The 72,089-nt window shown below is 36.5% G+C and overlaps 1 protein-coding gene across 1 annotated transcript; it reads left to right on the top strand.

Annotated features, from left to right (window-relative positions):
- Nucleotides 1–30,801: 30,801 nt before the first annotated feature.
- On the top strand, nucleotides 30,802–38,662 carry LOC141521361 (developmental pluripotency-associated protein 4-like). The gene is made up of 7 exons (XM_074233852.1): nucleotides 30,802–30,852; nucleotides 31,800–32,031; nucleotides 32,697–32,866; nucleotides 33,225–33,275; nucleotides 33,841–34,105; nucleotides 37,545–37,740; nucleotides 38,632–38,662. The coding sequence occupies exons 1-7, from the start codon at nucleotides 30,802–30,804 to the stop codon at nucleotides 38,660–38,662; spliced, it is 996 nt and encodes a 331-aa protein (XP_074089953.1).
- Nucleotides 38,663–72,089: the final 33,427 nt, after the last annotated feature.

The raw sequence follows: 72,089 nt of genomic DNA, 5'->3' as shown, positions 1-72,089 counted from the left end.
TTAAAAGGGATGAAGGAACAATACATTTGTTAGTTTATTATTAACCAAGAGAGCAGAGACAGTTCAGACTATAGACAGCAGGGCCTAAGGCACCAGGAAGACAGAAGAAATTTTGGGAGGGGCTGATGAATTCAGAAAAAGGGTCTTACTAAGGTTGGGATCAGAATCTCAAGTGAATTTAGGAAGAATAGGGAACATTAAAAGTGATGGCAGCAAGAATTTTGTAAATTTTTTTTGCTCTCCTCTCTATATTGTTTATGTAATAAGCCAGGGTTATCAATATTCTCAATGGTGTGGTATATCTGTCTAGGATAGAGATTTTTCCCAGTAGTCTAGCCAGAGAGAGATTTTTCTGGTAAGGGACTCTTAAGTCAGCAAGAAAAGAAGTACCTCCCATAGGTGACCATAATTTCTTGTGCCACAGAAATTCTTACAAAGGGTTATCAAAAAAATATACATATATACATATATGTAGATAGATAGATAGGTAGGTAGGTAGTATAGACATGCAATTTCAGTGACTTCAAGAACATCTTCTAAAGATGAATATCAGGAACTGTATGTAGAATTCAAAGTCTTAAATGTTGCCTGGGTCACTGAAACCATAAATGAATTGCCCCTAGTCTTCCAGTTTCATTGCAAACCTTTTTAACTCTAAGGCTGGCCTCCGTCTATTATATCACATCTCCAAAAAAAAAAGAATAAAGATAATGAAATATGAAGTATTAAAAACTATCTTTTTAGATCATTCTATAAGAACTGAAATTAATTTAATAGCTTGAAGGGCAAGCAAATTTAAATTATGAAAAAAGTGAAAATATGATTTTAGAAAATGAATGATCAGAAGGAAGGAAGGCCTATTCTTCTTTCAAGATAGTAAGAAGGATGGGGCGCTAGGTGGCACAGTGGATAGAGCACCAGCTGAGTTCAAATCCTGCCTCAGACACTTAATAATTTTCTAGCTGTGTGGCCTTGGGCAAGCCACTTAACCCCACTGCCTAGCAGAAACCTAAAAAAAAAAAAAAAAAAAAAAAAAAAAAAAAGATGGTAAGAAGGTAATGAGAATGATAAAAATTCCATATATGCCAAAGAGAAGAAAGTTTTTAAGGAACAGAATAGATATCATATATTACAAAGGCATTTAATGGTATGTATAGTATAAAATGGATATTGAAAAAGGAATAATTAAAGCCAAAAAATAAAGAGATGTTTGTTTGCATAATAAATAAATGAATGAAGAATATAAATACTTTTAAAAGTATTTATCAAATACTATGTGCCAAGCCACAAGGAAGTTAAATACAAATTGGAAGACAGGGTCTTCAAGATTTACATTCTAAAGGAGGAAGTCCAAAAACTGGAAAGGGAAGGTGGCCAGAGAAGGAAATTTTGAACTGAAAATTTATTGGTTCCTGAATGAAGATGTAGGAGAGTAAATAGTCATATTTTCTAGAAGTAGACAGAATTTGTTTTATTTTGGATCCAACTGCATAAGGTTGTCAGGAAGGAAGGAGACTGAGAGAACCATAAATCTTGGGAAGTGGCACAGAAGAAAAGCTCCTGTATAAAAGTATAAGGACTCTAGACCTTGAATTGAGAAAAAAATAAACTGATGACTTGGTAAGATGTTAGGAGAGTAAATTGAAAGATAGCTGGAGTTCAGGTCTGAGACTGAAGACATGAGTGTGAATTTTTGAGAAAGAAAGCATTAAAACCTCTACTGGGCACTTGGTAGAAATGGAAACATATTCAGAGTCACTGAATAGAGGAGGAATTCTTGTGATCAAGATGCAAATAATAAGGGGAGGTAGAAGTTAGGGAAAGAATTTGCCAAACTGTAGCCTCTTCCTAATGTCTCTTTCATTGCCAATTACTACTGCACCACCATCTTGCCTGTCACCCTGGCTCCCAACTTAGATGTCAACCTCAACTCTTCACTCTCTCTTATGCCTCCATATCTTATCACCTCTTTCTTTCCTCTGACACTGCTATCACCATGGTCCATCATCTTACTCCTGGAATATTGCAGTGAGTTTCCAGTTGATCTCCCAGTCTCAAATCTCTATATAATTCAGTCCATCCTCCACTCTGCTGATTTTTTTCATCTTCCAAAAATGAAAGTTTGACCATGTCTAACCAGAAAGCTAGGTGGCAAAATAGATAGAGATCTAGTAGAATGCAGGAAGACATAAGTTCAAATATGATTTCAGATAATTAGTAGCTAACTGATCCTATTCCAGTCCATTTAACTTTTGTCTGTTTCCTCATCCATAACAAAGGGATGATAATAATAGCACCTACTTCACAGGGTTGTTATGAGAATTAAATGAGATCATATTCATAAAATGTTCAACAAATCTTAAAGACCTCTATGAATGTTGGTTATTATTCTCTCTCTCTCTCTCTCTCTCTCTCTCTCTCTCTCACACACACACACACACACACACACACACACCACCACCACCACCACCACCACCACCCTTATACACTTTCCCTATTACCTATTACTTCTTATTTCCCTATTACCCCATCAGCTTCCTTTAGTTCCATTCTGCATTTGAAGGAGTTACTTTCTTCAGAGAACTTTTTTAATCTCCTTTTCCAGCTGGCCAATTCTGCTTTTTAAGGCATTCTTCTTCTCATTTGTCTTTTGTTTTGCTTTTTTCCATTAGGCCTAAACTGGTTTTTAACATATTATTTTCTTCAGTAATTTTTTGTATATCTTTCACCAAGCTTTTGATTTGGTTTTCATGATTTTTCTGCATCACTCTCATTTCTCCTCCCAATTTTCCTCCACCTTCCTTAATTGCTTTTCAAAGTCTTTTTTGAACTCATCCATAGTCTCAGCCCATTTTCTATTTCTCTTGGAAGTTTTGGATATGGAAGCTTCGATTTTGTCATAAAGTATGTGTTTTGATTTTCCATGGGGCTAAAATAATTCTCTATGGTCATATTCTTTTTTTTTCCTATTTACTCATTTCCTCAGCCCAAGACTAATTTACAGCACTTCCAAGGTTTTGGGGTTTTTTTGGGGGGGGGGACACCCCACTGGAACCTTTATTCCTCCAAGGTCTTATGCTCTCTACTCTGTGCTTTGATATGTAGATGCCCCCACCATTTCCCTGTGCCCTGGGGGCTATAAGGAGGGATCCAGCTTGGTTATTTAGTATGCAAATCCAGACTGCAATACCTGAGTGTAGGCAAACAGCTGAGTCCTACCCCAGGGAGAGCAGAGAAATCTCTGCAGGCTGCCCTTACTGTCTCTGGGGGTGCAGGCTGCTTTCTCCAGATTCTCGCTGCAGATTCTGCAGTTGTGCTCCTCACTCCACATTCATTCTGGTGGAGCAGAGTTCTATCACCACCCCTTCAAGCTGTTGCCGGTGATCTCTGGGCTGTGCTGTGCTGGACTGTGCTGTGCTGTGCTGGGCTGCACTTTACCTTGGCCTTGGCTTTTTTTTCCCAACCCCCCCTCCTGGTGAGACATACCTTTCCTGGGGAACTTCTGAATTAGCTTGGACTGGGAAAATGTATCACTTAGTCTTTCTCTGGGTTCTGCCCCTTTAAATTTTGGCTAGAGCCCTCTTTTGTTTTTTTTTTTTGGAGTTTGGGGGCGGGTAGGAGTTCCTGGAAAATGCTGCCTTCATGCTGCCATCTTGGCTCCACCCCCCTAAATTTGATAATCTAAATGAAATGGATGCATATTTACAAAATTATAAGTTACCCAGGTTAAATGAAGAGGAAATTAAATACCTAAATAACCCTATCTCAAAAAAAAGAAATTCAACAAGCCATTTTTGAACTACCTAAGAAAAAAATCTCCAGGGCCAGATGGATTCACAAGTGAATTCTATCAAACATTTAAAGAACAACTGGTTCCAATTCTATATAAACTATTTGGAAAAATAGGTGAAGATGGAACTCTGCCTAACTCTATGACAGCAATATGGTGCTAATACCTAAACCAGGAAGAGTTAAAACAGAGAAAGAAAATTATAGACCTATCTCCCTGATGAATATAGATGAAAAAAATCTTAAAATCTTAACAAAATGATTACAACAAGTTATCATTAGGATAATACATTGCAATCAAGTAGGATTTATTCAAGGAATGCAGGGTTGGTTCAATATTAGGAAAATTATTAGTATAATTAATTATATCAATAGTAAGCCTATCAGAAATCATATGATTTTAGCAATAGATGCTAAAATAGCTTTTGACAAAAAATACAGCAACCATTCCTAATACAAACACTAGAGAGTGTAGGATTAAATGGACTGTTCCTTAGAATAATAAGCAGTATCTATCTGAAACCATAAACAAGCATTATATTCAATGAGGATAGGCTAGAGGCATTCCCAATAAGATCAGGAGTGAAACGGGGTGCCCGTTATCACTACTACTATTCAATATTGTATTAGAAATGTTAGCTTCAGCAATAAGAGAAAAAAAAGAAATTGAAGGAATCAGAATTGGGAAAGAAGAGACAAAACTCTCACTCTTTGCAGATGACATGATGAATCCCAAAAAATCATCTAAAAAACTGGAAACAATTAGCAACTTTAGCAAAGTCACAGAATATAAAATAAACCCTCATAAATCCTCAACTTTTCTATATATGACTAGCAAGATACAGCAGGAAAAGACAGAAAGAGAAATCCCATTCAAAGTAACCTCAGATAATATAAAATACCTGGGAGTCTATTTGCCAAGGCAGAGTCAGAAACTTTTTGAAAACAATTATAAAACACTTCTCACACAAATTAAATCAGATTTAAATAACTGGGCAAACATTAACTGTTCATGGATAGGTTGAACTAATATAATAAAAATGACAATTCTACCAAAACTAAACTATCTGTTTAGTGCCCTACCAATCAAAATTCCAAAAAATTCCAAAAAGTGGTAAGTAAATTCATATGGAGAAATAAAATGTCAAGACTTTCCAGGTATTCAATGAAAAAAGTGCAAAAGAAGGTGGTTTAACTCTACCAGATCTAAAATTATATTATAAAGCATCAGTCATCAAAATTGTCTGATACTGGCTAAGAAATAGAGTGGTGGACCAGTGGAATAGACTAGGTACAATAGCAGGAAATGATGATAATTATCTATTGTTTGATAAACCTAAAGAGTCCAGCTATTGAGATAAAATGTCTTTCTTTGATAAAAACTGCTGGGAAAATTGGAAGTTAGTATGGAAGAAACTTAGATTAGAACAACATCTCACACCCTATACCAAGATAAGATCCAAATGGATACAGGATTTAGATATAAAAAACTGTATTATAAGCAAATTACAAGATCAAGGAGTAGTTTACCTGTCAGATCTATGGAAAGGGAAGCAGTTTATGACCAAGGAAGAAATGGAGAACATCACTAAAAACAAACTAGATGATTTTGATTACATTAAATTAAAAAGATTTTTGTATAGATAAAACCACTGTAACCAAGATCAAAAGAAATGTAGTAAACTGGAAAACGAGCTTTACAACTATTATTTCTGACAAAGTACTTATTTCTAAAATTATACAGAGAACGGAGTCAAATTTTTTAAAAAAAAAGCCATTCCCCAATTTACAAATGGTCAATACAAAGGCAATTTATAGATGAGGAAATCAAAGCAATCCATAGTCATTTAGCCAATATGACCAGAAAGGACAATGATCAATGTTGGAAGGGATGTGAGAAATCTGGGACACCAATACATAGTTGGTAGAGCTGTGAACTCATCCAACCTTTCTGGAGAGCAATTTGGAATTACACTCAAAGGGCAACAATGCATACCCTTTGATCCAGCAATATCACTACTTAGCAGCCCTGTTTGTGGTGGCAAAGAATTGGAAATCAAGTAAATGTCCATCAATTAAGGAATGGCTTACCAAATTGTGGTATATAAATATGTCATAGAACACTATTGTTCTATTAGAAACCAGGAGGGATGGGAATTCAGGGAAGCCTGGAGGGATTTGCATGAACTGATGCTGAGCAAGATGAGCAGAACTAGAAAAACATGGTACATCCTAACAGCAACATGGGGGTGATGATCAACCTTGATGGACCTGATCATTCCATCAGTGTAACTATCAGGGACAGTTTTGGGCTATCTGCAATGGAGAATATCATCTGTACCCAGAGAAAGAATTGTGGAGTTTGAATAAAGACCAAAGACTATTACCTTCAATTTGGGTGGGGGGGAGTTATCTTATTATGTAATTTTGCTATCTCTTATACTTTATGTTTCTTCCTTAACTATATGATTTCTCTCTCATCACATTTAATTTGTATCAATGTATACTATGGAAACAATATATAGACTGGCAAATTGCTTTCTGTGGGAGGTGGGGGAGGGAAGCAAGATTAGGGGAAAAATTGTAAAATTCAAAATAAATAAAATCTTTAAAAAAAAAAAGAAATGTTAGCTTAAATAATAAGAGAAGAAAAAAGAAATCAAAGGAATTAGAATAGGGAAGGAAGAGACAAAACTCTCACTCTTTGCAGATGACACCCAGAGAATCCCCAAAAATAATCTTAAAAACTACTAGTAATTATTAGCAACTTTAACAAAGTCTTAGGATATAAAGGAAACTCTCATAAATCCTCAGCATTTCTATATATGACTTGCAAGATGCAGCAGAAAGAGCTAGAAAGAGAAATCCCATTCAAGGTAATTTCAGACAACATAAAATATCTAGGAGTCTACCTGTCAAGGCACACTCAGAAACTTTTTGAAAACAATTATAAAACACTCCTCACACAAATAAAATCAGATTTAAATAACTGGGAAAATAGCAGTTGCTCATGGATAGGATAAGCAAATATAGTAAAAATGACAATTCTACCAAAATTAAACTACTTGTTTAGTGCCCTGCCAATCAGAATTCCAAAAAAAAAATTACTTTAATGAGTTAGAAAAAATTGGAAATAAATTCATGTGGAGAAATAAAAAGTCGAGAATCTCCAGGAATTTAATGAAAAAAAGAGCAAAAGAAGGTGGCTTAGCCCTACCACATCTAAAATTATATTATAAAAGCATCAGTTGTAAAAACTGTCTGGTATTGGCTAAGAAATAGAGTGGTGGGGGGCGGCTAGGTGGCGCAGTGGATAAAGCACAGGCCCTGGAGTCAGGAGTACCTGGGTTCAAATCTGATTTCAGACACTTAATAATTACCTAGCTGTGTGGCCTTGGGCAAGCCACTTAACCCCATTTGCCTTGCAAAAAAAAAAAACCTAAAAGAAAAAAGAAAAAAATAGAGTGGTGGATCAGTGGAACAGACTAGGTGCAATAGCAGGAAATGATTATAGTAATCTGCTGTTTGATAAAGCAGAGAGTCCAGCTATTGGGATAAAAACTCTCTCTTTGATAAAAATTGTTAGGATAAATTAGAAGTTAGTATGGAAGAAACTTGGATTAGAGCAACACCTAACACCCTATACCAAGATAAGATCAAAATGGATATAGGATTTAAACATAAAAAACAATATTATAAGCCAACTAGAAGATCAATGAATAGTTTACCTGTCCGATCTATGGAAAGGGAAGCTGTTTATGACCGAGGAAGAGATGGAGAGCATTGTTAAAAATAAACTAGATAATTTTGATTACATTAAATTAAAAGGCTTTTGCATAGACAAAACCACTTAACCAAAATCAAAAGAAATGTAGTAAATTAGGAAACAATTTTTATGACTAGTGTTTCTGACAAAGGACTCATCTCTAAAATATACAGAGAACTGAGTCAAATGTATAAAAAAAAAAAAGACAAGCCATTCTCCAATTGACAAATGGTGAAAGGATGTGCAAAGGCAATTTACAGATGGGGAAATCAAAGCAATCCATAGTCATATGAAAAATTACTCTAAATCACTAATTATTAGAGAAATATAAATTAAAACATCTCTGAGGTACCACCTCATCCCTGTCAGACTGGCCAGTATGACCAGAAAGGACAATAATCAATGTTGGAAGGGATCTGGGAAATCTGGGGCACCAATACATTGCTGGTGGAGCTGTGAACTCATCCAACCTTTCTGGAGAGCAATTTGGAATTATGCCCAAAAGGCAACAAAAATGTGCATACCCTTTGATCCAGCAATACCACTACTGGGTCTATACTCTGAAAAGATTATGTAAAAAGGTAAAAACATGAGCTGTACAAAAATGTTCAGAGAAGCTCTGCTTGTGGTGGCAAAGAAATGGAAACTGAGGGAATGTCCATCAATTGGGGAATGACTTAACAAACTGTGGTATATGTATGTCATAGAACACTATTGTTCTATTAGAAATCAGGAGGGATGGGAATTCAGGGAAGCCTGGAAGGATTTGCATGAACTTATGCTGAGTGAGATGAGCAGAACCAGAAGAACATTGTACACCCTAACAGCATCATGGGAGTGATGATCAACCTTAATGGACCTACTCATACCAACAGGGAATGCATTATCAGAAGAAAAGAAAAGAAAAGAAAAGAAAAGAAAAGAAAAGAAAAGAAAAGAAAAGAAGAGAAGAGAAGAGAAGAGAAGAGAAGAGAAGAGAAAAGAAAAGAAAAGAAAAGAAAAGAAAAGAAAAGAAAAGAAAGCAAAAGAAAAGAAGAGAAAAGAAAAGAAAGCAAAAGGAAAGAAAAAGAGAGAAAGAGAAATGAATTGTATATATAGAAATGTGGAGAATTACATATACAGAAAATGCAGAGGATTGCACATATATAGAAAAGAGAGAAAGAAAAAAAGAAAGAGAAAGAGAAATGAATTGCATACAGAGAAATGCAGAGAATTGCAAAAATAGAAGAGAGAAAGAAAAAAGGAAAGAAAGAGAGCAAGGGAGAAAAAGAAATGAATTGCATATATATAGAAATGCAGAGAATTTCATATATAGAAAAGAGAGAAAGAAAGAGAAAGAGAAAAAGAGAGAAATGAATTGCAAATAAAGAAATGCAGAGAATTTTATATATAGAAAAGAGATTAAGAAACAGAAAAAGAGAGAAATGAATTGCATATATGGAAATGCAGAGAATCACATGTATAGAAAAGAGAGAAAGAAAGAGAGGAATAAAAAAGAAAATAAGAAAGAAAAAAAAAACAAAGAAAGAAAGAATGAAAAGCCAATCAAGAGAATTCTAGAATATTGTGCCTCTCAGGAATTGACTTCATCATTCTTTGAGGAATCAATCACTTGTGCTTCAAGACTTATAAATGTGTACACTATAGAAATGAATTGCATGTTTTAAAAACTAATAATGTAACTATAGAAAAGAATTGAATAGCTTATGAATCCTTATTAAAAGAGATAATCCACAGAAGAGTGATCTATTTCCCATATCTACTATAGTCCATCCTCCACTCAGCTATCAAAATGATCTCCCTAAAGCACATCTGACCTTATGAACCCTCAGTCAATAGATTCTAGTGGTTTCTTATTACCTCAAAGATCAAATTTAAAATTCTGTTTGCTTTTAAAATAAAGTCCTTTTCGGTTTTCTTACACTTTTACTCCCCACCTCTAACTCTAAGATTCAGAGACACTGGTCTGTGTTCCCTGAATGTGTATTAGTGTTTGTTTTGCACCTGCACAGATCTACTAACAGAGACAGCTTGTTCTCTGCCTTTCCCTACCTTATGAGTGTGAGTAGTCTTCTTCAGTTGGCTATGTACCACTTGGAACCAAATGTGTCTTTAAATAACCTGAAGATAGTATATCTCTTTTTCCTGTTGCATCAGGAGGATGATCTGAACCAGGAGGAAAGCTACAATATCCCTTACTACACCACCTCTTTTTGCCCCAAGGCCTAAAGAAATAGGCCTGAGGATATTTTCGTTTTTGATTGCTTTTTTTGATTCCTCTGTGCTTAGTTTCTAGTGCAGGCAGGAATCCCCACAGTATCTGAGAGATCTGAGACAGTTCAAGGTAGGCATCCTTAAAGCCAGAATTCCAGAATAGATAATGCAACTAGAAGCCAGGGATTCATGTCCAAGGAGGATTGTGGACTTGTTTCTTGGGTTTATTCTTATGAACTAAGCTCTGAACTGAATTCCCTTTTTTCTACCCAGAAACTGAGGTGGTATAGAGGGAGCTACTCCCTTCCCTACCATTGGGGAAACACCATCAGAGGGAGTTAGGTTCACCTAGACAAATTCATTAGAACCTAGACAAATTCATTCTAGGATCTTGGGAAAACCCTAGGGGAGGAGTGGGATGTAGTATACCTGTCCCTCAAGCAGGGTAGCAAACTTACCCCAAAAAACCCTCTAGCTGCTGACTATGTATTTTCACTGGTTTTCTCCTATGCCTGGAATGCTTTCTCCCTTCACCTCCATCCAGATATCCCTGGATTCTTTCAAGCTTGAACTAAAATTCCATCTTCTGCATGGAGCCTCTCCTAGTACCCCTAAAGTAAGTGTCTTCCCTTAGGAATGAGGAACCTTTTTATTGCCAAGGATAATTTGGATATTATAATATAATTCAAAGGTCATTCAAAATTATCAACTTGAAAATTAGCCTACTATATTTGGTCAAAATTTAGTTAAGTTACCCCTAAAAATCTAGATTTATTAATCTAGCCTTCAGTTGCCTTGGTAGCACCAAAACATGTAATTTTGCAGACCTCATATCCTTAGAGACTAATTCCAGAATACTTTGAATATATTCTCAGCTCACATAGTTGTTTGTATATTGTCTCACCTATTAGAATGTAGGCTTCTTTAGTGAAGAGATTACTTTTTTTATTCTTCCATTGCCTAAAACAGAACAAGGACTTTTATAAATGCTTGTTGACTAACTTACTGATTATGACTAGGGTCTTTTGAAATTAGTAAATGTTCTGAATGCACTGAAGAGTTCAATGGGTGATAGTGTGGAAATAGTTGGAGGAAACAAAAAAGGACTTGAAGCACAAGCGATTGATTCCTCAAACTTATAACACATTACTACACTAAATAGCCCTAAAACCTGCTTCCCCTCACAACTCTATAAATTATTTTTGCCTGCTACTTCCTATGATTGATTTTTCCACTCACTTCCTTGTATTTAAGGAAGGGTCAGTCTCTGACTCATCCCCTTAAGGTCCAGTTTTAATCTTTGATTTGCATCATCCTGGATTTATTTTTTTTAAAGGTACAAAGCAGGTTTTTTTTACTACCCTACCCACTAGTTCCTCTACCAAAAAATGAATTTTAAAAAAAGCTTCATCTTTTTTTCTTCATTTGTTTCTGTCCCTTTGATCGCCCTCTATGTTGCTAAGCTAAATTGTAGGCCTAGATTTCTCTACAGGAAATGGTTGTAATAACAGCAGGCCTACCGGCTGTCCTATTAAAGGAAAAGCCACAGCAGTTGCTTCTACTGGGGAAGGAAGAAAAGGAAGGGAAGGAAATTGCAAGCACTGGAAAAAGAGGGAAAAGTAAAAGATGATGACCAATTGATGACCTAGAAGCATGAAGTCCTAGGAGTCCTAAGAGAAAAGGAATACTAACAAAGGAAGTAGAAGACCCCAAAGAGTAGCTAAGTGCAAAAGAATAAAACTCTGAGTCATTTAAAGATCTATAATCTTTCAAGTATAGTGATTAAGGTTACCCATCAACTCTTCTCTTAGGAAGAGTTCCCCTAGTTATAAGACTATTTAAAGTTCAAAGTACTCTTTGCATTAGCATCCACTAAAATGAAAATGCACAAGCTTCTATTGATATGTTTACCTTCAATTGCCAACCAAGGGACAAAAGCAAAGACATTTAATTAAATTGCATAGTAACAAGGCAGCTAGGTGGCGCAGTACATAGAGCACCAGGCCCTGGAGTCAGGAGTACTTGAGTTCAAATGTGACTTCAGACACTTAAAAATTGCCTAGCTGTGTGGCCTTGAGCAAGTCACTTAACCCCATTGCCTAAAAAATAAAAAAAATAAATAAAGTTCATAGTAACCCACTGGACAAACTCTCCCTTGAATACCTATCATTAATGGGAAAAGTAGATACATATAGTGAACACTATGAAGCAATAAAATACAGGTATCCGGGTACATGGCACACATATGGTTTGGGGGCACTTCCTGAGAGACAATCATCAAGAAATTAGGGGACACAGGTGTAAGAGCATCTCTGAAGCTGCAGATGCCATAACATTACTTCCACTAAGCCTTCTTTTTGCTTGGTCCTTTTCTAATAATTAGTCTCAAACAGACCCTGCGCAGTAAAATGATGCTCTGTCACATGAATTATTGCTGCCCCTTGAGCCATCTCTCTTCCTGCATTATCTCTAGGGCATAGTGACTTTACCAATGCAGGCATAGTCACTGTGTACTTGTTATTCAGTTATGTCCTACTCTTGATGACCCCAGTTGGGGTTTTCTTGGTTTGGTTTTCTGGAGTGGTTTGCCATTTCCTTCTCTAGCTTATTTTATAGATGAGGAAACTGAAGCAACCAGAGCTAAGTGACTTGTCCAGGTTCACACAGCTAGGAAATTTCTGAGGTCAAATTTGAACTCAGGTCCCTGACTCCAGGTCTGGCACTGCCACCTAACTGCAGTTAAATCTTTGCCTATTGTGCTAGCACAAGCGTTAGGCACTTGACTTCAACTGAAGTCTTGGCTTTTCCTCATGAGTGGACTCATTCATGTTCCTAGTTCAAAAATCTGAGGTTACTTAATAGCTCTTTTAGAAAAAAGCATCCACCTTTACTTCAGTCACAGGACCAGTAATGGTGTAATGGGTAGGGTGCCAGCCCTCCTTAAATCAGGAGGACCTGAGTTCAAATTCAACCTCAGACACTTAGTAGCTGTATAATCTTGGGCAAGTCACTTAAGCCTGATTGTTTGGCATTCAGAATCATCTCCAGTTGTCCTGATTCTAATTCATTCTAATTCTAATTCACATGCATGTCATGGCATCACATCTCTGATGTCATGGTCTTCAAATAAAGGATAAATATCATCAGTCTCAATAGGATTCACCTTCTCAATTTTTACCCATTTAAGACACAGAACAAAGTCCTCCCCAATGCTGAATGCTAAGATTCTTAAAGTTAATCTCTCATTCAAATTCAAATCCTTTATCTCAGGACTTGGATATCCACAGATGACATCACCTAGTTTATGATGAGCTTTCTGTATAACACCCAATTTTAATATCTGAAGACTAGACTACAACTTGCCCTCCCTCCACCCACTCCAGACTATAGCTTCTGGGAGATTTGGTTTCCCTAAGTTAAATTTGTTTGTTTGTTTGTTTGTTTGTTTGTTTTAAACTCCGGACTCTTTCACTCACTCCCAGGAAGATAAGTGAATCAGAAAAAGAATGGGACACAAAGTTAAGCCCACAGGGCAAACTGCATTACTTCTCCCCTCAGTATAGTCATATTCCTGTTTTTTCATATGCATAGGCAGATAGTCAAGGCTTTGAACTCACCTTTATTCAAATAAGAAATAAAAGGAAAGTTATTTAGGAACAGAAAGGAATGAATGTCCTAAAAACTTAATCTCTGGAGCTGACTCCCAGGCTATTCCAGAACTCCTATTGGAAAGTCATAGAAACTTTAGAAAAGGGAGCCCAGAAGGTCTCTTCCAGCTTTAAAACTAGAATGATCTCCCAGAATTGCTAAAATCTAAAGTCTTTGGCTACTAGATGGAGTAGTACACAGAGACTAGCTTTCTGAGTTCAAATTCCTGTCTCAGAAACTTGCTATGTGACCCTAAGTGAATCACTTAACCTGTTTGCTTCAGTTTCCCCATTTGTAAAATGAGTTGGAAAAGTAAATGGAAAAACCACTCCAGTATTTTTGCCAAGAGAACCCCAAATGGGATCAAAAAGTCTTATATGGGGGAAAAAAACAACACTACACCATCTTGGCTAAATGGGAGATGGGGGGGGGGGGGAGTCAGGGATATGTGAGAGAAAGGTTAAGAAAGATAGAGCCTTATAATAACTATCATTTATATAGTTCTTTTAGGCTCTTAAAGTTGGGGTATTGTTATCCATTTTGTAATTGAAGAAATTTAGGTAGATAGCAGTTAAGTGACTTTCCCAGGGTCAAACAAATAGTCTAAAACTGGATTTTAATTTAGATAATCCTGACTCCAACTCTAATACTTTATCCACAGAGCCAGTACTGAGCCACCGGATCTGCCTTGGATTTGCCTCCAATACTGTCAAAAGATGTTAAAGGGAATAAAATATTTGCATTAAGCATCAAATTCATAGCATAAAGATAAGATGAGAATATATAATATATAACATAAAAGAGAATATTTCAGATGTGAGTAATTTAAAAACAAGACAGCAATACTTATTTTATCTTTTTTTAACTACATATTTTAGCAGAAATAAGCTACTTACATCATTTGGTCATAAGACAGTAAAAGAATTATTAATGTCAGTTTACAGCTAATCTAACTGAGATTCAGAGAAGTTAAATTCCTAGTGTCCCTGTCCTAGAACATTATAATCATTGAACAAATCCAAGTTTCTTCATTCCAAATCCAAATCTCTTCTGCTGTACCATAGCCATAGACTATGTGACAATAATCATAATTATACCAGTTGACTAGTAGGAAGAGGTTCTTTATTCTTGTCTCAGAGTCTGGGGCTTCCTCTCTTTGGAAAATCCATTTGAAGAGGAGCCCAGGTCAGTCCACCTATAGTCACCTCTTAGCTGTGCTTCTAACTTTCTGAATTTTAAACCTATGCTTCAGTTGCAGTCTCACACTGGAAACTCCCTCAGGATCCAGGCAGTCCTCCCCCCCTCAAATATCTATTCAGCATTCCTTCTCCTAGAGATGAGTTCCTCTAGAGGACTTTGTTTTGGAGAGAATTCCAGGCCAGCCAACCTCCATTTCCTTCTCAGCTGTGTTTCTGACTTTCCAGATTTCTTCCAGTACAGACATCTTATTTCCTTTTTTCAGTTCCCTTTTGTGTATCAGGGAATCATCTTTCTTTTTGCTTTGTAGACACAGCACTAAGCACATAGTAAGTATTTAACTTATTGCCGTGCTTGTCGCCTGAAAAATATAAGATGATTAATAATAGAGGAGGAGATGGGGTCCTGCTTTCAAATCTATGACAAATGGTATTGCCCAATATTGCCTAAATAGAAACACAGAGTGAGTGGGGCAAGAAAGAAAATACATGAGAGGATACAGAGGGAGTGAAATGGAAATAGGAACGATGCAATTATTAGGGTTGTGTTTTAGGGAAATGGATTATGTAAAACAGAATTGGGGAAAAAAAATCCTGAAAGTTAAAAGAAAAACGTGAGCAATATTTATGTTTATAATTATTATTTCTGTCCCAGAATACAATCTGGTTGAAAAGAAAAATGGTCTATAGACTTGTAATGTTAGCAGGAAAGAATGAATTTGGGGAAAATGTAATTCAAAGTGTATTTTTAAGAACTTCTATTTGTATATTGCTTAAGAAAAAAATTCCAATAAAAACTATGAAAATGATATAGCAACTGATAAATTTGCAAGCATGAATAGAAGAAAGGTACTATAATTAACCAGGCCCACAAGCCAAAGTGGGGAAAAAAATAACTTGAGCAAAAAACACTGAGTTTATAAGCAAATAAATATTATCATTGAAATTTTAAAATATGACCTTTTTGGTGACTATACCTGTATTCTTGGTCTTGCTAGTTGGTACAGTGGATAGAGTACTGAGCCTGGAGTCAGAAAGACTCATCTCGGGGCGGCTAGGTGGCGCAGTGGATAAAGCACAGGCCTTGGAGTCAGGAGTACCTGGGTTCAAATCCCGTCTCAGACACTTAATAATTACCTAGCCTTGTGGCCTTGGGCAAGCCACTTAACCCCATTTGCCTTGCAAAAACCCTAAAAAAAAAAAAAACAGAAAGACTCGTCTTCAGGAGTTCAAATCTGGCCTCAGACACTTACTAGTTATATGACCCTGGGCAAGTCACTTAACACCATTTGACTTAGTTTCCTTATCTGTAAAATGAGATGGAGAAGGAAATGGCAAATCATACTAATGTATTTTTCAAGAAAACCCCAAAAGGAGTGGTGAAGGGTTTGGACATGATTCAACAGCAGGAACAACAAACATCATTGTCCAGGTAAAGTATGTGAAAGTTTTAATATAGTCATTATATTCTCTATATGTGTGCTAAGAGACTGTTACCCGAGAGACATGTGGCCTAGTGGATAGAGGAGTCAGTCTTAGAATCAAAAAGATCTGAGTTGCAACCTTGTCTGTAAGACAATCTCATTCTATGTTCATGGGCAAGTCATTTAATCTCTAAATTTCCTCATCTATAGAGATGAAAGGATACAAACATGGATCATCTATTTAAATGTGAAAAGATCTTAGAAGTTCTCTAACCCAATTCCCTCATTATAGTCACAGACATGTGAAATAATTTATCCAGGGTCACAGGATTATCATCACCTATGATGCAGAAGAGTTGGGTTGCTTCCCAAAAGGTACAACTTTTTTTTGTTGTTGTTGTTTTTGCAAGGCAGTTGGGTTAAGTGACTTGTCCAAGGTCACCATGGCTAGGTAATTAATAAGTGTCTGAAGCCGGACTTGAACTCAGGTACTCCTCCTGACTTGAGGGCTGGTGCTCTATCCACTGTGCCACTTAGCTGCCTCTAAAAGCTATAGTCTTAAGAAAAAAGCTCTTAAGTCCTTGGTAATGTACCAAAATATTGAAAATCTACTTCTAGCTACAGTATCCAGGCCTAATTGGGAATTTAGAACATGGTTTTTTTAGCTTAGCTGTAACTTCTTATCTTATTTCACAGGAAGTGTTGAAATACAAGAAAAATATTGAGGTTCAAGATGCAGGTAGTCCCTCAAAAGAATTCATACTCAAACTTCAAGTGAAAGTATTTATTTTGGGGTATCACACTCCCCAAAAGTGGGGCTAGTCTCCCAAGGGAAACAGCAACTCAGTTGAGGAGAGGGTGAGTTTTTAGAGGGGCCGAATATGGAGTGATCAGGGATATGGAAAGAAATGAAGTAATTGTGAAGGAAATATTTATTACCTTCCTACTCAGTGCTAAGTACTGAAATACGAAAAAAAAAAGGTAAAAAAAAACATTCTGTTCTCATGATTTCAAAGGCTTAAAGTATGCTTTTGACATTTACTGGATGTGTGACTCTGGGTCACAGAGACAAATATATCTCAGAACTAAGCTGATGCATCTACTCTACCAAGGCACCTAAGGACCATGGTATTTTTCTCCTTGGATCTGAAAGTTTCCAAATGTGTTGTCTCCCTCATTAAAGCATGAGTTCTTTGAAAAGGGGGATTGTTGTTTTATTTTTTTAAATTTGCATCCCTACCCCATAAAATTTTGCATGTAGTAAGCACTTAATAAATACTTCATCATTCACTCACTCATTTATTTATTCTCCATATCCTACCTGCAATGCTAGAAGAAGCTTCTTCACTACAAGTTACCAATACCACTGAAATAATAGATCTAGTCTAAGGAAAGGGAGAAAGCACAGGCATTGCTACAGATAAACGTGTGGACTGATAAAAATTTTAGATTGTGAGATGTGCAAGAGGTTGGTGTTATATAAATTTCAGACAATATGCTTTACTCAAAGTCAGTTTTTAGGTTATGTTCATCCAGATAGACAGTGGATTGTGAGTAGTTCTGGGGCTAGATATTGACACATTAAAGTGATAAAAGCACCATAAACATCTGCTCCCTAGAATACTTTTATTTTTATTTTGGGTGACAATTTTTATTACCAAACATTTTTTTAAGCATTTTGCACTTACAAGCATTGTTGTTAGCTATGCCTCAAAGCAATCCTATAAAATCATATTGTTATCCATATTTTAAAGATAGACTTAACACAAAGATTACAGCACATGTAGAGTTATATATTTCACACTGAAATCAGTATTAGATATCACTGTACTTAACTTTCTAATTTTTTTTCCTTAGTTAAAAAAAATCCATGTTATCTTTAATTATGCTAAAAAAACAATCTTTACAATTACATTGTTCTGTTTTTCTGTATCAAATATGCAAAAGTAACCATCTGTTTGGAGCAAAACAAAATCTAAAAAGGGGGATAAAGAGGAAAAGCAAAAGTAGTGATCATAGCATGCTTTTCCTAGTTAGTACAATTTTCCATAGTCTATCTCAGAAAATGATTATATAGGAAAATAATCCCTTCACTATAGACCCTTCCAGAGCTGTAACTAGGGCAGGGAATCTAGAGTTTTAACTTCTAAGAGTGTTATCTCCCTTCTTCCTGTAGTTCAGTGCTTCCTTAAATTTTAAGTCTTCCAAAAGCTAACTCCTATAGGGATGTAAATGGAAGAAAGATCTGGAAGAGAGCAAATGTTATTAGCAGAGGGACTTAACCAAATTGAAAGTAACTGAAAAGACTCAAACCTGTCAGTGAATTAGTGGGGTATCTCCCCCAAGTCTGTAAAGACATTCCCCAGCAGAACAATTTGTTCCAACAATGACTAAGGCAACTGAAACAGGTACTGTGGTACTTAGATACTTAGATCTGGTCATACCAAGGTCATCCATTGCATCCTGAGCAATCATCAATTGTCTTAATTTTTCTCTTGTCACTGGATTTCAGATAACTCTGATAGAGTGAGACTGATGACTATAAATTCAATTCTCAAACAAGTCAAGATGTCTCCCTCCTTATGCCATTGGTCCTTTTTGAAAATGGAGGAATAAAAACATCAAAAACAAAAAAAAAATATCTAAAAGATCTCACCATCTTTAAGGAATCCCATTTCAGTTTGTTCTGTTTCCTGGATCTGCTTCATCATTGTAGAAAACACATTTATATTATTTCCAGACTTCAAACTATATTAAATTAGAAATCATCAAAACCACATATGTATGTATGTATGTATATATATATATGCACAAATAAATACACACACATATAATATACACATGCATACATATATACATATATTCTTTCCCTTTTGAACCTATTAATTTAGATGAAAACAGGGTTCAAGTGTAAACTTCCACCACTAGTACATCTTCCCCTCCACTATAAAAGCTCTTTCTTGCATGCCTCTTTCATATGAGATAATTTTCTGCATTTTTCCCCTCTCCCTTCCCCTTTTTACCAATGAATCCCTCTTCAAATTTTGGGAAATTGTTCCTACATAATTGATCCTCACTCATGCCTTCCTTCTATGTAGACTTCTTCTAATTACTCTAATAATAACAATAATAACAGTCTTAGGAGTTACATTTATCATCTTCCCCTATAGGAATTTATTTTATTGAGTCCCTTATGATTTCTCTTTCTTTTTATGCTTCCCTTGAGTCTTCTGGTTGAATGTTAAATCTTCTACTCAGTTCTGGTCTTCAGGAAATGTATGAAAGTCATCTATTTTATTAAAAATTCATTTTCTATCTTGCAGGATAGTTTGATTGGGTAGATTACGCTTGGTTATAATCCTAGTTTCTTTGCTTTTCAGAATATTATATTTAAGCCCTCCTTTCTTTACTGTGGAAGTTGGTAAATTTTGTGTTATCCTGACCATGGTTCCACAGTATTTGAATGGCTTCTTTGTGGTTGCTTGCAATTGGTTTCAATGACTGCTTTGAACTGAGAGTTCTGGAATTTTGCTATGATATTTCCAGGATTTTTGCATTTGGGAATCACTTTAAGGAGGTGATCACTGAATTTTTAAAATTTCTGTTTTACCCTCTAGGTCTAAAATATTTTGGAAATTTTTCTTAATATTTATTGAAATATAATGTCTAGGTTCTTTCATTGATCATGACTTTCAAATAGTCTAACAAAATTCTTAAATTATCTCTTCTCAATATACTTTCTAGGTCAGTTGTCTTTCTAATGAGATATTTCACATTTTCTTCTATTTTTATTTTTTAAAAATTGCATTTTCTTAGTGTCTTGTGGAGTTATATCAGTTTCTATTTGTCCAATTCTAATTTTTAAGAAATTATTTTCTTCAGTGAGCTTTGGTTTCTCTTTTTCTATTAAGTTAATTCTGGTTTTTAAGGTGTTATTTTCTTTGGGAATTTTGGGTCTCTTTTAACAAGTTGTTATTTTTTTTCATAATTTTCTTCCATCACTAATTTATTTTCATAATTTTCTTACATTACTCTCATTTGTTTTGTTTTGTGTTTGGTTGTTTGAGGTTTTTTTTGGAGGCAGTTAAGATTATGAGACTTGACAAGGGTAACACAGCTAGCAAATGACTGAGTTCAAATGTGAACTCAGGTCCTCCTGACTCTGGAGTCAATTTTTTTCCACTGCACTAAAGTTTTTCTTTTCCCAGTTTTCCTTGCACCAGTCTTTTCCCCTTCTTTAATTCTTCTAAGAATTATTGTTTGACTTGTGTCCAGTTACCATTTTCTTTGAGGTTTTACTTGTAACTCTTTTCACATTGTTGTCTTCTGATTTTGTGACTTGATCTCCTCTGCCACCATAGTAGCTTTTTATGGTCGATTTCTTTTTCATTCTTGTTGTTGGCTCATTTCACCAGTTTATTTTTTTTTATTTTGAGTTTTGTATAAAAGTTAAGTTCTGCACAATTGAGAAAAAGGAAATTCTATTCCAAGCTTCAAGATCTTTTATGTTGCTGCAAGTTTTAGTGCTTTCAAGATGCTGTGATTTGGGGATAGGTGGTGCTTACTGCTCTCCTAGTCTAAGCTCTGATGTTTAGCTAGGAAGGGCCCCTGCTTTGTTGGAGCCACAATTGCTAGGTGGCACAATGGATAGAGTATACTGACTTCAGGAGGATAGAAGCTCAAATCCAGCCCCAGAAACTTGCTACTTATTAACTGTGTGACCTTGGGCAAGTCACTTAACCCTGATTGCCTCTCATCCAGGGCCATCTTCAGTCATCCTGATTCATATCTGGTCACTAGATAAGATGGCTGTGGAGGAAAAAGTGAGGTTGATGACTTAGCACAGCACCAACTTACTCATATCCAATTCATGTGCTTGTCATGACATCACCTCCCTGATGTCATGGTCTTCTTCGATAGTGAAGGACAAATATCGACATCAATAATTCCTAATACTACTTAGGCAAGAACTGGAAGCAGGGCTTTTGTTCATTTGACAAAGATCACAAGAACTACTCTCTGCTCTGGAAGTGTGATCCAAAACTACAGATGGAAAATGAAGTTGCGACTCCTAGCTCTGTGCCCAGTGGCAATTCAGAGTCTCCTATAATTTCTTTCTGACTAGTTTGTTAATATCTTTACTGTTTCTGAACTGAGAGCTCCCAAAGATACCGGTGCTATTACTTCCACTGTTACAGCAACCTCTGAAGCATATCTTGGATGTTGCTGTCATGTATGCTACAGGTGAGTCTCAATCCTGGTGTCACAGACCTCCCTGACGGAACTCCTAAATGTTTTGCCTTTGTCTTTTATTAGGTACACCACTCCAGAATTCTATCTGAGGTGTCATTTTAAAGTAATTTGGAAAGAAATATTGAGAGAGCTTGACTGAGCTGCTGCCTCTACTCTGCCATTTTGGCTCAGTCAAGCTCTCTCAATATTTCTTTCCAAACAATTTTAAAATTTATGGAGCTTTGAAATAGTAGGACCATTTTGGGAAACTATTTGGAATTATGCAAATAAAGCAACTAAAATGTCCATGCCCTTTGAACCAGAATTTTATTGCTGGGTTTTTATCACAAGGAAATCATCCATAAAGGGAAAAAAATACTTACATATTCCAAAAATATTTATAGAAATACCATCCATAACTGTTAAAAATTAGAAACAAAGTAGATGCCCATCAATTGGGGAATGGTTAAATAAATTAAGGTACATAAATGTAATGGAACATAATTGCATGGTAAGAAATTATATGAGGAACAACTATGTGGTACAATGGATAGCTCATTAACCCTGTAGTCAGAAGAAACTAATTTCATTTCTGGTTTCAGACACCTACTAGATATGTAAACCTGACCAAGTCAGTTAACCCCAAATGCCTCAAATAGGAAGAAAGAAGAAAGAAAAAGTGATACCACATGAATGTGGTGAATACCACATGGAAAGATCTATACAAGATGATGCAGAGTGAAAAAGACAGAGTCAAGAAAATAATATACGCAATGAGTACAACAATGTAAATGGAAAAACTACATACTAAAAAATATAGCAAGATTATAAATCTCAAATAGAACTCTTAATGAAGAGAGTTAAGAAGATATCTCTAATATGCTCCTCTGTAAAAGTGGGACATTTAGAGATATTACTCACTGAATATGTTTTATATGAATACATCAATCCATTGGCTGACTTTTCCCTTCTGTATTTATTCCTATTTCATACTATTTATCATTTGGGATGGGAGGGAAATAGATACTTGAGAAAGAGAGAGATATTTGGTATAACTATGGTGATGTAAAAACTAAAAAAAAGTCAATAAAAGTTTTTTTAAATAAGAAAACACCTCTAGAAATGTATATTTTGCTGTTTTTTAGATCTCATGATATTAATGATCAAAAGTCATTATAAAAAATTATTTATGTTATATTTTTGAAGGAATGTTGAATAATTTTCATAATATGCATGCGAAACATTTGGCTGAAAATGAAACTATAAGTCTGTGTTTTACTGTACTATCTTTTTTTATGTTCAATGAACAATAAGCAGATAGAGCTTGTGCTATCTCTATATTTCAGGCAAGTATATAAAATAAAGGCATGCTTTACTGGGGAGCAACTTGCAAAAACCTTCTTGTTCCCTAGTATTATCATTATTAAGGATATTCTCCATGCTTGTGTATATTATTCTTATAAAAATTTATATTAATGACAAAATAGGCTTATACATTGGAAGTTGATTTATCTTGGTCACTTTTGTCAGTGTCAAAAATATCTGATATGAGGGTGGCTAGGTGGCACAATGGATAGAGCACTGGTCTTGGAGTCAGGAGTACCTGAGTTCAAATAATTACCTATCCGTGTGGCCTTAGGCAAACCACTTAACCCCATTGCTTGCTAAAAAAAAAAAAAAATCTGATATGTCTATCACAACTGGAATCTTCTCCTTATTCAGATATCTTGAAAATAAGTGCTTTATTCTCTTTGGTATTGTATCACCTCCAGAATGGATCTCCTTTACATACTCCATGTTGACCTAATCTGTTATTTTTCTCAGTCTGTGATCTCTTTTATGCCTTTTCTACTTCTAGGTGTCTGACATTAGAGTTCAGTTGCAGTAACTGTAAGGACTTTGATGATGAAAAGTTTATTATTCAAATCTTTTTTTTTGTTCTTTTTGTTCTCATTCCATTTTCATCCTTAAGTACTCTTAGAATGGTATTACTTAGGTGCATCTGTCACCAAGCTTCGATAAATTGATCCATTACTTTGCCTTTTGAAGCCATAGTGATCATAATTTTCCATCATTATTCCTTCTCTGTAAAATTTTATAAATAAGTTTATATTCTAATCCAGTATTGTTCTTGGCTGCCATATTTCTCTACTTGGCAAGTCAGTCAAGTATGTATTAGTAACATAGGTGCTTTGTAAATTCTTTTAAACTCATTATTATGTCTATTGGTTTACATTATCACCATTAATTGACAGTATTTATGTTCTTTCTTACAGTCATATTTCATTTTTTATCCTCCTCTAAAACAGTCATTGGGACATAGACTGAAATAATGGTTATATTTCAAAAAAGTATTTGTAATGAGCATTGTAAAACAAGTAGCTCTTAAAATTATTTTTCTTGTTGTTTTGGAGCTCTTCATAAAACCAAATCATTTTTGCTTCTCCAAGGAGAATTTTTAAGTCACTTTTCCATTTAGTCGCAACTTGCTTCTTTTTTTCAGCTTTTGTTTGTAGCAAGAATGTTAGACTCTATATTATTCATTTTATTTTTTAGATTTTTATTTTTAAATGCTTATCTATCATAAGTTAATACCACCTTGATTTTGAAGTTCATAGGACTTATGAGAAAAAAAAAGACTAAACCTAGGAGAATCCAGCTTTACTGGCTTTCATTTCAGGAGGAAGCTTCAGTTCATTTCTCTCTTGGCTACACTATTTTCGGATTCAACTGATTTTTCTACCATATTCCAGGTCATTATTGGCAAAATGTCATCTTGCAAAATCCCATCAACTTTGGTATTTCACCTCATCACCACCCTCCAGGCTTCTGATTAGAGAGAGAGCCATGAACTCCAAAACCTCCATTTATGGAGGAAGTTCAGGTCCTATTGTCTCCTCATTTGAACCCCACTTTCTTCTTCTATAGAATAAATTCTTTTATAGCACTAAGTTCTTGAAATGTTGAAAGACTTCAGAATTATTCTATTCTAGAGGACTATTCTAGAGGACTCCCAATGAAACATACTATCCCTATATTGCCAGAAATGGAGGACTCAAAAGTATAGATCAAAACATATTTTTTGGATATGATCAATGTGAGAATCTATTATATTTGGCTATTTACATTTATTACAAAGTTTTTTCTAGGGTTCACTTTTTTCATTCATTTATATATTTTTTTCACTCATCTATGGCTTTTTCTACATAGATAACTCCCTGGTAAGGAAATATTCTTTAACAAGGTAGGTCTTTTGTTTTTTTTGGTTTTTTTAGTTTTTGCAAGGCAATGGGGTTAAGTGGCTTGCCCAAGGCCACACAGCTAGGTAATTATTAAGTGTCTGAGGCCGGATTTGAACTCAGGTACTCCTCCAGGTCCGGTGCTCTATCCATTGTGCCACTTAGCTGCCCCACACAAGGTAGATCTTTGAATGCCTGAGATACTAAGAAGTTTCATGAATTACTCAGTATTACCAACCCAAGTCATGCTGACATTATACATTCTATATAAAAGTGGGTTTATTAATAGTAATTAAGCAATGCCCTTTTAAAAAAGACCTAGCACCATTCAGACTTGTTCCTAATATACTTTGTGAAAGTAGACAAGACTGGAGAAATCTTCACTCCCGTTTGATGACTCTAAACTTAAAGAGGAGAAACATAGATTTGGAGTTTAAATGAACCTTAGAATTCACAGAGTCCAACCCCTTCATTTCTAAAGATGAGCAAACTGAGGTGGGCGGGGGGAATATGTGAAATGATTTGTTTAATGTAAGAATTAACAAAGTATCTGTGTTAAGGTGAAAACATCCCTAGTTGGTGGGGTTACTTGAAGGAACTTTGTCTTAAACTTGGGGACATTCTAGATTTAAAGATGTCTGATTACTTTCAAAATGAAATTTGTATAGACAGACATTTATATTGCACTTTAAGAAAAGTACTTTCATATATTACAAAACAATTAACATTTCTATAGAGCTTTTAGGCTTGCAAAGTACTTTACAAATATTATCCCAGTTGATCATAACAATTCTCAGAGGGGAGTTCTATTATTATCATCAGAAACCTCTGAGACAAGCCCAGGTTGAGTGACTTGTCCAGGGACACACAGCTAGTGTCTGAGGCAATTGGAATCCAGATCTTCTTCACTCTAATACCAGTCCTCTCTTCACCATGGCACCTCTCACCTCCATTTTTTTTTTTTTTAGGTTTTTGCAAGGCAAATGGGTTTGAGTGGCTTGCCCAAGGCCACACAGCTAGGTTTTTATTAAGTGTCTGAGACCGGATTTGAACCCAGGTACTCCTGACTCCAGGGCCGGTGCTTTATCTACTGCGCCACCTAGCCGCCCTCACCTCCATTTTTAAGATGAGGTGAGGAAATTTACACAGGGTCATACATTTACTAAATCAAAGGTTGTATTTGAAACCAAGCCCCTCCAGAATTTTACCTTTGAAACCTCTCAAAATTACCTCTTTCTTCTGACACCACAGGCTCTCATCAATTCAAGTCTGGACTATTGAAACAGTCTATTGATTTCAATAGTCTAGACTTGACTGAAACAGCCTGTTGGTTTCACTAGTCCAGACCCAGCCTATTGGTGGGTCTACTTGTCCTACAACTCTCCTCTCTCCAATTCATTTTTTTTTAATGTTTTTGCAAGGCAAATGGGATTAAGTGGCTTGCCCAAGGCCACACAGGTAATTATTAAGTGTCTGAGGCCCCATTTGAAAGCAGGTACTCCTGACTCCAGGGCCGGTGCTCTATCCACTGTACCACCTAGCCGTCCCTCCAATTCATTTTCCATTAGAACTCCAAGGTGGTTTCCCTAAAGTTCAGGTCTGACTGTCACTCCCTATACTTTGCTCATTAAACTCCAGTGGTTCTGTATCACCTCATTTTCTGGAATTCAAAGTCCTTTATAACCTAGGCCCCTTTTACTTTTCCATTCTTCTTACAACTCATTCCCTGTCAAATATTCCTGTATCCAATGACACTGCCCTACTTCCTAACTTATTCCATAAACAAGACGCTCCATCTCCAGCATCTAGGCATTTTCTCCAACGGTTCCCCAAACCTACCTAGAATATTCTCCCTCCATAACTCCAACTGTTAACTGTGCTTTCCTTTAAGTGTCAACTAAAATTTTATTTTTCATTGTAAATATTCACCAACTTCTCTTGATTACAGTGACTTTTCTCACTTAATTATTTCCCATTTACTTTGGTTATAACTTGCTTTGTATATATTTGCTTGTGTGGTGTCTCCTCCATTAGATAATGAACTCCTTTAAGGGTGAGGATTATCTTTTGCCTATCTTTGTATCCCCAGAACCTAGTACAATGTTTGGCACATAAGAGTCACTTAATAAATGTTTATTGATTGATCAATTGACTGCAAGTTTAAGTGTAAGTTTACTAGAAAGCTCACAGGTATTTTACAACTTCATAATGTTATGAAAGCTAGGAGTGAACTCTGAATGATTAAAGATCATGCCAACCTGATGGGCCTGCTGTTATTTTGTTATGGGAGCAAAAAATACCAAGGTTGATTAGTACTTGGTAGTAAGGTACTAATGGATAGAGTTTTAGATTTGTTATTAAAACTGAATTCTAGCACTAAGAAACTTCAGCACCTCAGACAAATCACAATCTCTGTGCAGTTTCCTCATTTGTGAAATGGAGAAGTATTGTCAAAAGGAGACCACAGAACTGTAGCTAGACTTTAATATGTAATTTATGTAGACTTAAATAACAAAATAAAGTATTATAAATAGCTATAAAAATGCCATTCAAAAAATCATTACCTAGAATGAGTCAGTGTGGGTGGTAAGGAGAACAAAACTTAACCTAGTCAGGAGAAACTGGATTTGAATCTTGTCCTCTTCACTTGACATTATTGTGCCTCACTTTTCTCATCTGTAAAATGGTGGTTGGGAGCATAATCCTCACAGTGTCAAAGGTATTTACCAGTTAGTTGTATGATTCATGAGTGTAGTGAATTACCAATGTAAATTTTGTAATTTGAAATTTTAACCTCCTGACAGAGGAAAAATGTACTAAATATGAAAAATGGCATGCAATTTTTGACAAGGTTATTTATAGAAACTTTTTTTTATTTGACTATGGGTATTTGTTAAAAGGTTATGTTTTTCTTTAAGAGGACATATGTTGGGGCGGCTAGGTGGCACAGTGGATAAAGCACGGCCTTGGAGTCAGGAGTACCTGGGTTCAAATGCAGTCTCAGATACTTAATAATTACCTAGCTGTGTGGCTTTGGGCAAGCCACTTAACCTCATTTGCCTTGCAAAAACCTAGGGAAAAAAAAGAGAAAATTTTTTTTTAATTGAAAAACATTTTAAAAGACCCAGGGGTCACTTTAGGGCTTTGAGAGGTTACATGTCTTGCCCTATTGTCACAGCTATGTGTCTGAGGCAAGATTTGAACTCAGAATTTCTTGACTTCCAAAGTTAGCCTCCATACTCACAATGTCAGGTTGCTTTTTAAATATAAATTATTATTTGGATGGAAATTTCCTAAAATTGCCCCCCCCCCTTTTCATAGATTGCAATCTCACTTAAGGCAGGGGCAGTGTTTTATTTTATCTTTATAAATCTCAATTTGGGCTCCTTTGACTTTTCCACCAAGCCTCCTGTATTCTTTCATCATCCTGCAAGAGCCAATCAGCCTCCCTGGAGGGTAGAAACATGAATTCTACTTCCATTTAAGTAGAGGTTATATGACAAATGAGCAGGATAGAGTGCTAGGTGTGTAGCCAGGAAAACTGAAGTTCAGTTATGATTTCTGATATGTGGTTGCTTCTTTCCCTTCTTTCATTATCAAAGAGGACCAAAACAAACATCACTATATGTTGGGGGCAAGTTACACTATTTCCAGCTATGATCCATCAGGCCAATATGAGTTCAGAATGCTCTAACATAGGACAGGCACAAATAGTCTGTGTGAACACTTGAAATTTATTACTATAAACTTGAGTATCTCACATTTCCGTTGAGCAACTTCCATTCTGCTTTGCTCATAGAGCACAGTAGGGGTAGTTAGATGACACAGTGATAGTCGGTGGATAGAGCACTAGCCTTGGAGTCAGGAGGATCAGAGTTCAAACAACTGACACTGCTATGTGACTCTGGGCAAATCACTTAACCCTGATTGCCTCACATCCAGAACCATCTCCAGTCATCCTGATTCATATCTGGCCACTGGACCCAGATGACTCTAGAGGAGAAAGTGAGGTTGGTGACTCAGCACAGCACCCCCTCACTCTAATCCAATTCACAAGCTTGTCATGGCATCACCTCCGTGATGTTGTAGTCTTCTTTGAGAATGAAAAACAAACATTATTGTAGAGCACCATAACCTCTCTGAGAGATCACTCTATATTGGGCAGTCCTATGCCAGTATCTCCTTGCTGCGCAATCAATTCCAAGGTTCTTAAGAGTGACCTTCAGCGTCCCTGTCTCTCCTTCTGACACGCCCCCCCCCCCCCCATGGGCACTTGCCCTGTGTGAGTTCTCTATAAAATAGTCATTTTGGCAAGTAGACCTTTGGTATTCAAATTATGTAGCCAATTCATCTGAGTTTTGCTCTCTTAAAGTTTAAATACTTGACAGTGTGACCTCAGGCAAGTCATTTAGTCCCTCTTTACCTTAATCTGCAGGAGAAGGAAATGGAAAACTATTCTGGTATCTTTACCGAGAAAATTTCATGAAAATATTGGTGTTTTACAATCCACAGGGTCACAAAGAATTGCTCATGACTGAACAATACAGGGCAAATATCCTGTTTCTCATCTGACTCTGACTGTATTCATTATTTTAATTTTATTTTTCTTTAACTTTTCCATCAAGCTCTAGTTCCAGGTGCATCCTCACCACCATTCCCCCTCCTACACCTCCCATTCCCCCCACCCTCTTTACATCCTCCCACAATTCAGTTCCTTTTCTATTTGTTCTCTTAGTAAATTCCTTAAGGATCAGTACTGGCTTTCTAGTACTTTACCCAGTTGTGGTACATAATAGTGAGTGTTTCAAATGTTTATTGACCATTGATTATGAGCCCAGCTACCAAGAATGCGTACAGTAGACACATAATCAACAAATATTTATTATGTGCATACCATGTGCCAGACTCGGATAAAGTTCGGAGACAAAAATAAAATAAATTAAACAACACCTACCCACAAGGAACATACATTCTAAAAGATGGAATTGTTGTGGAAAACTTCACTCACATTCTGAACAGAAAGTATTTTCTGGACCAACAAAAGAACCCAAACAATGACAATGCCAAAATGAGGGAGTTTTGAGGAAAAGAAGGGAAGAGGTATTTGCTGAAAGAAGGGAAAGAGTTTACCTGCAAATGAAAGAGGGAGTCCCCTCAATCCCCACAATCAATTAGGAAAACTAGAGAATCTAGAAGTTCCTACTCCCAGGTATTGACTAAAGCTCTTCTTTCTTTCTCTATAGCCTCCCAAGGTCCTCCAGTTTTTCCAATCAATGAATTATTTTAACTGCTCTCAATTACTCTCTGGGATTAAATGATCCCAAGACTCTGCTATGAATTCTCCACTCTCTTTAGCTGTTTCACCAGAACTTTTCTCCCCTTTCACATAATTACCACTTAAAAATGAAACTTAGCTATTGGTAACAGGTCTCAGTTTTTCTCAGGAGGAGAGGGAGGGGCAAAGCAATCAATTGCTATCGCTTAAGCAAAAGCAGACAAACGCCTGTCGATTTGCATATGAATTGATTTGTGTGGGGGAAGGAGGAAGGGCTGGAAAGGTAGATTGAAGGTAAATGCTTTTAAGAAAAGTACGGAAAAGAGGAGACCGAGCAGTTTGGAAGGAGAAAAGCTACCGGTGAGAAAACTTGGGATACAAATTGAAATCAATCTAGTTTAAATGGAAGAGAAAAAAAATCTTTTCTAGGCACCATCCAAATTAAGTCTAGAATTATTTATTCTGGAATTAACAGGGGGTGGATTCAATATTCTAATGGAGTTATTCACCCATCCAGTCTGTTTCCTAAGTGTTCCTTTTCAGTAAGGTGACTTAGATCCTTCTCACTGCAGGAGGGAGGTCTCCGATCCTTTGCTTTTGCCCCCTAAAGAATTGGGTTCCAATGGATTTTTTCTCTAGTAAGGATTTCACTTTGTTCCTGAGGAGGCCAAAAACAAGGCTCCTTATAAAAGGGAGGAGAGGGACAAAGGTATGAAGTAAGTTTTAAGTATGGAAGTATGAAAATGTTTTTAAAGAAATTATGAAGTGAGAGATGGGGGGAATTAAAAAAAAGAGGGCGGTGTGATTAGATGTCTTCTTGGAATTCATTTAGAGAATCTGTTTTATAGAATTGAGTTTTGAAGAGTGTTCTCTTTATTCCAGTCTTGTCTTGGAGATAATTCAAAATGATTCCCTCTTACAAATAGCAAACAGAAGTACAAAAGCTAAATGACCAGTATCCTAGGCTCACAGCATTATGGAGATGAAAGAAAATCTTGTTGAACCTGGCATTTTACAAATGAAGGAAGTGACACCTAGAGAAGTAGAAGTAGCAAGTCTGGAGGTCAAGGTAAGTGTTGGAGTTTGAGGGCCAACCTAAAACTCCTGGAGTCATGAACCTTTCTGGTTTCTGTCACACTTTCCCTAGGTCTTTTAGACCTAGAAAGACTTGTATGCCAAGCAGAGAAGGACAGCAGTCCTAGGTTAGGCTGGTCCTTAGAATAAAATTGAGGTAATCTAGAAAGTGTGAACTCTAGTTCTGAGTGTGATGCTGCTCTGGGATTTGAAGTCATTTCACCTCTCCTCTGCTCAGTTTCATATGTGTAAAATTAGGGTCTTAGGGGCGGCTAGGTGGCACAGTGGATGGAGCACTGGCCTTGGAGTCGGGAGTACCTGAGTTCAAATCCGGCCTCAGACACTTAATAATTACCTAGCTGTGTGGCCTTGGGCAAGCCACTTAACCCCATTTGCCTTGCAAAAAAAAATACACCTTAAAAGTCTCTTTGTGCTTAATAAATCATCTTGAGGAATGGAAATATATTGAGATAAATATAGCCTAGGTGGCTCAGTCTAGAGGTAAAAAGTTCAGGAATTCGGTTTTTATTTGTATCTGTGCTTTTATCCTTTCAGTACTAACTCAAAACTGGAGAGAAACCCTGTAATTCAATATTTCATTCATTTCTATTTTTTCCCTCCATACCATTTCTCTCCAGAATATCCATATTCCTTCTAGCTGAGGTTTGCAGAGCACCTTTAAATTTTTTTTTAGTTTTCTTTGCAAAGCAAATGGGGTTAAGTGGCTTGCCCAAGGCCACACAGCTAGGTAATTATTAAGTGTCTGAGAACGGATTTGAACTCAGGTACTCCTGACTCCAGGGCTGTGGTGCTTTATCCACTGCGCCACCTAGCTACCCTGCACCTTTAAATTTTTTAAAGCATTTCACCTATTTATCTTGAGGGTGGGCCAGGGTAGTATGCCCTAGCAGAGCATTTTATAGACTGATACTTTTTTTTAAGAACTCTTCTGTGGAAGTGGAAGAAGAGATTCCAGCCAATAATACAGACAAAACAAAGGAAGTCAAGATGGTGCATGAGTCCAGTTTGGCAATGGATGTTCAGCAGAGAGAAAATGGGACAGCTGTGATGGCAGCATGGGCCAAGTTGCTGGCAGATGCTCAGGCCAAGATGAAAGTAGCACCCCAACTCCAAGGATTTACCCTGGCGGAGTCAGGAAATCTTGAGGAAGCTGGTGGGTCTTCCACACTGCTATTAAATTCTACTCTCCTCAAAAACATTAAGGAAACTAAGTTTACTCAAATTTCATGTAATGATTGAAAATATGTTTTTTCTCAATGACTACCAAATTATTACCTCATGTTAAAATGAAATCAAAGTAATGTCAAGTCATTGTTGAAGGAAGTAGAAAGTATGCATGGGTAGATGATAAAAAATTAAATATACAATGAACCTCTACAAAAGTGTGATACTTGAAGATAATAGTAAAAATACATTTTAAAAAAATCTTAATTATATTAATTTTAACTCCAATAATTGTGAAGTTTCTTAGTTACTGTTTTCAAAATGCATTTCTGTTCTTAATTTAATGCAGATTTTTGTTACTATTAATGAATTAGTAGTCTTGTCCTTTTTTTTTCACTTCGATGGCTCTTATGACCTTATTAAAGTTTTGAAGTCCAATCCATAGGGAAAAAAATAATTTTAGAATTGTGTTGTTCAGGAGGGTCCTTGAATAAAAAACAAAATATGAAAAAAAAATTCTACTCTCCTTTAGGGTGCATCCCAAAGACAAAGTAGTAGTTGGTGGATTCTTCCTCTGATCTGTAACAGAGCAAGGATAGGAGAAATAGTTTTGTGGTCTTGAATAACCCTATCTTTCATTTTTTTCTCTTTCAGTTGTACATTTTCCAAAGAAGACTAAGTCTGATATAGATTCTTCAACACCTCAGAAATCTCAGAATGATGAGGTTCCTTCTATGCCCACCCCTCTGCCTCCACTGCATATCTTATCCCGAAATATTCTGCAGGTCTGGTGCCAGAGACTCAATATCAGTAAAAATGGCAGGGTGAGTCAGTCATTGAAGTCTATGGTAGGCTTTGTTAATACAATTTTTTTAAAAGGCAGAAGTTAGGGGCAGCTAGGTGGCACAATGGATAGAGAGCCTCTGCCCTGGAGTCAGAAGGACCTGCTTTCACATCCAGCCTCAGATACCTAATAATTACCCAGCTGTGTGACCTTGGGTGAGTCACTTAACCCCATTGCCTTGCAAAAAAAAATCCAAAAGGCAGAAGATAGTCCCTGCTCCCACACTCTATTGGAGAACTCCTAGGAATTTATACTACTAAGCAACAGGGAAGGAAGGACCCTGGTTTATGTTTTCCTTTTATCAATTGATTTGCCTGTTTTCTTTTTTGCTCTTTCAGAAGCACATTCTATACAAGAGACTTTTGGAGCATGTGTCACCTTCTGAACAAGTGAGTAAGCTTTAAGAAAGATGAGAGAAGGTAGCCATGGTACAGTGGAGTGAGAACTGGACTTGGAATCAAAGGACCCAAGTACAAGTCTCTTCTCTACTACTTACTACCTGTGAGAGCTTGGTGAAATCACCTTACCTCTCCTGGACTATTTCCTCATCTCTAAAATGAGAGGGTTAATCTCAAAGGTTGATCTTTTTCAGCTACAAATCTGTCTTTTGAGGCTACCACTTTGTATTTTCCCTTGACTCATGTCTCTGATGGCATGGTTGCCTTCTTTTACTTTGTCATAACTTTCATACTCAGGAAGCAACCATAAAGAGAATGGGCAAAAAAAAAAGGTTTATTATTATTATCCTACCTCTGCTATTAACTAGCAATGTGTCCTTGAGTAAACCAGATCTTAATTCTCCCAGTTCTCAAAGGCCATAATAATCCATTGTTTCTTGTGCCTTTTCCATAAATCAAAGTGTTGGGTGGGAGGTGGGTGAAGTATTGAAGGGAGACTGAAGCTCTAGTATCTCTGGGCATTTGTCTTCCCAATAACTGTGAATTCAATTTATAGGACACTTCTAGCATAGAAGAAAAGACCCAATGGTTAAAAATCAAAACAGAAATTTTAAGTGAAGAAGATTCTCTAGATGAAAGTCAAACAGTGGCCAAAGCAGCATACACAATGACAAAAAAGAAAAAGAAAAGAGACACAACAAAGACTGCTCTTGTCCAGACAGCCAGCATGGCATCCTGGAGCAGACTTATGGCAACAGTGAAGTCCAAGGCTGTATGGCCCATGCCCATATCTTCTGAGTCTGCTAGGTCTGAGCAATCAGGTAAGATCAAATATGCCTTACTTAGTTCAGTTAGCCCTATTTCAGGAATTTCCTTATACATGCAACCTCTGGTAAGGAGGTGGGGAGTAATGATCATCAGGATAACTAGAAGTTTGCTTCATGACCTATGGAAGAATGTGTATATTTAAAAAAAAAATTTGTGACATCAGGAAAATATAAATTAAGGAATTCATTTGATATAGAAAATTAACTCTCTCTTATTTAGGACAATAATTATCACTATTGAAGATGATAAAGGTTGTTAGATTTTGCCCCTTTTTCTTTTCTCTCCACTCAACTATTCTTCCAGGGCTTTGGCTCTACCTCACAGGGTTATTGAATAGATCTAACACATTAGTGTTATATTAGCTAACAAGTGTTTTGTAGAAAGTAAATAGAGAAATTTCCTTAGAGTCAGGAGATTTGGTAAAAAAAATCTCAGCTCTGACACCAACAAGGTGTGCCCATTGTATGGCAACTTTTTTTAAAACTCTGGATCGGAAATAAGAAGGAAGAGACAAAATGACAGAAAAGCCAAAGGCTTGCTTGGGTCTTCCCAGATATCTTCAAAATATTTCCTCAAAACAAATTCTGGAGCAGTAAAACCCACAAAAGGACAGGATAAACAATTTACCAGCTCAAGAAACTTAAAAGTTCTGTGGGAAAGGTTTATTGTACCAGGATAAGGCTGGAGCTCAGTCCAGAGCAGGGTGTGGGCAAACTGGGTCCCAGCAAACCAGGAACTCTGTCCAGAGTTCTCAGCCCACAGATTTTAGAAAGTCAGAAGATTACAGGGGTCTCTTTGCTGGTACTGGGGGCAGGATTCTGTTACTTTTCCCATACTCAGATCCAGTTTGCAGTCCTGAGTGACAGTCCTAGGATGAAAAGAAACACTAGCACATCAGAGTTTGTGGCTGTGGTCGACTGGGGAACCTCATCATAGTAACAGTGCAGAAAAGAGTGCTTGTTGTCACTCACAAACCAGAGCAGGCAGCCTCTCCTTAGATCATAACACCTTGCAACAACTGAAAACTTACCTCTAGAAGGATCTTTGAAAATATCTGCCACAAAATCCTAAAACTTGAAAAAGTGACCGCTCGACCCTGGAAGTACAGCCCCACTATAGCAATTTCGACAAAAGTCAACAACTTAGTAAAAGGGTTACACACACACACACACACACACACACACACACACACACACATACACACACACAATACTATAGAAAATTACACCTTAAATAACAAATTGGGCCAAATATTAAAAGAGGTACAAAAAAATCCAATGAGGAGAAAAATTCATTGAAAAGCAGAATTGACCAAACAGGGAAAAAGGCACAAAAATTCACTGAAGAATTCCTTAAAAATTGAACTTGGAAAAGGAGGTGCAAAAGAAGAAAATAATTCCTTAAAACTTAGAATTGGGCAACAGGAAGCTAATGCCTTTGGAGACAACAATGAACAGTACACCAAAATCAAAAGAATGAAAAAATAGAGGACAATATGAAATATCTCATTGGAAAACTAACTGACCTGGAAAATAGATCCAGGAGAAATAATTTAAAAATTATTGGACTTCCTAAAAACCACATGGAAAAAAAGAATCTAAGCATCTTTCGAGAAATTATCAAGGAAAACTGCCCTGAAATTCTAGAGTCAGTGAGTTAAAGAGAAACTGAAAGAATCCACTGATCACTTCCTGAAAAAAATCACAAGATGAAAACTCCCAGGAATTCTTGGTTCAAAAGAAAATACTGTAAGCAGCCAGACAATTCAAATATGGAATCATTTGATATAGAAAATTGACTCTCAAAGTTGCCAGGGTTAGCAGTTTCTACATTAAGGTATCAAAAGGCTTAGAATATGATATTCTGGAAAGCAAAGAAGTCAGGATTGCAACCAAGAATCACCTACTCAGAAAAACTGAGTATAATCCTTGAAGAATAAAAATAGACACTCAATGAAATATAGAACTTTCAAGTTCTATATGAATTGATGAAAAGAGCAGAGTTGAATAGAAATTTTGACTTTGAAATAAAAACTCAGGAGAAGCATAAAAAGATAAACAGGAAAGATAAAGATTTCAATAAGTTTAAATTGTTTAAATTCTCACATGAGAAAAATATTTAACTTCTAAAATCTTTTTCTTTACTAGAATAGTTAGGAGTTTACTTAGGCAGAGGACATGGATATGAGTTGAATATAATTGATGATTAAAAAAACCTAAATTAAGTTATGAGAAAGACAAAGGCACTGGGAGAAGGGGGAAAGGGAGATATAGAAGGTGTAATTATCTCTGGCTAAACAATGACTCAAAGAGGGAATAACATACACACTCACTTAGAAATCTCTTATCCACCAGGAAAATGGGAAAGGAAAAGAATAAGAGAAATTATGGAGGTCGGGGCAGGATAGAAGGGAGGGTTGGATGGGGTAGATATAGAAAGCAAACATTTGGGAATGGACAGGATGAAAGGCAAGAAAAAGGATAAAAAAGGGTGAGAAAAATAGGATAGAGGGAAGTACTTAATGATTTGAATACAATTTAAAGCAAATTTCTCTGATAAAGATCTCATTTCTTTATATAGAGTTCAAAATCAAATTTTAAAAAATAAGCTATTCTAATGATAAATATAAATGGTCAAAGTATATAAACAGGCATTTTTCAGGCAAAAAATTCAATTCTATCTATAGTCAAATAAAATGCTTTAAATTACTAGTGTTTAGAGAAATTCAAATTAAATAACTCTGAGCTACTATTCCACATCTATCAATTTGTCTGATGACAGAAAAGGAAAAGACAAATGTTGGAGTGGTTGTGGTAAAAATTGGTTTACTGATACACTGTTGGTGAAGTTGTATACTGATTCAGTGATTCTATAGAGCAATTTTGTTCTTTTGATTTGCATTTTCTTTTATAACATGATTAATGTGGAAATAAGTTTTACATGAATGCACATGTAAAACTCATTTGCCTTCTCAGTAAAGGGTAGAGTGGAGGGAGGGGGAGAAAATTTGAAATTCAAAATCCATATTAAAATTTGCTTTTGCATATAGTGGGGGGGGGAATAAAAACATTAAATCATTTAAAAATAAAACTATGTCTCATTTTCCTGATTGTAAAACAAGACTGACAGTACTCATGCCAAATACTTCACAGGTCCTAAAGAATGAAATTTGTAAGTTTGGAAGTGCTATGAATTGTTATCTTATGACTTTAAGAAAGAAGATCATGGTGATACTCAGCCATTATAGTTAGATATGGAAGGAGGTAGACTTACAGGTAATTTGTGCTCTGAGTAGTGAAGAGATAAAGCAGCACAGCTAGTGCCTGATAAATGTTTATTGATCAGCTGATAATGTATGGATATAAAGGTAGTAGCATCATACTACTTTATACTTTCTCTATCTCTTTATATTTCCCTCTTCTTTTTCCCCAGATTTACCACGATGGTGTGTAGTACATGGTGAAGTTTTTCCAAACAATGTTTCTGGTTCAGCGCCTTTGAAGTTCCATGGTGGGCAGACCTGGGTGCCTGAAAATGATATATTGATCCCTCTCTTATTATTGCCTACCTGCTCTTTCCCACCCCCAGAAGTAGAAGACAATTGGTTGTGCCCCAAATGTGTCAACAGGTAACCTTGAGGTGTCTTTCTACATGGAAAAACTGGGCGGATATCTTCAATCAGTCATGGGGATTGGGATGAGGTTTTCTTGATTATCCATGTAATTTGGACAAAAGTTTGAAGTAAAGAGAGAATTTATTAAGTTTGAACAATTCAGTTAAATGGAGCTACAGTCTTATTCTAAGAAGGTTATTTGGCATTTTTGCAATATGTTGAAGTAAGAAAAATTGAGAAATAAAAGTCCCTTTCCCAACCTTTGCACATTTTTAGAAGAACCTAAGTGATGTAATAAATAGACCAGGCTTTGCTCAGACAATAAAAAAGCTTCAAAGATATTGAAGAAATTGAATCACTTGTAGGTCATTAAACAGTTTGTTTTTTAAATGGCTAACCTAGGCATTGAGGGTTAGAAGTGAAGGTGGTAGATAGGCATTCTGATCAGAGAAAATATATTCCTTGCTTAAGTTGAGCAATTACTGGCACTGATCATGCTAATAATTGACTTATTAAAAGCATTGGGGCTCTGGGAGAAGCACATAACTTCTTTGTATTTAGCTTTTCTATTTGTGACCAGGAAGTAGCTAGCATCAATAATCCAGCCCTTAGTCCTCTGAGCTAATCAAATTTTAAGGACAGTTTCAGTGAATTTTAAGGAAAAACTAGCCCATATCATACAGCAGGGCACTTGTAGATATATTTTCAAACACAAATGGGATATCTTATTTCACCTTGCTTTTTTAACTGGACCTCATTTTGTTCCACTCATCATACAAGAATTAATTTCCCATAAAAAATTTTTTTCTTATTTGCTGACTGCCACTTGTCCCTCTTTGAGGGGGCAATGTGAAAGTCTCTTTGATTTCAGGTCAAGTCACTAAGTTTGTCTCAATTTCCTTGTAGGAATAAAATCCTGATGGACAATATTCTCTAACCATAAAGGATCAAGGCTACAAGACTGTTTTTCACTTCTGCAAGATACTGGCTTATAAATGTGACTTTTCTTTCTTCAACTTAGATTTTCTTTCCCAGTCCTAGTTTTCATTAGGAAACAGTTCCATACATGCAGACATTTGGGAAGGATAGAAGAGACTTTACAAGTCACCAAGGTACAAAGGACCTGACATTGCAACCAAGTTCACATATTGCATTGTTTTAGTCAGCAGCTGAGGATAGAGAAAGGTGAAAATCTTACAACCAAATAAAATTTAAGTCTATCCATTACTTGTCCATCTTCTCCTGTCTCCTGCTAAATCTCCAAGACTGATATGGCTATGAATTCCTTTAAAAAAAAACAGTCAAAGATAATCAAATTTTTTGTATTTGTTGAGAAAATAACTATGGTCACATATGCTAAGATACAATCTCAATAAAAATTGCTGCTGAATATATGCTGCCTCACCCAAATTTCTTATTGTCTACTCATTGACTCAAAGGCAGCATATAATTCCAAAATATTTTGTATAGAATCTAATTCTGGGGGGGGGGGGGACCAGGTGATACAGTAAGGTGATAGCATAATTTGTTTTTTGTTTAAGACTATTTTCACACACAATGTGATACATAGATGAATTACAGTGACTCTGGAACAGGATTTGACTTGATATTCAGTCTCATCCACAATCTATGTGACTTTGGGAAAGTTATCTAGCCTCCCTAGCCTAATTCTTCATCAATAAAGTGGAGTTGGACTAGTGGATCTCTGAGGTTGCTTCTAGCTCTCAGTTCATTGTCAGCCATAGAAGTAGTTTGTAATTAGCTATTGACCTTTATCAGTATAAACCTGTTAAGTAGAAAATGATGAGCAAGCTTTCAAAATCTCAAAGTCTTAAGATTCATCAGAAAATTTGATCTGAGTAGATGATGCCAAACTTTTTTTTTTAGGTTTTTGCAAGGCAAACGAGGTTTAAGTGGCTTGCCCAAGGCCACACAGCTAGGTAATTATTAAGTGTCTGAGACCGATGCCAAACATTCTTAAAACTAATCAGTATAAAGCTAAGAAAGACTTCCTTGTCTACAAGCAATCAATCAATAAGCACAGAATGTCCCAAAGTCTTCATGCTAACAAGCTTTAATAGTTTAAATATTCTTGGGATACCCCGTATTTAATGAAGTGCCTATTAGGAAGCAGTCATTATACTATGACATCAGGGAGCTGATGCCATCACAAGCACATTAATTGGATTTGAGTGAGGGAGTGCTGTGCTAAGTCACTAGGTTCACTTTCTTCTGAACCATCTGAGTCTAAGGGGCCAGATATAAATTAGGACTACTGGTCTGGATGCAAGGCAGTCAGGGTTAAGTGGCTTGCCCAAGGTCACATAGTTGATAAGTGTCAAGGCCAGATTTAAACTCAGTTTCTCCTGACTCCAGGGGATAGGAGTACCAAAAATTCAATACTGCCTTCTCAGCATAAGTTTCCTATTCAGTTTTTCCTTTTGTTGAGTAAAAGTTGACCCTTTTAAGTAGGAATTTCTCAGACTTTGGGTGACACTTAATAAGGATTGTGAGGAAACTAGCTGTGCTGCTTTATCTCCCCACTACTTGGAGCACTAATTACCTCTAAGCCTACCCTCTTCCATATCTAATAATAATGGCTACCTATTACACCTCACCTATTTGACTTGTTCCACCAAAACTATATGACATTATTAGCTGAGATGAGATGATACATGAAATGTACTTTGGAGTTCTTAAGCCCACATAAACATTAGCTATTTTCATTAGTCTTATCCCCATTTTAAAGATAAAGTTGGCCCAGAAGTCAAGTGTAATATCAGAGCTTTCTCTGGTCTCTACAACCAGTCATCCACAATAAGTCATGTTGTATCTAATCTAGCCACTTCGGACTGGGGACATGGGTCTAGTCCTAGGTTTGTTCCCCTAACAAATTGTGGGTGAATTTGGGCAAATTTCTTTCCTTCTGAGGGCATTTTTTTCAGTAGGCTGAATTAAATCTCTATGGTCCTTTCTGGTTACAAAATTCTATGAGTCTATTGTTTTGTTTCCTTAAGGAAAGGAAAACTTTATCACAAAGGATTCTATAAAATTCAAATCTATATTCAATGTATGTTCTAGGCCAAAAATCAAATATGACAAATAGACTACAAAAATATAAGGAAATGTGTCTTCATAGCTGAACAGCTAGAGTTAGAGTACTATTTTAGTTTTATGCTAATCACTAGTCTAAGAACAGCGTGACATCAATGTATGGACGAACCCCACAAGGAGTATCAACCACAACTTGCCCTTCCTCCATCATTCATAGCCTAGGACTGTAGTAAGCCAGAGATGCAAAATTCCCAGTTCTCATCCCCATACCTTACTAAACTGAACATTACAACTGGATTAAAATGTAATTGGGAAATGTTTAATACAATAAATAAAAATATAATACAGCATAGCTAATGTTCAATTGTGGTTTCTTCAAGACAGTATGTGTCCTCATAGTGATCTATTTCTATTTTAGTTTGACATCACTATCCTAATCCATGTTTTTCCATTCATTCTTCTATAAAGTATTCACCACAATGAAAGGAGGCCTCTTCTTTTTAGAATGTTTTAAAATCACAAAACTTTTAGAGTTAGACAGGGAAGACGAGGTCATCTAGTTTAATCATTCCTGGGAGCTTGAAATATGCCTACCATATTCCTGACAAATAGTCATACAGTTTCTGCATTGTAACCATATCATTTACTACCCCTCTCTAAATACAATTTCTAAGTGTCCTTTTTATTTGGGATACATGTAATTGTTAGAAAGCGTTAGTTATATTGGTCCCCAGACTCTTCCCCCCCTCCAAAAATAAAGAAAAAAAAGAACAGTACCTTCCATCTCTTGGACCTAGTTCTGTTCCCCAGAATAAATCTAATTCCTCTTTCAAAAGAAGTCTTCCAATACTTTAAGACAGCTATCTTATCCTTCCTAAGTGTTCTCTAAATAAAGCATTCTCAATATCATTAATTGATCCTCTTCCAGCATGTATGGTCTCACAGTAAAATTAGCAAATCTGAACAGCTGCTATCTACTCTCCCACATATATAAATCATTCTTAATTGGGAAGTGCTGTTAACTATGTTCTTTGATGGATTATTGGAAAGGGGGTTATATCTAAGAGAAATGTGCTTTGAATCAGTTAAATATGCTTGTAGATTCTGATTTGTTTTTATTTATTAGCAAAGTATTGGGTCTTTTCTGAGGAACTGCATTAAAGACAGTTTCCTAGCATGTATAGGATAAAGGATGCTGGCTAGTCAAAGTGTAATTAACTTATGGTCATACTTAATGAAGAAACGCCATATCCTCCATGGACAAGAGAAAGAAGTTTGTAGGATCTGGTGCTAGAAATGTAAATCTTGACTTGTAAGAATCAAAAATATTGACAGTGAGAAGAGAACCCAGAACAGGGAAGGTTATATTATTCTTTTTTAATCTTCAGAGGGCCAATGACATGTTCATGATGTGCATTGCTGTCTCTTCTCTATGAATAAACTATTTTCTTCTCTGTTCATACAAGCTCTTTGATTTTTGGCCCCATTTTGGGAATGCAAGTTGTCATCACCCACACTCATGATTTCCATTGTCCTTTAAACTATTTGCAGTAAATTCATCCAAGGTTATTGTATTCCATGACTCCTAGCCATGTAACATCACCAAGGAAAGTGCTGATAACAAGCAACTTGGGATCACTGAAAACTTAAAATTTCCTAAATGCAATTCAGTCATGGGAACAGTCAAACAATCTCTTCCTCCTATTCAATTCTGGAAACAGTTCACTATCCATCTACTGCACCTGTCCAACATACATATTAATGGACTAATTCCATGACCTCAACCATCTAGCAGCATGTCATAAAGGAGACAATATTTATGCTTTCTCCATTGCTTGCCCAAAGTGGGTTTTAGACTTTTTCCATTGCTGTGGAAATCACTAAGGCTCATCTCAGTGTTCCAGGGCTCAAAAAATTAATTTGAAAGTCTTTGCCAATAAGAACATTTGGAAAGTTTTTCAATGAAAGAAAATGCTACTTTTAATTTTAATAGGATCCTTTAGTTGGACTTTCTTGTCCCAAAGCAGAATTTTTTTGCCAAATAGTATATAATGTTCACACATGTACATATGTATATGCATATATGTACTCAATATATGTATTTGTGTATATTTAGAAAATATACATGTGTATATATGCCTATATAAATAAATGTCTATGTATGCATACACATATAAAAATATTTATATAGGATTTACTATGTTCCCTGCTACGTACTTTATAGATATCTTGTTTTATTCTCACAGTAGCCTGGGAGGTGGATGCTATGATTATCCTAATTTTACACATTTGGAAACTGAGGCAAACAGAGATTAAGTGATTTTCCCAGGGTCATACAGCCAGTAAATGTCTGAGGTTGGATCTCAGGAATCAGGAATACCTGAGTTGAGGTGTGTGTGTGTGTGTGTGTGTGTGTGTATGAATATAAAAACATGGATATTAATATGTATATAAGTATCTGTATGTATATGTGTAGGTATATATATAGCTCTACATACACACATACATACATCAACACAAATACACACACAAATCTATATTTTAGGATCTCTGACATACTAGTATAGACTCCACTCATTAAAGGAGAACATGCTAGAAAGGTGTTCAGGGAGTCAGATTTGAGTTCAAGTCCTATTTCTGACCCCTAAAGAATGTGGGTTCCTGGGGAAATCATTAAGCTTCTCAAGATCTGGGCAACTCTCTAAGACTAAGAGGTGTCAACCTCCAACAAGAGGAGGAGTTTTCTCACCAAAAAAATTCAAAGATCTAACTAGGTCCCTGATTTAGCAACAGTTTCCTCACCTGAGAATTTCCTTTCAGCTATAAAATTAGATGATCCTGGGATAACGTTGTTAATAGTTTCTTTCCCTTTGGTTTTTCTTTCTCAGGCATTTTATTTTTACTTTTAATTGTAATAAAAAAACATAATGAATGATAAAGGCAGAGACTTATCCCCAGGATCCTGAAGAGATGGTCTGACAGCTGTCTCTGCTAGCACAGTTGGTAAAAGGCAGTGACTGTTCTGGTTGTTACCTGCACAGGTCATCGCAGATCATCCACCAAATCTAGATCAGCTTGTGTGTTGAATGAACAAACATTTATCCACTTTTTTTTCTTCCCTGAGGTCATGCATGATTGATTAAACAAAGACAGTGAAAATGAACAGGAAGGCCATCTTTGGAAAGGAGAAGAGTGTTCAGTGCTGAATAAACCAATTAGCATTGATTTTTCTTAGGCATCCAGTATGATCAGCATCAATCTTAGATGGTTGATTCACTGAATAGCCAAAATCATCTTCAAATGCACAGAGCTGATCATGTGTTCCTCCTTCCTCCCCACCCTCCCCACCCAACTCTAAAGTCTTCAGTGCCTTTTTACCCAATAAGGTAGACTTATTGAGATAGTCTCACCTGATATTTAGGACCAACACATTTTCTCCAACACATTTCACTTTATTTTCCTTTATATATTTCATGTGACAAGTCAAATTGTACCACAACTAAGAAAAACCTATTTATTTTGGACCATAAGAGGCTTTCATCTTTTTCCTTTTTTCCTTAAAAGAGTTGGCCACCAGTTCTTTAATGGCCCCATCTTCCCTAACGGGGAAGTGGGGGACAGGTAGAAAGAACATTTCCATGATAAAAGTGACCTCTAATTTCCTTAGAGCAGTTTGGATCTCCCCTTTGTTCCATAAGTTTTGCCACCTATTTTATGACATGCTTATTTATAGATATCATGCCTAATTTTAGACCTCCCTGAGGGGTTTTTGGGTTTGTTTGTTTCTCTTCAAGTAGTTTAAAAAAGAAGAAAAAAGCAAAGGCCACCTTCCTCACCTTCTTGGTTTGATAAAAACCCCAGAATAATGAAATATTAAAATAATTAAGTAAAATGACCTCATATGTAAAACAACAATCACAAAAACAACAATTAATTTTGTTTTAGGAGAAAATTCCAAATAAAGATCTTATTTCATTCTTACTTCATCCTAACACAGTGAGTAGAATGCTCAAGTTTCTTTCTTTTTATAAGCTTAATTAAACCTTTGCAATCTTGCATATCCAAGTGCTTATGGTCTGGTCTGCTATTGATTCCTCACCATGGTATTTAAAACCTTTCACAATCTGGCTTCAAGGGACATTTCCAAAATCATTTCACATTTCTTCCCTTTAAACATTCTGATTCACCACTCCTTGGACTCAATATTGACTCTTCCCTTTTTTCTAGCTAGTGTGCAGGGGCTTCTTCAGCGCCTCTGCCACTTAATATCTGTAGCTTTTTAAAGAATCAGGTCTGGTGCTACCTCTTCTGCAAAGCCTATCCTTCTTAGGTTCCACTTCTGACTCTCTGGACTTCTTCACTCATGCTAGGAAATCACCTCATTCTGAAAGTTCATTTCATCCCCAAATTTCTCATGATGAAAATATCTACTGTTCTTGTGGCCCTGTCCTCTGTAAGTCTGGTTCCTCCCAGAACTTCCTTTTTAAGGAAAGAGCCCTGGGCACACATTTATTTATTTATTCCTTTATGGTTTCTACTCTTGACTCTGAATTCTCTCCTTACCTATACTTTATCTCCCTATCTCCTCAGCTTCCCTTTGGAATGTAAACTTCCCCATTAGAATTAAAGTTTCTTGGGGTGGCTAGGGGGTGCAGTGGATGCACCACCAGCCCTGGAGTCAGGAGTAGCTGAGTTCAAATCCAACCTCAGACACTTAATAATTACCTAACTGTGTGGCCTTGGGCACACCACTTAACCCCATTCATTGCCTTGCAAAAAAAAAAAAAGAATGAAAGTTTCTTGAGGGAAAGGATTGTTTTTCTTTGTTTGTATTGGTGTTCCCAGTATTTAGATATTGTCTGGCACATAGTAAACACATAATAAACAATACATGCTGATTTGACTTGGATTTCCTGATTCCCATAGTTTGATGATTCTCAAGTTTTTTGGTTATGATATACCTTTGTACTCTTAAAAATTAATTAGGATCTCAAATAAATTTTGTTTATATATGCTTATAGCTACCAATATCATATTAGAAAATTGACATTTAAGAATATTAATTTTATATAATAAACCAATTAAATGTCAACAAATAAAATTTTATGAAAATAATTATATTTTCCCAAACAAAAAATAGCAGAAGAGTGATATTGTTTCATATATTTTTGCAACTCTCTTCAATGTTTGGTTGAATAGAAGATGACTACATTCTCCTATCTACTTCTATTTTAATCTGATGTGATTTGTTTTGAAGTATTTGAAGAAAAACTAGACTCATGGATATATAGTTGAAAAACATGATTGTTTTAGCATACAAATAATATCGGTATTATTATGAAAATAGTTTTATCTCAAGGATCCTCAGAAAGCATCTTGGGACTCACAAGAGGTACATGGGCCACATTTTAAGAATCACTTCTCCACTTAATGTTCTTCTCTCTCTCTCTCTCTCTCTCTCTCTCTGTGTGTGTGTGTGTGTGTGTGTGTGTGTGTGTGTGTGTCTGTTTTAATTTTACAGTAGTTCCTTGCTCTGTTTGTATGTTGCATCATTCAGTAGAATGTAAGCCCCTGGAGAAAGTTCCCTACCATTTCTTAGAGACTTGTTACATGATGGTTTAATTGGGTTGAACTAAATTGAGGACATCTCATAGTTGCCTGATGAAAGTCTAATAGGAGAATTTTTCAAAAACCAAAATGTATTTGCAAGTCTAGTCTTAAAATGAGAACAGAGAGAACAAATGTGTTTTGGAAACCTTCCCTCTCTAGTTCCCTCTATCTCCAAAAGCCAAGAGGAAAAAGATTTACAGTAAAATGTATAGCAATTTGTCTCCTGTAAATTGTCACTGACTAATGTAAAATAAACTCATGCAGAGAGAAGAGTCAATGATTAAATGTGATGTTGTCAATATTAAGGGTACACCAGGCAAAAGGAGGAACTTTTACTGGATATATGTCATTGAACTGTGACCATCATAGCATTTTTCTGAACTCTCTTTTATTAATTCCATTCTTTTCTATTACTATAAATCCAAAACTTCCTTTCAACATCAGAATTGATATGTGCCATTAGAAACTACTACTTTATTTACAGTGCCAAGTTTATATCTATTATAAAGCAGACAGGTCTGAGCCCTTTATAAGTGGTAGTCATTTTTTCAGATCATATGACCTTAAGAGAAGGAAAAGGAGAAATGATACTTTAATTAAATATTTGTTGCCCTAAAATGGAAATTACTATTCAGTTGTTTCTGTCAGTTTACTCTTTATGATTCCATTTGGGGTTTTCTTGGCAAAAGTGTTTGAAACAAGATTAAAATGCAGATTTTTCTGACTTCAAGCCCGATGCTCCATTGAGACAGAGACATTCAGGAACTTAACTACAGTTACACAGTTCATTGATCACTTTAAGACCAGGCATAGATGTCAATAAATCTGTCTTCATCGAGATAACATGATTTATTTCATCTGAGATCAACTTGAAAGTTATTTCAAACGTAAAGTGACATATCAGGGAATGACAGGGAGGGGTATACATGTTGAGTTTTGATGCAAATCCAGACCACCTAAGATGGAGATATCCATTGGAGCCAGGGATCTGCTTCTGGAACAAGACATCCTACATTGGGTTTCCATGAAATTAGGAGCAGCTTCTTCCATCCTAAGTGCTAGAGCTACAGAGGCAAAAACTAAAAAATAGTCTTTGCTTTCCAAAAGTTTACTTTCTATTGGAGAGAGATAGTATGTTCACAGATAAGAATAAATTATATATGGAAAAATAAAAAGAAATTTCAGAAAAAGGCTAAAGATGAGCTAACAGTGACTCAACAATCTACTATCTGAACAGATTTGCTATTTCATACTTCTATACCTTGGTTTAAATTACCCATCTAGGCTATCTTCCTGGTTCTCTACAGTCTCATCTGAATCCTGTCCTTTATGTAAGTTCAAATTCCACTTTCATGAAATTTCTTCTGAACAAGATAGTTTGCAATGATCTCTTTTTCCTCCAATAGTATCATCCATACTATTCATGATTGTGTAATTCAATCATATACCACTGTGATAATTAACTGTTCAACTGTGCATATCTTTTTTTTAAGACTAGAAAGACGATAGCTTTATTGTGCCTTGTTCTGATCAGATCCATATCTATTTTTATTTTTATTTTTTTATTAAATTTATTTTTTATTCTCATTTTGTACAAATGTTTTTTTACATTAATAAAATATTCTTGTTTACAAGTAAACAAAATACCCCTCCTCCCCCATGAATATAGATAGACTTGCTTGGGCGAAAAAAGTAAAGGGGAGAGAAAAAAATTAAAATAAAAAAAAATAATAGTAATAATTGTAGGTATGGCCAGGTGGCGCAATGGACGAAGCACCAGCCCTGGAGCCACGAGCACCTGAGTCCATATCCAGCCTCATAAACCCAGTAATCACCCAGCCATGTGACATGCAAGCCACCCGATCCCCACTGCCCTGCAAAAAAAAAAAAAAGAAAGAAAGAAAAAAAAGACCCAAAATAAAATAAAATAGTAATAATAGTAGGGATGGCTGGGTGGCAGACAGAGCATTGGCCCTTGAGCCAGGAGCACCTGGGTCCAAATCCGGCCCCAGACACCCAAAGATCACCCCGCTATGTGGCCCCAGGCAGGCCATCCAGCCCCACTTGCCCTGCACCCTCCCCCAAATAATAATAACAAAAAATGTGCTTGAGTCTGTTCCAACACCAACAACTCTGTCATGGGTGGATCTCATTCTTTATGATAAGTCCATCACAAAAGTTATTTCCATATTTTTCCACTGCTGCCATTGCTGATTGTAACTCCCTCCTTTCTTATTTCTCCACTACCATGTACTCTATTTTCTCTCTCCTTTCACTCTGACTCTGCTGTAGGGTATCTGAGTGGCGCAGCAGACAGATCCCTGGTCCTGGGGCCAAGAAGCCCTGAGCCCCCATACCACCCCTTAGGCCCAGAATCCACCTGGTCCTGTGGTCCTGGGCAGGCCATCTAATCCCAGCCCCTTGCAAGAAGTAAGAAAAAAAATGTGTTATATCTGGCCACTCTCCCCCCATGGTCCATCCTCTCCTCCTTTATTCACATCCCCACCCCTTCCCCCTGCTCCCCACTCCTTCTTACTCCAGATGTCTATACCCCATTGAGTATATATGCTGTTTCCTCTCCTAGCCATCTCTGATGAGAGCAAAGGTTCCCTCATTCCCCCTTGCCTCCCCACTTCCATATCATTGCAATAGCTCATTGTAATAAAAAAAAAATCTTATTATGTGAAATATCTTGGACTATTCCCCCTCTCCTTTTTCTTTCTCCCATTCCATTTCCCTTTTTTTCTATTGACTCCATTTTTACACCATATTTTATCTTCAAATTCAGCTTTCTCCTGTGCTTCAACTATAAAAGCTCTCTCTACCTGCTCTATTAACTTAGAAGGTTCATATGAGTATTATCAGTGTCATTTTTCTATGCAGGAATACATGCAGTTCATCCTCATTAAGTCCCTTATATTTTCCCCCTCTCCTCCAATTTCCATGCTTCACCTGAGTCCTGTATCTGAAGATCAAACCTTCTGTTCAGCTCTGGCCATTCCAAAAGGAACATTTGAAATTCCCCTGGTTCATTGAAAGTCCATCTTTTTCCCTGGAAGAGGACATTCAGCCTTGCTGGGTAGTTCATTCTTGGCTGCATTCTAAGCTCTTTTGCCTTCTGGTATATTGTATTCCAAGCCCTATGAGCTTCCAATGTAGCTGCTGCTAAGTCCTGTGTGATCCTGACTGCAGCTCCATGATATTTGAACTGTGTCCTTCTGGCTGCTTGTAATATTTTCTCTTTGACTTGGGAGTTCTGGAACTAGGCTATAATATTCCTGGGAGTTGGTTTTTTGGGATCTCTTTCTCGGGGGGATTGGTGGATTCTCTCCATTTCTATTTTGCCCTCTGCTTCTAGAATATCAGGGCAATTTTCCTGTACTAATTCTTTGAAAATGATGTCAAGGCTCTTTTCCTGATCATGACATTCAGGTATTCCAATAATTTTTAAATTATCTTTCCTAAGTCTGTTTTCCATATCAGTTGTTTTTTCTTTTTTTTTTCTGACAAAAGCATAGCTATAAAAGGTTGGCTTCATGAACACGCCAAGCTATGTTAGCAAATAGATGCAGAAGTCGCAAGCTTCCAAAGTACCGAAATAAACATTATCCGGCGGGTGAAGAGTACTGGAAGTGATTACAGGTCTCCATTTCTTAATTCCATGAGCGTGCCCAGAATGGGCTATCTGGCCCTGTTCTGAGAAGATACTGAGGAACTACACTGGCAGGCAATGCATTTCTTCTTAGTGCTAGTTCCAACTGAAGTCCCACCTTCTACAGGAATTCCAGCGTTCCCAGGGTTAGTTACTCCGGATTTGCCCGGTGAATGCTTTGTGTGGTGTTCATTATTTGTAGGGTGTCTCGGGAAGGGGAGTGGGGTGGGAGAGGGGGTGCTACTCCCGCTCTCCATCCTTTCCTGGTTGGCGGTCCCTTCCCTACTGCACCCCTCGAGCACACCGGCCGGACAAGCGGAGAAAAGTCCATTCTTTGAACCTGTCTGTGCCTCCGAGTCTGCCAGGGTCGGGCCGTGCGTGCTGGGTGTGCCCTGAAGGGGCCCCGGGACAAGGCCTCGTGGGGCGCCACGGCCCCCGCCTGGGGCTTTGTCCGTCGAAGCCACCTCGCCCACATGGCAGCGCTGCCAACTAGGCCGGGCGTGGCACAGAGGAGGACGGCCGCGCTCCACCCCATCTTTTGGCATGGAAGGGGCGGGGCCTTTGGGGAGCCCCCCGGGTCACTCCCCCCGGGGCGCCCTCCCCGTGCTTGGGAGGTGAGGGCCCTCGGCCCGTCACATCGGGGCCCCAGCGCCGGCTCCGCGGCTCCCCTTCCTCCCTGGAGCCGCGCGCCCGGGCCTGCGCCTCCCAACCCGTCTCCTCGGCGCCCCGGGACGAGCCGTGAGCCCGCCCCCCCCACCTTGGGGCGCAGGGAGCTTACAGCCTCCTACTGCGTGCGCAGCCCGGCGGGGTCTCAGTTGTTTTTTCAATGAGAAATTTCACATTTTCTTCTAATTTTTGATTTTTTTTTGTTTTGAAGTATTGATTCCTGATTTCTGGTAAATTCATCCATCTCCCTGAATTCTATTCTTTGTCTGAAGGATTTGTTCTCCTCAGAGAGTTTTCTTATCTCTTTTTCCATCTGGCCAATTTTGCTTTTTAAAGCATTCTTCTCCTCAATAACTTTTTGAACTGTTCTATCCATTTGACCTAAGCTGGTTTTTAGCATGCCATTTTCTTCAGCATTTTTTTGGATTTCCTTGACTAAGCTGCTGACTTCATTTTCATGTTTTTCCTGCATCTCTCTCATTTCTTTTCCCAGTTTTTCTTCCAACTCCCTCATTTGATTTTCAAAGTCTATCATAGCCTGAGCCCAATTTCTGTTTTTCTTGGAGTCTTTAGATGCAGGAGCTTGTGCTTCTTCATCTTTAGACCGAGTATTTTGATCCTTCTTGGGATCATTTGCAAAATATTTCTCAATAGTCTTCCTTTTGTTTCTTTGCCTGCTCATTTTCCCAGCCTGGCCCTGGTTTGGGGGTGCTTCCTGAGCTTTTGGGACACTCCCACAAGGGTCTCAGTGTGTGAGGCTCTGTCCTCCCTCCTGGTCTGTGAATGACCATAAGTGCCCCCCTCTGCCATGGGGCCGAGGTGGGGGGGTCCCTGTTGTTCTATGGGGGGGCCTAGACTGGGATCAGGATCTGAATGTGGTCAGAGCCCCAGAGTCCTGTTCCAGGGGCAGAGGACCAAGCTCACAGTCTCTCTTCACTGCCCTCCCTCAGCTCAATGGGCTCATGCCCTGGGGGCTCCTGCTTACTGGCTCCCCCTGCTTCTGTTTCCTGGATCAGGGCTGGGGAAAGACCATGCTGCTTGCTGTGTTCCCTGAGGGCTGGGCTCCACGTGCTCGCTCTGGCAGAGGTCCCCCAGCTGTTCCCCCACTTTGTGCCCGGTGCTCCCCGGGGTGCAGCTCAGGAGACTTCCCCGCTGCTGTGAGCTGAGACTCCCAGCACCCTGGGGCTGCCTCCGGGAGGCTGAGGTTCTTTGGCTCTGGCGGGCCACCCCTCTGGCAGGCTGCCTCTCCAATCCCGGGGAGCAGAGCCTTTCTGTTCTTTTCCAGGTTACCTTGAGTAGGAGAACTGCCTCACTGGGTCCCTTTGTGGGTTCTGTCTCTCGAAAGTTTAGTTAGAGTCCTTAGCTGATGAATTTTATCAGAGAGCTCCTAAGACTCGATCCCTTCTTGTCTGTGCATATCTTTCTTAAAAAAAAAAAAACATGTCATTCCCCAATTGACAAATGGTCAAAGGATATGCAAAGGCAATTTACAGATGAGGAAATCAAAGCAATCCATAGACATATGAAAAATTGTCTAAATCATTGCTTATTAGAGAAATGCAAATTAAAGTATCTCATACCTCATACCTCTCAGACTGGCCAATATGAGCAGAAAGGACAATGATCAACGTTGGAAGGGATGTGGGAAATCTGGGACACTAATACATTGTTGGTGGAGCTGTGAATTCATCCAACCTTTCTGTAGAGCAGTTTGGAATTACGCCCAAAGGACAATAAAAATATGCATACCCTTTGATCCAGCAATATCACTACTGGGTCTATAACCTGAAGAGATAATGAAAAAGGGTAAAAACATCACTTGTATAAAAATATTCATAGCAGCCCTATTTGTGGTAGCAAAAAATTGGAAACTGAATGAATGTCCATCAATTGGAGAATGGCATAATAAACTGTAGTATATGTATGTGATGGAACACTATTGTTCTATTAGAAACCAGGAGAGATGGAAATTCAGGGAAGCCTGGAAGGATTTGCATGAACTGATACTGAGTGAGATGAGCAGAACCAGACCTAACAGCAAGATGGGGTTGATGATAAACCTAAATGGACTTGCTCATTCCATCAGTGCAACAATCAGATACAATTTTGGAATATCTGTGATGGAGAATACCATCTGTATACAAAGGAAGAATTGTGGAGTTTAAACAAAGACCAAAGACAATTACCTTTAATTTTTAAAAAAAGTTATCTTATGTAATTTTGCTATCTCCTATACTTTTTTCCCCTTAAAGATATGATTTCTCTCCCATCACATTCAACTTAGATCAATGGACACCATAGAAGTAATGTAAAGACTAACAGACTGCCTTCTGTGGGGGTGGAGGGAGGGAAGTGAGATTAGGGGAAAAATTGTAAAATTCAAAATAAATAAATAAATTTTAAAAGTCCAACTATTTTATAATTTATTATTTTAACATTATTTTCTTTTTAAATTTTGAGTTCCAAATTCTCTCCCTCCCTCCTTCCTCTCTCCCAGCTATTGAGAAGGCAAGCAATATGATGTCAATAATATGTACATGTATGTCTTTCAGTTAGGCTGTTCCCATAACCATATTTTCTTTGTTATCACCACCCCACTTTTGATTGAACTGGGATACAGTTGACCCAAGGCAGTCTCCCCAAAAGGGCCATTAGATCCTTTGCTTCTCTTTGACAATTTTCCCCCTGCGATCTTCCCAAAGGAATCAGAGATTTCTCCTTCAAAGTTAATGTTTCTTCCTTCCTCTAGTCTTTGGCATCAGATTGTCTCTATTTGACTCACTCAGACTGCATGGCTCATACCTGAGCCACCTATTTAAAAGTCTCTCTTTACTGAGAAATAATATGGGATGGTAATAGAAGGCTGGCCTTGGGATCCCAAAGATCTATTTGGGTTCATGCCCGGTCTCTGTGACTTATGAATTATGTGACCCTGAGAAGCCAATGAACCTCTCAGTCCCAGGCAATCTCCCAGTGCCAGGTTATAAATCACTGAAAAATCTGTGTGGCTACATTTGTGAGTTTCCTTACTCTTTTGAAATAAATCCAGATTCCCACTCTTACAACACCCCCCCAAAAAAAGTTAATGACCATGTTTTATCTTATTTTTATATCCATTAGAACCTACCATATTTCTTTCTTTATTCTGGAGGCAATTTGGGTTAAGTGACTTGCCCAGGGTCACATAACTGATAAGTATCTGAGACCAAATTTCAATTCAGGTCCTACTGATTCCACCGCCAGTGTTCTATCCAGTGTACCACCTACCCTTATGTTTCTTAAAATATTTATTTAATCTTGGGTATATTATGTGACCAGTCTAGCCATCTTTAAAATGAACAAGTTGGACTGACTAGTTACTCTCTAAAGTATTTCTAAAATTGCATGATTATATTCTACTCTATGAATGATTAGCTCTCTTCCCAGATTTCTCCACTAGTCTAGCAAATGGCATTCAATCTATTAACCTTAATTTGTAAAATAGGAATGACACAGTGTCTCTGAGGTACATTTGAGAAAAAATACATATAGGATCTTCAGGTGGAAAAAAGCTGCCATCCTGATGGAAATTAATATACATTTTTCCTCCATCTCACCCTGAACTTTTCAGTCTATAGCTCTTGGTTGACTCTTCCCTAGTCAATAGTCAAAAAATATCTAAGTCATGCAGATTCTTCACATCTTATGTTTATGGCTTGCAAAATGCTCAATTAAGAGTTATAATTCCTTTCTTTCATTCTCCTCCCCTTTTCCTCCCAGGACTATGGAGTCAGTTAGATTACACACACACAAGAATGATGAAACCCATTAACATTATTAATAATTTTTAAGTATTAGTGATTGTATTTCTCCTGGGGAAAGCTGTGTGCTTGCTCTTAAATTTCCCATCAGAGATTTGTTGCAGGAAGCTTTCCCAAGGTCCTGTCCTTTAAATCTGTTGTCAAATATACCACAAAACTAATATTTTCCTATATGACTAAACTGTGATTTCATATTTTAATTAGTTTTATGATATATAATATGGAACTTGGGGCCTCATTAAATTACTTGTGATACAATGTCTAGATATGTTTTCCATTTTCTTAAAGAAAAAAACTTGTGATGGTAATGAAAAAAAAAAGTCAGAGGTCTAGAGACAAACCAAGGCAGAAAATGAGATTCTGGTACAATAAGGCTATTTTTTTCATGTAGGGGTCAGAATTAAACTCCTTCTTCAATACTGTCTGATTGATGGTAGTGAGAGTAAGCTTTTGGTTTGTATGAAAAATGATGCCATTGACTCAAACTTAGCATAGTATACATGAGTTCTTTTTTATAATAGTAGGGATAGATTTACACTAATCCAATCAAACTGCTCCTGGATTGTGTATTGGTTAGGCCACTTGGGAAGGTGACTTTAGGAAAATCACTTCACCCTTTTGGTATAAGATGTCTCTATCAGTTAAGGAAGAGACTGCAATAAAATGGAAGTTCTTAACATAGTTTGTCCTCCTGGCAATCTGATGAAATCTATAGACCCCTTCCCAAAATAATGTTTTTAAAATTCATAAAACAAATTACAAAAACAAAATAAGATTACAAAGGAAACCAATTATACTGTAATAAAAGTGGAATCCTCCCCATTCCTATCCCCCATTCAAGTTTATGGACTATCTGAAATCTATTGACAGACCCTTGAGGATTCATGGATCTCAGGTTAAGAAAACCTGTGCTAAAGGTTCTCTATGATTCCTTCTAGATTTAGCCACCCACGACAGATAATTAGGATCTATAGTTTTTTAATTAGTTCATCAATGGGATGCCAAAGGAAAAAAAAAGGAAAAAAGAAGCTGATTGCATCTAAAGAGGACATAATAGCATATAAAATGAATGAATCTGTTCCATTTAAGACCAGAGTTTGCATTGTTAATATATTAACAAATTGTAGTGTAGTGGGGATTATGCTCCATATATCATGATGGGGATGTGCATTGGAAATGATCTGACATTTTCCAGGATATTTGTGTTTCAACTGTAAAGGGGCTTGGTATTTTGAGATAGCCAAGAAATTCCTTTATTGAGTTCTGAGAAGAACTCAGTGGATCCTAAAAAGGGAGTGATTTTATTTCCTGACACTCTCTTCCCACCTGCTAAATATTTTGGAAGTTTTCTCCCTAAAGAAGTAGAATCCCAGCAGCAAGGTGGTTTTGTATAAATGGTAGTGGACATGAATTCTGCCTAGGGAAGTCTGGCCCTGGTTTGGTTTGTTTCTGTTTTTGTTGGGTGGTTTATTTGTCATTCCCCCCCACTATTTCTACTTTGCTTCTTTCCTGAGCATAGGTGACTGAAAAGCTATATCTTGAATTGAAAGTATATAAAACTGAGATCAGAGATACTGGATCCCTTGGTCAAAGTTGAAGGGCAGGTAGAGGTGGGTTTTTTTTTAGTTTTTTCAAGGCAGTGCAGTTAAGTGGCTTGCCCAAGGCCACACAGCTAGGTAATTATTAAGTGTCTAAGGCCAGATTTGAACCCAGGTACTCCTGACTCTAGGGCCTGTGCTCTATCCACTGTGCCACCTAGATGCCCCTAAAAGAAGTGTTATAAAACTATTCTAGCACTGATTTAAAAAGTTGACCACTTGGCAGGAGAATAAACTTAATTTCCTGGCCTGGCTTGCCAAAAATATCTGACCTATAGGGAATTGTTTGGACAGCACAGAACTTTAAACTGCTTCATATTTTGATGCTTAATCCCCCAGATGAATATTATAATAATATGTTATTTCTTCTGCTTAAGTTTCTATAGAGGTCCAGGCTGTTCCAGGGTATGTATATCGGTCTAGAATGAAAATGGTCAATTTTACACTTTACATTATTTTTTCCTTTAATGTAGAGAGAGAAAACAAGATTTCCCCCCCAATCTTCCCCATATATATATATATATAGATAGATAGATAGATATAGATATAGATATAGATATATATAGATGTATATAGATATATATAGATATGTATATACAATTCTTATTTGTTACAGAAGAATTTTAAGTACCTCTCAATTGTTTTCATTTTGAAACATAAATTCTTCAGCTTGGCATTTAAAACTCTTCACAATAGAACTCCAATATGTTTTTCCAGACATTTGACTTCCCATTAACATATTCTTCATTTCAGCCAAAATTGTCTGCTTGCTATTCTACAAACTCCTCAATACCTCACATTCCCTCCCTTTTTACCCAGGATCCTTGAGAAACTTTGATGTTCTTTAAAATTCATCTCAGGAGCCTTTTTTAACCTGAAAACTTTTCCCTAGTTTCTTCACATTTTTAGTATTTTTGCTGTTCTCAATTTATCTTATGCTAATTTCTATATCTGTATTAACATATCATTGAGAAGGATAGCAGCTCCTTACAGGTAGTGACCATTTTCTATTTGGACGTTTGATCAATACTGTCAAATTAAATTGAACACTTAAAATGTTGTTTATAGGTAATCTTTATGCAGTATTTGCCATTTTTCTCCATCTAGACTTAAAAAAAATTCTTGTTAACCAAAGTGTCTCAAAGTAGCAGGAAAGAAGAAAAGAAGTTTTAAAATAAAGATTTACTGAATTTTCACAACAGTTATTCTAGGGATGCAGAGAAAAGGATTTTGTGCCCAGAAATCTTGAAAATCTTTGCCACCAAATGCATTGCCAGAATAATTATGACTGTTGTGTAGTTCTATAGAAATCCTTGACTTCAACTATCAGATTCAATCTCTGTTAAGCCTTCCCTGCTTCACCTGCAAAGAAATATTTTCTCACCATTAAGTAGTGGTAATTTGTTACTTGGTTTTGCTTAGAATAGTTCTCCTGAAAATTGGAGTTTTGCAACTGTGCTTTGGAAAGACCTGCTGGGAAATGGATGATCCTTTAAGACTCTGACATGTTTTTCCCACACAGTTCCACTGTCTAAGCCTTAGTCCAAAGGATGGTAGAACTCATTAGCCTGAAAAAGGCTATGATCAATGCTGGGGGCCAAGGGTATTTTTTCCTCTAGTCTACAGCCTGATTTCACTTAGGTTTAATTTCCTTTAGGCCCTAGGCCTCTAAAGCTGTATACATTTACATCATAATGGTATTATAATACTTCTCAAGGCCATTTTAAATGAGGTGTCTAAGCCGTGAAAATGTCAAAAGCTGTCCACTTCAATGGGTTTGAACATAAATTTAAAGTGAAACCATAAAGGAAATAACCTGCCTTTAGAAGTGGGGAAAGAACTAGGAATGTAGAAGTCATTACCATTTAGAAGAGAGAAACTAAGAATATAACCTTGGATTATCTAAGTCAACCAGAAAGATAATTGTCTGAAGCCTTTCTTCCTTCCAAGATGCCTGAAATCTGACTATAAAATAAACTGGTTCCTCACAGTGGATGGAAAATATCAGCAACAGTAAAAAATAATAATAATAATAATAATAATAAAACAATAATGCTAAGCTTCATCCATTCCCTGAGATAAGAGCCCAAGTAACTGATCATGATAGATATACCAATACCTTTTTCATACTGACTTATTCTGGAAGGAAGGAAATAAAAGTTCTTTATAAATATTATAATATAATATAATAATAAAATAAAATTATAAATTTTGAGACTCACAACACTACCCAGGAGGCAGATGTTATTTTTATCTTCATTTTTCAGCTGAGGAAACTGAGACAAATAAATAGAGGTTATGTATTTGTACTCTGGTCTTAATGACTATCACTGCACCACCTCACTGCCTCTATACTCTGGGCAGAAAATAGGGTTTCTTGGGTCAATATTGACACCAGGAGACCAGCATGACTCTGCTTGTAGATTAAGAGCTGGAGGGAAACTGAGAGGTTATTTGAAGTATAGTTTTATAGTTTTATAGTTGAGAAAATTGAGGTTTAGTAATGTTAAGTGACTTACCAAAGTTCACATGGGTAGATCATGGTTTGTCTGATTGTAAAGGTAGCACTCTTTACTCTGCAAGTGAGAGTTGTTTCAAATCAATCTCCTTTCAGGTAGAGGAAGGGAGGAAGGGAGGAAAGGAGGAAGGGAGGAAAGAAGGTGGGGAAGGAGGAAGGGAGGGAGGTGGGGAGGGAGGAAGGGAGGGGAGGAAGGAAGGGAAAGAGAAAGGAGGAAAGGAGAAAGGAAGGCAAGTAGGGAGGGAGGGAGGGAGAGAGAAAAGGAGGGAGAAAGGAAGGAAGGAAAGGAGGAAGGAAGGAAGGGAGGAGGGAGGGAGGAAGGGAAGAAGGAAAGGAGGGAGGGAAGAAGGTGGGGAAGAAAGAAGAAAGGGAGGAAGGGAAAGAGAGAGGAAGGGAGGAAGGAAGGAAGGGAAAGAAAGGAAGAAAGTAGGAAGGAAGGAAAGTAGGAAGGGAAGGAGGAAGGAAGGGAGGGAGGAATGATGAAAGGAATATAGGGAGGAAGGAAGGAGAAAGGGAGGGAGGAAAGGAGGGAGCAAGGGATGGAGGGAGAAAGGCAAGAAGAAGCATTTAGTAATCTACTATATGCTAAGTTCTTTGCAAGAAAGGCAACAAGTATTTGTTAAATGTCTCCTTGCACTGCACTAAGCACTTGACAAATGTTATGTCATTTAATAAAGAGATAGAGAACTATTTCCCTTAACTTGACACTTGCAGGTGAGTTCCCCAGAAAATGTCTATTGCATTGGTTTCTAAAGTTAACTTTGTGAATTTTCTAATATTGTTACTCACTAAGTCTCAGTAAAGTGCTTTCCATTAACAGTCAGTAGACACAACTAGCTCTTTGTAAAGAATTGAACTTTTGGGGGGATTTCTTTTAGCCTGGGTCTTTTGTCTCATTCTCATAGAGATATGACCTTTTCCCACCACAACTCAGTCCTTCCTCTTCTCCAAGGAGTTCTTTACTTCTCTGTGGACTTTTCTCAGCTCTGTCTCACTTAAATCCAATTCACTTGAAAGTCAAGACTTCACCTTCCTGAAGTTATTCATCATCTTCAAGAACAAAGGACAAACAACAATAACTTCCACCTTTGGAATCCAAATCCTAAAGAATCTCTATTTCTGGTTCTGAACTAGCTCCTTTTATTTATCCTAAATCTTAAGAGTTTGATCTTGTCTCTCACACAATGGCTTTGATTTATTTAAGGCAAGTATTATAAGCTCTGTTTACATTTGGTTTTGATTGATTCACTCAAATGTTATTATTTGATAAAAAGTAATTACTTTGAAATGGAAGGAATAATTGAAGGACAATTATAATTACCTTCATCTAAGAACATATTTTCTGCTCTAGTAGAATATGCTTCTTAAGGAAAAGGGTTATTTTGTTTCTTCCTTTGTCTCTCCACTCCTTTTTTTTTTTTTGCAAGGCAATGGGGTTAAGTGGCTTGCCCAAGGCCACAAAGCTAGGTAATTATTAAGTGTCTGAAACCAGATTTGAACCCAGGTACTCCTGACTCCAGGGCTGGTGCTTTATGCACTACTCCACCTAGCCACGCCTCTCCACTCCCTTAATGCTTGATACAGAGTAGGCTCTTAATAAATATTTGTTTATTAATTAGCTAGTTGATTGATTTTTGCCTTTATCCAAGTCATTAATAAATATATTAAATAGCACAAACTTATGGACAGATCTTTGAAACACTCCTCCAGAGACATTCCTCCCACTTGTTTATTCAATTGAGTACAACTCTTTGTGATATCAAGATTTCTTGGCAATGATACTGGAAGCACTTTTTTTTTACCATTTCCTTCTACTATATGCTAAGTTCTTTGCAAGAAAGGCAACATTTTACAAATGAGGAAACTGAGGTAAACAAGGTTAAGTAAATTACCCAGAATCACACAGCTAATAAGTGCCTGAAACCAGATTTGAACCCAGAAAGATGAAACTTCTGGACTCCAAGAGGATCATCCTTCCCACTTTACCATCTTAGCTGCCTTCCTCCTGCCTTGAATGGGTCAATTAATGATGGGTCAATTAATGACTATTCTTTGGGTTCCTTTTCAGTAAACTAGTTTGTTTACACCTATTAGCTAATCCATTTTCCTGTTCACCAAAAGAGTAATAGTAATCCTCATAAGAGCCTCAGTGATGAGCATAATGAGCACAAGAGTTTAATAGGTTTTTGTTGACTGACTAATAAATAATTCACATTAGTATAAATTTTTAAAATACCTTTTCACAACTTTGTGATCTAAATCATAAGAGTGTTATTTTCTCCATTTTATGTCGGAGTAAGCTAAAGTTCTAAAAGGTTAAGGGACTTACTCATGGTCACTCTGCTAGGAATATTGAAGGTTGAACTATGAACCCAGGGCTAGAATTATGTGTTTTGCTGAAACTGGACTGAACTAAGTCTCCAGGATTACCCTGATCTAACAGATCTTGTCAGAAATCAAAAGGAGTTTAGCCTAGTATGACCTATTTTTTGTCACAAACACACCAGATCATTTTTTGTGTTATTCAGTTGTTTCACTTATATCCAACTCTTCATGATGCCATTTGAGGTTTTCTTAGTAAAGATATTGGGTAGTTTCCATTTTCTTCTCTAGTTTATTTTATAGATAAGGAAATTGAGGCAAAGTTAAGTGACTTGCCCAGGGTCACACAACCAGTGCATATACCGTATTTTTATATATATATATAGGTTTCTTTTGTAGTTCTCTGTATATTATTTTGTGTATTTAAAAATAGTATTCTGAGAAGAGGCCCATTAGATTCTCCAGGCTGCCAAAGGGCTCCATGGCAGAAACAAAAAAATTTTTAAATCCCAGACTTTAAAAGTGATTCTTTGATCTTCCTCTTTTTATCAACCTAGGTTAAAAAATTTTCCATTTCCCTAGGCATTCATTTTCACCCTCAACAGGAAGGAGAAGAGAATAATGTTTATTAAAGCACCTATTATATATACATATATATATATATGGTACTGTACTAAGCATTTTACAAATATGATTTTTTTTTAGACTTTTCAAGGCAATGGGGTTAAGTGGCTTGCCCAAGGCCACACAGCTAGGTAATTCTTGTGTCTGAGGTTGGATTTAAACCCAGGTACTCCTGACTCCAGAGCCAGTGCTCTATCCACTGTGCCACCTAGCCGCCCCACAAATATGATTTAATTTAATTCTCATAACTCTGGGAGGAAGATGCAGTTATTATCCCATTTAAAAGCTGAGGAGGGGCAGCTAGGTGGCACAGTGGATAGAGCACCAACCCTGGAATCAGGAGGACCTGAGTTCAAATCCCATCTCAGACACTTAATAATTAATTACCTAACTGTGTGATCTTGGGCAAATCACTTAACCCCATTGCCTTGCAAAACTCAAAAATCAAAACCCAAAAACAAACAGTTGAGGGATCTGAGGCAGACAGAGTTTAAATGCTCTATCCAAGGTTGCACATCTAGCAAGAACCAGAGACTGGATCTGACCTCAGATCTTACCGACTCCAGACTCAGAGCTCTTATCCACTATGCTCCCTAGTTGCCTCAGCTCACACTAAGTCGTGGCATCTCTAATGCTATTATTTTGGGACAAAATGTTCATTCACCATTACTTCCTGTATTTATTTTAATCTATTTATATTTTTTAATTTTTCTCTATAATATATTTAATCTAAACAAATCAATGAATCTCCTACTTACTGTATGACCTTGAGCAAACATATTTCTTCCCTGGGCATCAGTTTGCTCATTTGTAATATGAGGGGTTTGGACCAACATGGTCTCTGAGATTCCTTCCATCTAGATCTATAATTCTATGATCCTAAGAGCCTCATATGGATTATTCAATATAAAATATTTTTCTTATTATTTCCATTTTGCATCTTTTCACTCTCTAGATCTGGACACAGGGAAGGTTTCTCTTCTGATTCTTTTCTCTTGTGTTAGTCATGAAACTCTTCTTTCATTTTTTAAAAAGTATTTCATTTTCATGGACATCTAGGTGGCTCTGTGGATACAGCACTGGCCCTGGAGTCAGGAGTACCTGAGCTCCAATCCGACTTCAGACACTTAATAATTACCTAGCTGTGTGGCCTTGGGCAAGCCACTTAAGTCCATTTGCCTTACAAAAACCTAAAAAAAAAAAAGTATTTCATTTTCAGTGAACTTTCTACCTCTCAGTAATGAGGTGAAGGACTAGAATGTTGTATACTTGACAATTGTGGTTACTGTATTAGCTTGTTTTCTATGTAATTAGACAGGATGGTAGTAGGAGATCAATCAGGGAATTATTATAAAATATATTATAAAAATAATAGGCACAAATTTAAAAATACAACTACTTTACTCTGTTATCCTCCATCATACTTACCTTCCCTTCTAGAAGACAGATCAGTTTGAACTTTGAGTATACATTGCAGTTACTTAGTTATCAGACAAGCCCCAGTTACTTCAGGGAGGTCACTTCAAAATTCGCTCTGCCTTCCAACAATGTTTGTGTTATCTGGAAGAGGAATGCACCATCCATCCTCTGTTACTCTAGAGGACAGTTTGTGTGGTTACTTCTCATGGGGAATTGATGTAGCAGTCTGTGTTGATGTTAAGGGAGGCTGCTAAGATGAGGCTTCACTTGTAGAAACTTTTCTTCTATTTCCTTAATCTACATTACTCCCTAAGTCTGGGCTCCCTAAGAATCACTCTTCTGTAATTGCTATTGGCAATGATATAGCAACTGCCATTATAAATTCTTTTGTGTTTGTGCATATTACTTAACTATTTATTTTAGATTTCTTTATACACATATGGGTTTATGTCAATATCCAGAAGACCATTTGATTTTAAATTCTTGAACTTTAGCTGTCTTATGGGTTCTACCCAGAGATAAACCATTTTCATTCATATTTGATAAATCCAATGTTGTATATTTCATATTAATTTTCTTTATTGTTCAAGGAAGTGAGTCTTGCTTTTCCAAAAAGTATTTCTGTAGGTTTGTGACTTTTTTGTCATGTTTTCTTTTTCTTTTTGGCAAGAATCTTCGTTAAGATCTGAGTTTTGTTAATATTGGATAGTTTTTGCTAGAATATTTTACAAATCAATAAATTTTATTACTGATTTTATACTAATCAATTCCAAATGGTATTTTTGGAGAATGATTCTATGAGATGAAGAAGATATTCAATATGTTTTTCATTGACATTATATAGTTTCATGTCATTCCATGTATGTCAATTGATTAAATAAGATGTTTTGATTCAATTATCTAAGTCATACTTAATTCTCAGACAGAGAATGATACTAAAATTCAGATTAGACAGAAAAAAATGAGTTTAAACCATTTCCATGAAAAATATCATATTTTATATCAAATAATCTTTTTTTTAAACTTAAGGCAATGGGGCTAAATGACTTGCCCAATGTCACACAGTTAGGCAATTATTAGGTGTCTGAGGCTGGATTTGAACCCAGGTACTCCAGGACCTGTGCTCTATCCACTGAGCCACCTAGCTGCCCCCTATATCATATAATATTGAGATTATTTTTCCTGTAGATTGGTGAACTTTTCCATGTGGATATCAAATATTCCAGCTATACAAAGATGATGATGATGATGATGATGATTTCACTGTGTCTCTACTCCATTCAAAATGTACTTGCCCTTTGATATACCTCTTCCATAACTTTCATCTGTAGAATTATTAAGATCATTTATTATGCTATCATAATCATACAGCACTCACCTATAAGATAACCAGTACTTTAGTGAATTACACAAAGCCAAGAAATGATTCTAGTAGCAAAAGACAGGCACTAGAATACATGCAGATCTATTCTGTCATTAAATAAGTAGAAACTGAATATAATATATCTATATCTATCAACACATCTATCTATTTTGAGATTTGGTTTTGTGTATCATCGAGGCTAGTAGTACAAAGAACACTCATGATCCAATCCTACTACCGACCATCTGAAGTTTTTGATCTTGGCTGGTTTACCCCACTTTAGATAATTTGGTGCTTCTAAAGGCTCTCCTACTGGTGTGGATTGAGTGGATAACTATTTGAATTCTGCAAATAGAACCCCCAAGCTCAAATTATCCATCAGCATTGGCCTTCCCCAGTAACAGGGATTATAAGTATACACTACCAGACCTGGACTGACTGCATCTTTGGTAAAATATCTACTCGGTAAGTCTTGAGATTAAGCAAAGGACCAAAGAGAGTAACTCTGCTATCCCAGACCTGAACTTTATGGAAATCTCAGTCATTACAGTTAAACAAAAGTGTACCCCACTAGAATGTGTTGTGCTATTTTGGGCCAGTCCTATATATCACTAATCACCGATAAAAGATTTCCATCTATTATTTTGTCTGATAAAGGTAAGTATCTAATGAGATGAGGTATATGATTTTCTGTCACAGCTATCCCCTGCTGTAGTTGAAGAAAGCATAAATTCAGATTTCCTCCTAAGATTAAAGCAAAAGGAAAACTCTGTCACTCAAATTGTGGTCCAGGTCAGACTGATAGAGTTGATCAACCAATTAAACTCAGGATTCTCTAATACATTCTGTCAATAAACAAGTATTTATTAAGTATATTATATATATATATATATAATATATATACTCATATAGTTGTCATTGCAAGAGAGTTCAAGTATGTAAAAAGACAGGGTTACAGACCTTAAAGGCTTTATTATCTAATTTAAAATATGATCTAGGAGCAGATAGGTGGTGCAGTGGGTAGAGCACCAGCCCTGGAGTCAGGAGGACCTGAGTTCAAATCTAGCCTCAGACACTTAATAATTACCTAGCTGTGTGACCTTCAGCAAGTCATTTGATCCTGCTCCCTTGCAAAAAAAAATGATCTAGTTAAATAACAAAGATAAAAATATCAACTCAAGAAAATTTGTAACTCTCTCAAGTCAGGGCATATCAATTGGAAAATGAGAAAATTTGCAATCAAAGTTCAGAGAACGGAGAGATAACCGAAAAGGATTTATGGAAGTCATCAAAGAATCAGAGATCCAGAAAGGACCTCTGTAGATATATGATCTAATCCTTTCAGTTTTTAATTTATAAAATAAATTTTAATTGATAACTTATGTTTTAATATCACCTACATTTCACAGGGTATCCTTTCCCCTAACTCTTTCCGAAACATATCCTTCACAACAAAAAATATTTGAAAAAGAAAGAAAAAACAGTTCATAAAAACTAACCAACTGTTTAGCGAGCAGCTAGGTGGCACAGTGAAGGAAGTACTGGCCTGGAGTCAGGAAGACCTGAGTTCAAATATGACTTCTGACATCTCTTAACTGAATGATCCTGGACAAGTCACCTATCCTTGTTTATCTCAGTTTCTTCATTAACAAAATGATCTCAAGAAGGAAATGTTGGAGAAGCTAGATGGCAAAGTGAATAAAACATTGACCCTGGAGCCAAGAGGATCTGAGTTCAAATGTGACTTTAAATATTTTATACTTACTATGTGAGCTTGGATAAGTCATTTAACTCCAGTGTCCCACAGAAAAAAAAAAAGAAAGAAAAATAATGAAAGGGAGGAAATGTCAAACCATTCCAGTATCTTTGCCAAGAAGTCCCTAAATTGAGCCGTTAAGAAATGGATATAACTGAAATGACTGAATAATAGAATCAACCAACTATTATGCACAGGGCATATATAAAATTATTTTTCCCATAGTATATGCTTATTAAAGTTGATGGTATATTAATAATACTGATATTAATCAATGAATATAATCAAACCTTTTTGACTTCAGTGATACAAACGTCAAAGGAACAAACACACTAATTACTAAAAGTTCTGGTATGTTTCATAGCAGTGCTCAATATAAGATTCCCTCTCTGCTTATCCAGAGACCATACATATCCCTCCAAAGTGACATTATCTCAAGTCACCATCAATCTATACTACTCTTGAATGAACACTTAAATTTCCAATTGCAGAGTACATAGTTACCTCCAAGGCAGACTGATGGCTAGGTCTTCAATGTACTTTTAGACTTCTATCTAAAGGTGTTTACAAGTTACATCTAAGTTCTACTTAGTTATCTGTTGCTTAAGTTTATGAAGAAAAGAAATTATCAGTGAAAGCCACTCAAACACTGTTTATTCTGGGTGTCTCTCATCCATGTCCTCCCAATCAACTCAACACTTGAAATCCATCAATATGTTAGGACTTTGTTTTCTTGATATCACACAAAAAGTATTTAATAATACATTCTCCAAATTTGACAACAAAGCAAGCACATTGACTTATATAATTTGAAGTCTCATGCTTATTCGGTTTTCCATTTCAAATTCATTTTCAGTATTTCCAAATATCCCAAGAGTCCTTTGAAATGGCAATGAACTCCACAATCTTTTTCTCCATTTTTATTTTTATGAAGAAATTCTGATCATCTTAGACTATTTGCTTTATGATTATAATCAATAATTCAGGAAGCTTAGTGAAATACTAGCATTGGGGGAGTAAGAGATGCACTAGATTTGAAATAAAAAGATCTAAAAAAAATCTAAATTTGAAATACTCTTCTACTTCTTGCTACATTTGTGAAGTCATGCAAGTCACTTCACTTCATTTTTCTCATGTGTCAAATAGAAGAGTAAGACCAGATAATCATGAAATCTCATGGTTTTATGCTCTTAACCTACACAGAAGGGAAAAACAGAGATATCCAATATAATTTCTTTTTTTTTGCCTGGTGGGAAACATAGAATAGCAAATGACATTTTGACCTCCTTTTGGCACAGTTTTGGCTCAGTTTGGGTCATTTGAGCCAGGGCTATCATAGGATCACTTTTTGTTCAAGTAACATTGAGAAGTCCAAGTAGGCCTTCAGTAATCTTCAATTTGAAGGAACCTAGGGGATCAATCATTCACCAGATAATAATTGAGTAGCTATTGTATGCCCAAGACTGTTAGGTACTTTAGAAGAGATATACAAAAAAAAAAAAAAAGAGATATACAGCTTGGTTTCTGTCTTCATAGACCTTGGGTAATGAAAATTAGCACACTGGATAACAAAATTATTTGTAGGATGAGAGGATGATTAAATATTAAATGATTCTAAATAAGACCCAAGCTCAGTGATAAAAGATATCATATCTTTTCTTTCATTCTAAAGATATCAGTTAAAGTTAAAAAATACTTTTTATTCATTATCTTTTGTTTTTACCTCACCTATATTTTTCCCTATATAAATTCTCCACCCCCCTCATCAGAAAGTCATTCTTATACAAAAGACAAAATTAAATTTAAAAAAAAGGAAGACAAGAAACCATTCAGCTAATGGAAAAAGTCTGACTTTATGCAATATTTCATATCTGGGGAAACCTTGTTTCTTCTCATGTATCTTCTATTCTGGATGTGGTTTAAAAGAGGAAAGAAAAAGATAGTAAATTACTTTAGTATAGGAAGGAAGAAGAAAGTGGTAGAATTTATTGTTTTTTATAATTGGTTGCTTACAAGAAAAGAATATAAGTATGGAAGGAGTGAGAAAATGGGCATCAGATGTTTCACACTTGTAGTTGAACCAGATAAATGAGAGTTGATGTGAAAGAGACAGACAGAAGAGGAAAGGAGAATGAAGGAGAAGAGAGGACAGTACTGGGAAAATGATGGACCAGGTTATGATCTTGTAAACTTTGAAAGGCAGGAAGAAGCACCGGAGCCTCCAGCAACTAGAGTCCATAGATGAATCTATTCATATTCATTACAGTCAAGTAAAGAGCCAATTTTGAAGACTGACCTGATTGACCCAGTTCAGTAGTGAATTGATCTGGGAGTCTAGAGTTTGTGCCTTGTAAGCAAGGAGGTAACTTTTCCATTGACTCTGCCACACTCAGAGGTAAATTTGTTGAGTGAAATGTTTGATAGAGAAGATTTTAAATTAGAAACCACTCTTCTCAAATGGAAGAGTATTCCTTCAGTTCAGGAGGCTTTGCTGGGAGAGTAGTTCCACTTCTGATATTGCTATAACTATATGCAAATACCCCTCTGTAAAAAATAATTCATATTAATCTGCTAAAAGTTATTGGGAAGATGTTAACTGGGTTTTTTTTTTATTTTGGAAGGAACACACATGATAGAAGTTCATAAGCAATATTGTATTATATCAGCCCCTTTCCTGTCCTTCACTGTTAACTCCAGAACTTGGAAAGGAGAAGAAATCTGGGGTCAATGCAAGTGACAATTAACTCAGAAACTCTGCAACACATATAAATGCAATGTAAGAAATAATGACAAAGAGAATTTCAAGGGAATCCAGGAAGACTTTTATGGATCAATGCAGAGCAAAGTAAGTAGAGTCAGAAGAGCAAATTATATGATAACCCTCATATTGTAAATAAAAATAACTTAAAAGAATTCTGCTGACTAATAGAGGACATATGATGAAGCATGCTACATATCTCCTCACAGAGATGTGATAAAGTCTAGGTGAAAAGAAAGTCATACATTTTCACACATGACTATTATAGAGATTTGTTTTATTTCTTTTAAATTTTTTGTTGTTGCTATGAGCTTCCCTCTCCCTCTTTTTAATGAGGAGCAAGTTGAAAGGGAAGAGGAGAACTAATAATCGTAATGCCAAAGACAACAAGAAGAGAAAAAGCTATTGATGTTTTAAAAATGCACAAATGAGAATATAAACAAGCTCAGAAAGAAGGAAGCATAAAGCTGGTCAACTTTGAAAGTGACTTGAATTTATTCTATTCCTTAAAAAAAGCAAATAGTATGGAATAAGAGATTCATCATTTCATAAAAATATTTTTAAAATATATGATCTTGTATAGCACTAAATAATAAATGATCTCTAATCAAACTGAGACTTCTAAAGCATCTGAAAGCAGAAATACTTATCTAAACCAAGACTAAAGGTTAGTAAACTTTTTAGTGTCCAACTCAACTGGATAGACCTTCTCCAAAGTGGGAGGTTTGGGATACCCACGGAATACCTGTTGACTAAAATAAATTTCATGCTATCTTGAATATTATTCTCCTGTTTTTTCATTACCAGTTGATTAAAACATGCAGTTAGTTCAATTTCACCAGAGTATTTTAAAACTTTACCACTTTATTATATTTGACCATTATAAAGTCCTTTTAAACTCCCGTTGTCCCCAAAGAAAGACTTACTCTAACCTTCCTTTTTGCAGATGAAGAAATAAAATTTAATTAATTCCCTTGAGCTGAAGTAGTGAATCTGTGATAGCCCAAAGAAACACATCTATTGTAATTTTGATCAGAAAGAGAATCTGATATCCATCATTTACCCTAATTCTTGTTATTTTCTTTTTTAGGACACACTTCTCCCTCAGAAGACTTTGTCACATTATTATAAAATTTCATTTCCCCACATTCTTTTATTGCCTTCTAAACTGAAGCCTGTAGAAGAACTTCCTCCTGTATTTTGAATCCTCTTCATCTTTTCTTATATTTACAAACATTAACATTCTTCTTTTGGGTTAATTGATCTCTTGTGCTCTCATATAAAACAAAACAAAGTAGGACTATGAAGTCAGAGAAAATTAGAAAATATGATCTAGTTACATTTGTCACTTATAAGAAAACTCTAAACCATGTAAGAAAAAATTGCCTAGTTTGGTTCCTTCCTTTATCCATGACCTCAAGAGGCAATGGATTTCTAAGTTTAATTTAATTTTACTAAAGGATAGGGATAGTGACTGGACTTAGGATTTTATTGGTAGAGAGAATTTCTGGATGAAGAAATACTTTCTATTGATACAAGTCAACATCTTCTCTTGCCACCAGAAGTGTGCCTATGGGTAGCACATGGTACACAAAACTCCTTAATGTAGCTCCAACTATCATAAAATGTTTTTGGAAAAAACTTTTTTTAACAAAATAAAATTTCTAAATAAAATGACATAGATAATGTTCCTTTGTAATTTTCTAAGTCAACATGTGACAGAACAAAAAGGATCCATTTCTATTTGAGTTTGACATTGAGAAGCCAAGTAACTTGCTCAGTGGTATATTGCTAAGATGTGCCAAATATATAAGAAATGTATGGTAAATTCATAAATAGTGATTCTTTAGCTAATGCATATGCTAATTTATCTTTAGAAAATTTCAATAACCTTAATTTTTTCTTTCCAACTCCATAATACAGTATTTCCCTTCTTATACTCCAAGGTCTGGCTAAATTGTCCCTTTTGCTGCTTTTACCCATGCTGTTGCCTCATACCTGTCTCAATGGTTTTACCCAGACCTTTCTTGATTGTCTAGAATGCATTTCATCTTCATTTTTCCACTCTAATGTATATCCATATGTCTTTTTACTTATTTTTCATAGACTTTAAAAACATTCATGTTATCTCCCCAGTAGAATGTAAATTCCCAAAGGCTGATATCTACTTCATATCTGTCTTTTGTATTCCCCCAGCACTGTACATGTTATACATTAATAAAAGCTTGTTGATGAATCAAATGAATTTAAATTATTGAATTTTAGAAATAAATAGGACTTGGGTTCAAGCTGTGCCATAACTATGTGTGACTTATAAGTGATTGACCTTCTTGGGTCTCAGTTTCTTCATCTAGTTCATGAAGGTAGAGACCATGGTTTTACCTTTCTTTGTATAACTAATGTTTAGCACAGTATATAATGCTTATTAAATTCTTGCTCACTGATTGATAGTAGAATTAATTTTTTACAGTTGTGGCCAGGAGAGCCTTATGTAGTGTGAGAAATTATTATTGAATCACATTTCCCAGAAGTCTATGCACAATGCAGACCAAAGTGAGTAGAGTCAGAAGATCAATTTATACAATAACAATCATATTGTACATAAAAATAACTGTAAAAGAATTCTGCTGACTAATAGAGGACATATGATGAAGCATGCTACATATTTCCTCACAGAGATGTGATAAAGGTGCACAAGCACACACTAAGCATGTTGACATCTTGCAGATCACTCTTCTATTGGGCAGGCAGACTTTCAACAGTCCCAGTTTAAAAAGGTAATGGGAACCTTAGGGGCAGAGGAGAAGTAGTGAGATGTGGTCATAATAACCCATAGGAGTAGTTACAGTCTAGAAATCAGAAGAGGTGGAGAAGCCACAGTGGCTTGTCTGCATCAAGTTGATAGCCTGAACAAGGCTTCAGGTATGAGTACAGATGTGAAAGACAGAGAGAATTGCAGATAGCGTGGATCTGGAACCGACATTTGGAAGTTTTTTGTTTCCCAAGTGGGGCTTTATTTACTAGTTGGAGTGAGCTTGAGAATCAAGAGAATAAAATTATACTGCTGGCCCACACAACCCCCTAAAAGCAGATCATGGATTTAAATGAACTCTACCCTTCTCTCACTATTTTAGAGAACCAGGAGAACTGAATGGTGATTTGACTGATCATATTCCTTAGAGGCATGAGAAGTAAATGCCACTTGGGTCTGCACACTGAAAATA

The sequence above is a fragment of the Macrotis lagotis genome, chromosome 1 (assembly GCF_037893015.1).
Source record: "Macrotis lagotis isolate mMagLag1 chromosome 1, bilby.v1.9.chrom.fasta, whole genome shotgun sequence".
NCBI classification, from domain to species: Eukaryota; Metazoa; Chordata; class Mammalia; order Peramelemorphia; family Peramelidae; genus Macrotis; species Macrotis lagotis.
Note: the sequence above shows the minus strand (reverse complement) of the source record. Positions and strands in the feature narration are given on the sequence as shown.

Bases quoted from the DNA above. Each gene is read 5' to 3' on its own strand.
- LOC141521361 (XM_074233852.1), top strand. From the start codon at position 30,802: ATGAAGGAAGTGACACCTAGAGAAGTAGAAGTAGCAAGTCTGGAGGTC. The intron at 30,853-31,799 runs GTAAGTGTTGGA...CTTTTTTTTAAG, and splicing joins TAGCAAGTCTGGAGGTCAAG to AACTCTTCTGTGGAAGTGGA. The intron at 32,867-33,224 runs GTGAGTCAGTCA...TTGCTCTTTCAG, and splicing joins ATATCAGTAAAAATGGCAGG to AAGCACATTCTATACAAGAG.